This window comes from Panthera onca, chromosome C2 (assembly GCF_046562875.1).
Source record: "Panthera onca isolate mPanOnc1 chromosome C2, mPanOnc1 haplotype 2, whole genome shotgun sequence".
Lineage (NCBI taxonomy): Eukaryota > Metazoa > Chordata > Mammalia > Carnivora > Felidae > Panthera > Panthera onca.
Genome location: NC_138347.1, coordinates 155,473,187 through 155,545,275, shown reverse-complemented (window position 1 = coordinate 155,545,275; position 72,089 = coordinate 155,473,187).

Below are 72,089 nucleotides of genomic sequence, written 5' to 3'. Positions count from 1 at the left end.
AATGAGGGGAAAAAAAAGATAGGTTCGGTGGAACAATATCCAAAATGTAGAAAGTATTTGTCCAGAGAGATATGAATATGTCACATGGGATAAAGATGTTATTTTAGTCAGTGGGGAAACATGGATTAGTTAAACTGACTTTGTGAAAATGGAATTGACTTTTGGTTGGGGGGGGGGGGGCATGGATCCTGGAGAGTTACTTCAGTCTCAACATAAATTTGAGATCTATTAATTGCATAAATGTAAAAACTAAAACCTCAGAGATATGGTAACAAGGACTGCAAAAGAAAAATAACTGAATTTATAAAGAAAATATTGGTAAAACCACTTAAAAATTAAAAACTAATCTATGGAAAAACATGATAAAATGAAAAATCAAAGTAAACTGCACAAAATATTTATAATATGTACAATAGTCTTCTAAAAGTGACTAAAATCAAATATTTCAGTCATAAATTGAGTAATTATTTTACAGAAAATAAGACAAACTGGAGGCTTTATATAAATATAAAGGTGCTCAGCCTCACATGTATTAAATGGATAAAAATAAATCAGACAGCATTTATGCCTATCAAATTGGAAAAGAAAATATATTGATAATAATAATTGCAACAAGGGTCTTGAAATATGGGCCCTCGCATATGCTTGAAGTCCAAATTTTGAAGTCACACTTTGGAGTGTAATTTGGCCACATCAATCAGTTTTATTTTATTATTTTTTATGTTTATTTATTTTTGAAGGAGAGAGAGAGAGACAGAGAGAGAGAGAGCAGGGGAGGGGCAGAGAGAGAGGGAGACACAGAATCTGAAGCAGGCTCCAGGCTCCGAGCTATCAGCACAGAGCCCGATGCGGGGCTCGAACCCGTGAACTGAGAGATCATGACCTGAGTCGATGCGGGACACTTAGCGGATTGAGGCACCCAGGCGCTCCTAACAGTTTTAAATATACACACCCTTTCACCCAACAATTCCATTACCAGAAGTTAGCCCTGGGGGCATTCTTGCAAAACCGTACCATGATATGGAATATATTTTTAAATATATTTTTAGTTAAGAAAATCAACATAAATATAGCCTATGGAATATTGGTTAAATAAAAGAAGATCTATCCAAACAAAATTATATTCAGACTTAATAAGTGTGCTACACTGGTATCTACTATTATTAATAGGTTTTCAAAATATATTCGTAAGTGACAAAAGTGACACACAGATCAGCTGCAGTGACCGATCCCTTTTATACAAATATACTACTGTGTGTGTGTGTGTGTCTTTTGTCATTTGCACGTTTCACTGGAAGAAGATTCTAAACAAATTTCTGTTACTGTTTATATTTCTCAAGTTACTGGGGATTGGAAGAATAAGAAACTAGCATTTAAAAAATATGCAGACTTAGTTTCTACAGCTGTTTTAGGTTCATAGGAAAATCAAAAGAAAGTATAGAGATGACCCGCATACCTGCTCATCCCAAACACACACAGCCTCCCCTGCCATCATCATCCCACATCAGAGTGATACATTTGTTACAATTGATAAACCAGCACTGACACATCATTATCAACCCAAGTCCATTGTTTACATTAGGATTCATCTTGGTGTTGGGTGTTCTATGGGTTTTCTGCAAATGTATAATGACATGTATCCACAGTTACAGTATCTAACAGAATGGTTTCACCGCCATAAACATCTCTTGTACTCTGCCTATTCAGCCTTCGCTCCCCCGAAACCTGGCAATCACAGACTTTTTTATTGTCTCCCTAGTTTTACCTTTTCCAGGATGTCATATACTTGGAATCATGCAGTAGGTACTCTTTTGAAATTGGTCTCTTTCTGTTCAAATCTTCTGCTCATTTTTATTTTTTTAAATTTTTTTTAAATTTCATTTTTTAAAATTTACATCCAAATTAGTTGGCATATCGTGAAACAATGATTTCAGGAGTAGATTCCTCAGTGCCCCTTACCCATTTTGCTCATCCCCCCTCCCACAACCCCTCCAGTAACCCTCAGTTTGTTCTCCATATTTATGAGTCTCTTCTGTTTTGTCCCCTTCCCTGTTTTTATATTATTTTTGTTTCCCTTCCCTTATGTTCATCTGTTTTGTCTCTTAAAGTCCTCATATGAGTGAAGTCATATGATTTTTGTCTTTCTCTGACTGACTAATTTCACTTAGCATAATACCCTCCAGTTCCATCCACGTAGTTGCAAATGGCAAGATTTCATTCTTTTTGATTGCCGAGTAATACTCCACTGTATATATATACCACATTTTCTTTATCCATTCATCCATTGACGGACATTTGGGCTCTTTCCATACTTTGGCTAGTGTTGATCGTGCTGCTATAAACATGGGTTGCATGTGTCCCTTCAAAACAGCACACCTGTATCCCGTGGATAAATGCCTAGTAGTCTCTTCAGCAAGTGGTGCTGGGAAAACCAGACAACAACATGCGGAAAAATGAACCTGGACCACTTTCTTACACCATACACAAAAATAAACTCAAAATGGATGAAAGACCTAAACGTAAGACAGGAAGCCATCAAAATCCTCAAGGAGAAAGCAGGCAAAAACCTCTTTGATCTTGTCTGCAGCAACTTCATACTCAACACATCTCTGGAGGAGAGGGAAACAAAAGCAAAAATGAACTACTGGGATCTCATCAAAATAAAAACTTCTGCACAGCGAAGGAAACAATCAGCAAAACTAAAAGGCAACAGACAGAATGGGAGAAGATATTTGCTAATGACGTATCAGATAAAGGGTTAGCATCCAAAATCTATAAAGAACTTATCAAACTCAACACCCAAAAAACAGATAATCCAGTGAAGAAATGGGCAAAAGACATGAATAGACACTTCTCCAAGGAAGACATCCAGATGGCCAACCGACACATGAAAAGATGCTCCACATCACTCATCATCAGGGAAATACAAATCAAAACCACAATGAGATACCACCTTACACCTGTCAATGGCCAAAATGAACAACTCAGGAAACAACAGATGCTGCTGTGGATGTGGAGAAATGGGAACCCTCTTGCACTGCTGGTGGGAATGCAAGCTGGTGCAGCCACTCTGGAAAACAGTGTGGAGGTTCCTCAAAAAAACAAAAATAGAACTACCCTGCTCATTTTTAAATCAGGTAGTTCATTTTTTCTTATTTTCTCATGTTTTCTTATTACGAGTCCTTGAGTATTTTGGATAATGGTCCCATCTCGGGACATCTTTTGCAAATATTGTCTCCTAGTCTGTGATTTGTCTCCTCCTTCTTTTGACAGGATCTTTCACAGAGCATGTTTTCATTTTAATGAAGTTCAATTTACCAATGCTTCATTCAAGGCTCAAGCCTTTGATGTTGTAGCTAAAAGGTCATTACCCAACCCAAGGTCATCTAGATACTTTGCTATGTTATTTTCTAGGAGTTTCATAGCTTTGCACATTATATTTAAATCTACGATCCACTTTGGATTAGTTTTTGTGAAGAGCGTGAGGTCTGTGAATGTGTGTGTGTGTGTGTGTGTGTGTGTGTGTGAACAACCACTGGAATGGTTGTTCCAGGACCATTTGTTGAAGAGACTATTCTTTTCTCCATTTAACTGCCTTTTCTCTTTCATCAAAGATCCATTTACCATATTGTGTGTCTATTTTCAGGCTCTCCATTATATTCCATTGGTCTATTTGTCAATTCTTCTACCAAAATACCCTATCTTTATTGTGGTAGCTTTAGAGTATGTTGGGGAGTGTCAGTTCCCTAACTTTCTTTTCCTCCTTCAATTGTCTCTTAGCTATTGTATTACTTTACTAGGGCCACCATAACAAAATACTACCGATCGGGTGGCTTAGACAGCAGAGTTTATTATCTCATAGTTCTGGATGCTGGAGGTCCAAGATCAAGGTGCCAGCAGGGTTAGCTTCCTCTCAGATCTCCCTCCTTGACTTACAAATGGCCAGTGTCTTGCCCCCTCTCCACATGGTCTCTTATCTGTGCATGTATATCTCTTGTGCCTAATCAGACAGGATTAGGGCCAACTCCAGAGACATTATTCTAACCAAATTATCTCTTTAAAGGCCCTTAGATGAAGAGGAGATTTGGATACACTGAGATATACAAAGGATGTGTGTGCACAGAGGAAATACCATGTGAGGAGGCAGTGAGAAGGTGGCCATCTACAAGTCAAGGAATGAGGCCTCGGAAGAAACCAGTCCTGCCAATGCCTTGATCTTGGGTTTCCAGGCTCCAGAACTGTAGAGAATACATTTCTGTTGCTTAACCACCAAGTCTCTGGTGTTTTGTTGTGGCGGTCCTAGCAAATTAATACACTTGGCATCCTGCAGCCTTGCTATAATTGCTTATTATTTCCAGGACGTTTTTGTTCTGTTTTGTTTTGCTTTGTCAATTCTTTTGGACTTTCTACTTTTGTTTTGAATGTTTTCTGATTTTAAAAAAAAAAGTAGAAAAAATAAAGAATGTTTATATTTTAAAATAAATAATAACAGGCATCATTCTCTTCCCGAACTCTGATACAAGTGTCCTCCATATAAGATGTACCTGTTGAGGGTAGCATGCAGTTATGTCCTAGTACAGCTCATGGAGTGACACTCGGTATGCCCCCAGTAGTGTTCCATGAATGAAGTAGAGCTCAAATGGACTGCTTGCCCAGTTTTCTGAAAAGTTTTTGGGAAAAAATGATCCTTCTGGAGCTAAGGAAGAATTGCTAAGATACGCCGAAGTCAAATGAAGGAAGGATAGAAGCTAGTGCAGGAGGGCTCGTCTTTTTCCAGCTGAAGCTGGAGAGGAAGTCTTCCCACAAGCTCTGTTGTATGCCTGAAAGGCCTAGGTTGTATAGGACGCAGAGAACGAAGGTTTCACTTTACGAGCTTGCAAGTTCACTGTTCGAATCCTCTGTTTCTCCAGCCTTCCAGTGCGTTCTTGGCCAAGGAGACATAAGCTGAGTAGTGCATGTGCCTTTAAGGTTTTGTCTGTGGTTAAAGATAAAAAGGAAAGGTGTCTGGCTCATAGAAGCAGAAGGTGATGGTGGAGGTTTAACTCACTGGATGCATTTTCTTTTTCTGTATTTGGGTGAACTGTTTCTACTACACCCAGATTGTTTGTATCCTTATGCTCAAAGATTAATGGTTAATTGGAAAGGAGCATAGGGTTTGACACACGGTTGGTGCTCAAAATTAGGAACCGAGGTGCGAATGAATCACTTATGCCATAATCAAGGCATGCTAGGTTTGGACTTTTTATTTTTTAAGCTTTGTTCTTTTAAAGACATCTATGTGGCTTTGCTGCCTCTAGGACTGAACAAAGAAGTCTGTTTTTACAGACTGAGGAAGGAGACATCTAGTTTGTCACAGATGACTAAAATAGATGTCTGCCTTAATAAAAAGAGAAATTATTTATATGACTAAAAATAATCTAGAAGCTACAAAATTATTTCCTGGTGAGAAAAGACCTTATGAATTATTGTCAGCTTGAGTGTCTTTACTGTATCACCCCTTCCCTGCTTTTTGAGAGAGCTAGAGAGTAAAACGAATATGGCAGATTTAATGGCATTCTTTACTACTAGAGAGACAAATGATGTCCTCCGAAATACAATTCCCCGGAGTTTGAAGTTAAAGCAAATTAAAAAGGAACTGTGGTGGGAACTCTTTTGGATAAAGCAAATTGTAGCCATAGAAAGACAACGCATACCTGCAGAATTCTAAAAATAAAACCATTCACTCACCCGTCACCAGATATCTAACAGTATATGTCTTCTGGCTAAATGACAAGCCCAATAGAACTCTTAAGATGGTAAGGCCTTTCCTCTGCAATCCCTTCTCTCATCCATCAGTGCAAAGTTGGTATATACTTGGAATCTATTCTCAACAAAACTGAATGCCTATGAGGTATGTCCATCGGTGCTACGTATTTCAAGAGATGCAGAGAACATCATGACAAGATGAGGCCTCATCATCCCCCAAACTTACCATGAAGTCGGTGAGTCAAATGACCTACGTTCTTTCTAATAAATGGCAGGTGCCAGGAGAAGAGCCTGTTCCCCAGGGTTTTGTGAGATCCTCTGGTGGGATGCGGTGAGAAAATACTACATTTCTATGGGTATTTGTTTGCATCTAATGTTTTGACATTTCTATTTTGTGTTTATTTTATAAATATGAATGTTATATCAATGTACTAACTAAGGTTGGCGATTTATAATAAACATGAATTGGGGGTATGGGAGTATTTTGTGTATGGGGCGGGGGTTGATTTGCTGTAGAGCTGCATGTTAAAATCATTCGGGACACCACTGGTCACAACCATCACTGCTTATTATTTGCACTGTCTTAACAAAAATCATCAGTGTGTAGCAATGGGCCCAGGACAGCGTGGCCTTATAGTAGGTGTGTACATAGAGGGTGAGCCTTCTAGAAAGAGGTCGTTGAGCCTTCTTTCCAGATATCAGATAAACAACCACAAAATCTGGTACCTACAGTCAAAATTCCATCCGGTAACATCGAGATTACATGCAAAGCAAAACAGAGACATTATCTTTCTTGCCATTTAAGCTGGCAACTGAATGTCCCCTGCCTTCTCTCATTTACTCACTCGGCGCTTTTTCACCCCAAATTGCAGGAAGCTGCTGGTGGGTCGATGATGTTTTGCTTGGGGCTTTTGTGACTTTGATGCCAACTACATGATTCCAAATGCCCGTGTTAATAAGACATACGTTTTGCAAAAGAGACTGGGAATTTTAGATATCGACAGAAATGCTCTCCGACTCATCCATGAAATTCCATCAAAAAAATGCCATCAGCAGCAGCTTTGTGTGTGTGTGTTGGGGGAGGATACATTCGGCATTTGCCAAACTGTTATCAGCAATGTAAAGGGAATACAGTCACCGATCTAGTTTAAAATAGTTTATAAAAGATGCACCTTTTTTTCATTAAAAATTTTTTACTTATTTATTTATTTTTGAGAGAAAGAGCATGAGGAAGGGAGGGGCAGAGAGAGAGGGAGACACAGAATCTGAAGCAGGCTCCAGGCTCTGAGCTGTCAGCCCAGAGCCCGACGCGGGGCTCGAACTCACGGACGGTGAGATCATGACCTGAGCCAAAGTTGGTGCTTAACCAACTGAGCCACCCAGGTGCCACAAGCCTGCTCTTTCCAAGCATATAATTAAATCATGTCATGAACTGTGTTATTTTATATAGCAACATGTGTGTCTATGGCATCATGTACAGGCATTCACACAGGCATACCTACAACTAATAGATGGCAATAATAGACGATACACTATAATATCTGAGGTTTTGTTTAATTGTATAAATGGAAATGAGATTAGGTGCATAAAAATAATTTTTAATATTCCTTTAAGAAATCAGTAAAGTTCAGGGGCACCTGGGTGGCTCAGTTGGTTGAGCGGCCGACTTCGGCTCAGGTCATGATCTCGCAGTCCGTCTGTTCGAGCCCCGCGTCGGGCTCTGTGCTGATAGCTCAGAGCCCGGAGCTCATTTCAGATTCTGTGTCTCCCTCTCTCTGACCCTCCCCCATTCATGTTCTGTCTCTCTCTGTCTCAAAAATAAATAAACATTAAAAAAAAATTTAAAGAAATCAGTAAAGTTCATATGGCAAGAACACCCATACATATGAAGTAGAATTGATTCTGTTTTTATTTCTTTATTGTCTTCAGTTTTCGTTATGGTAAAATACATCTAACAAATATTCTACCATTGTGTTTATGTGTCCAGTTTAGAATCCATCTTCTAAAATTATTTTTATTTTAGTAAGCTTAGTGTTGACATAAAGAAGTGACAAAAATGTATATCAGAATCTAGTCTGAAGGAGATTTTTCTCATCAATAATAATATTTTTCCAGAATTAGGGAAGCTTTACATGGGACCTAAAGGTAACAAAGATGTAAAGAACAACAGGAAAGACTCTCCTATAGATAGAGCCATTTTGTTGTTGTCGTCCTTTGGAGGGGTTTGCAGACTTGCAAAACAGAAGTGATCGGACAAGAAACAGAAGGACTCAGTCAATAAAATAACAAAAACAACCACAATTACAAAAAATATTGACCTGCCGCCCTCTCCTTCCAGCAAGCTTGACATCCCAAACATTGTAAACTTTTGCAAAACAAAACAACCCCGTCAGGAATAAATACAATCAATCCATGTGCGGTGAATAAGGAATGCTCTTTTATATGTGTGAATGTTCGCTGGCCATTTCTTTAAATTTAATGACTTTTTTGTCTCATTCTTTCTTGTTCTTAAACCTAGTCTTTAGATTCACTGATGAAGAGCTGGAAAAAACACGGGGAAGTAGGCAGTTCAATCAAACTACCAGTTTTCTTTGAAAGTTGGTTCCCAGGTAGTTGTTTATCTCAGAGATTAACATGTTAACTTTGAATGTGTGACAGTAGCTTTTATCTGCATGGTGATCAAACTAAAGTAATATACACAGAAAAAAGCAGTTGTACTCCAAGCACAGACTTCAAAGTGTCCTCTGCTCGTGTCTTTTACTGCATCGAGTGTTCATTTCCTTTTTCAACCACAGACCAACTGAGCAGAGCACCATTTGGTAAGGTACCTTAAGGCCCAATGTTAAAACACAGAAAAGAAAAACTCATAATATTCTAAGCACTGGGTATGCAGTTTGGGAATTATTCACACTAATTGCTTCCTTCTCTCTTTCATCCTGAAGACGCAGTCCGACCCGGAGATGTAACTCAAAACAGCCTCCCCTGCTACCTATTAGTCTCTACCCCAATTATTTCTTGCTGGACAACCAAGCATCCAGAACATGGAGACTTAAAATTCCATCTGCTTATTTAGTTTGTGATTCTATAGTTTGGCAGTTAGGGCTGGGCTCAGCTGAGTGGTTCTTGTATGGCTTGACTGGGCACATCCAATCTTTGCTGGGCTTGCTTATGCATGCATTGTCAGTGAGTGGGTCCAGCGATACAGAATGGCCTCAGCTGAGAAGATTGAGTTGTTTGGTACCTTCTTCCATGGGGTCTCTAATCCTTCAGCAGGCTCGTCTAGGCTTGTTCACATGATGGTTGCAGAGTTCCAATCGCAGCCAAGAGGGAAAACTACAAAAAACAAGGTCTCCTCAATTTCCCCCCTCTCGTTGCATTGGCCAAAGCAAGCCACCCACCATACCCAGAGTAAGATGGCAAGGAGAGGGAAGCCTGCTTGTAAAGTGCCAGGAAACAGGAAGCAAGAACAAATTAATCATTATGGTAATGAATGGATGAAGAAGCTTCGTTGCATGAACTTAAGAGAGAAGACAGAAAACAAACACTGTAACTTGGTGTCTGAACATTTCAGTGGAAACCAAAGATGTAGCCCCCTCAAAGAGAAAAGTCCAGTTTAAAGAAGACTCACAGAAGCATTATAGGGAAATTAGAGACAAATAGCTCTTATTTCCCACATGAAAAAATGATAAGCCAGATTTTATGCATTAGAATCTCAAGTAGCAATTTTTAAATTCTGAATCTGGATTTTAGTAACGAGAAGCAAATGATAAGACAACATTGATAGGGGATCCTCAGTTTTTAATAAAATCTGAAATTGCAACTGTGTTTATAATGTTTATTATAATTTACTAGACTGTTACAAGAAAACATCCTTACATTTAATTTTAACATTAGCAATTCTGAGTCATGACACATTATTATTATTATTACTGTTATTCTTGCTTTCACAAGAGGAAACCGAGGTTCAAAAAATCTATTAGTCTGCAAATCATATAGGGAAGTAAACAGAGCTCAGCAGCTGCAGTTTTGACTTTTTTTAGTATTTCAAACTGAAAGAATGTTTTCAGGCTGTAGATAAATACCAAGTGATCTGTTCTGAATTTATCCCAAATCACAATTTAGAATTAATTCTCTCTTATAATTTCAGTATCAATAATCAGCTGAGGACATTTTGGTTTTCAATTTTCAACAAAGAGTAAGTCACTTATTTTCAATTCTCTTCAACTTTAGGGGCTTTGATTTCTTCTTTTCTCATCCCCCCCCTTTTTTAATTTGAGAGTTGCTTTTTGGGTTTGTTTGTTTGTTTGCTTGCTTGCTTTTAAGTAGGTTTCATGCCCAGCACAGAGCCCAACACAGGGCTTGAACTCATGAACCCAAGAACTGAGGTCGAGTCAGATGCTTAACTGACTGAGCCACGCAGGCACACCATTGAAAGTGGTTTTGACGGATGATGAAACTTACGAGGCAATTTTCTTATCACGTGACAATAGAAGCTTCTATTTCTTCCAACATTAATAAGTCAAAATACATACTTGCCTTCCATATTCATTTAATTATATGTTATAATTATGCTGAGGCAGCCAATGTACTTTGACTCTTAATTCAGTGCTCTTTTTATTATGGCATGTTTAGCTTGTATTTAAAGTTCATTCAACCAACAATAATCAATCTTTTAATAAATATTGACAACCAACATGGAGGTTGCAACATATATACAGAGTAAGGCCGAATCTTTCCCTTCTTCAGGCTCTGTTAACATTATCTTCATGAACCCATCACTTCATTTCATTTTAGTATTAATTGTGTGTGTGCTCTTCCCTTTGCAAGGAAAGAAGTTTGCTCTGTTTATTTTGGGGGCGGGGCCTAACATTGTGCTGTAGCAGGTATTAGATGGAATCCGCTTGAAATGAATCTTCATCTTCCATAACTGCCCAACAATGCTGATTAAACTCAGATTGACTGATACTGTTATTAATCATCAGACCCCCATGCAGTCCTTTTCAGGATACAAGACCCACCGAGGCAGAGAAATAGAATTACTTTGGAATTACTTTCAATGGTAAATATTAGGCAGGTGCCTTAATCCCCCCAAATTATTGCTGTTTTTCAAGGGTAAAATTTAAATGAATGAACACTTCATCGTGAATAATCCATCTTTGATGATTAGAGTTCAATAAACTTTATTTGGAAAGGTTCAACCACATGAGGATGGGTCACCGGCCATTTCTCATGGACTAAGTCGGGCTGCTGCAGACCCTTGCGAGTTGTCCCTTAAATTTAGAGAAACAGAAACGGAGGTGGAGAAATACCAAATATACGTTCATGAGTAAACACCATCAACTCTGAGGATCTCCAGCTTGAAGTTTACGTGAAGTAGAAAAGTTGAGAAGACAAAGAAAAGTGATGACAAGGAAGGAAAAGTGGTGGGAAGGAGCCAGAAGTGCAAAAAGCCATAAAGCTATAAACAAGACCAGCACCCGGAGAGCCTCTGGTGCATCCCCGCCATAGAGATGGGACGTTTCCCCACAAGCTTGCCCCCCACAATCAGAGACGGCAGTTTTCTTTCAGCTGTCCTCCGTGCTGCCCCAGGCTCGTGGTCCATCAAGGTGGACCGTCCATCCCCAGGGTTCGGAACCCAAGTCTGTCCATAACAGCCAGAAGAATTGGTAAAAGGCAGTGCTGAAATGCAGAATGGCTGAGGCTCCCTCTCAGAAGGTGGCCCAGATGACCAGCCCAACAGATTGGCAACTGGGCCAAGGTAGACTGTAGCTGGGTGGGTGCTGGCTGGATCCTCTCTTCTGGAAGTGGAATGGAGCACGGGGCCCACCAGCAGACATGGTTTCCTGGTCTGGCTCTATTGAACCTAGAGACAGGCTGGCCATGGGTTCAGGCATTATTGACCATATGATGGACAATAGTATTTTCTTTCTCAGGAAAGAAAAAAAAATTCCACTTTGAAAGGAATCACTATTCATGAGACAGAAATCTGGAGGAGGAAGATTGGTTGGAAGTCCACTTGGCAACTTATTTTCTCAGCTGTAGCACAAAGGGCAAGTGCTTCCTCATTCCCTCACATGCAGCTCAATTGCTTCAAAGGGGTTTTTGCCTCCTAAAACACCAAAGGCACTTTAAAAAATTATTTGAGATGCAGCACACATAGAGGAAAAAAATGTATAAAATGTAAAAGCCAGATTAATGAATTGCTATATTTCAAACACCCATGGATCATGACCCAGGTCAAGACATGGAACACTTCCTGTGTCCCAGAAACCATCTCAGCGTCCTTTGTAATCGCTCTTCTGTCCTCTAAATTGCCTCTTTGAGAATTGGCCCATGTCCCCCAAAGAAAGCCAGCCCCCACAGTCTAAACTGTTAATTCCTCACTCTCGTACATGAGCGTTCCGATGTGTCCCAGCTGATGTGCTTTGGTCCGGGTTTGAAGTTGTCTGCCATGGGAAAGTCATTCCAAACGATCTAGTTGGCGCTCTGTTACTTCGGTGAAACCCACTCAAGTCTCTTCCAGATTTGAATTCATTTCGCATCTCGTGCTGATTCTCCCTCTCAAGATGATCCAGGTGTCTCTCTGACACCTGTTCTTCTCAGCCAACATCAGTAACACACATTTTAATCCACGGCAGGGCTTTCCGTTACCCGGAGAAGAGAAAATTGATGTCCAAAGAGATGGGGAAAGTGTCTGTTTTCGAAGGAACTCATCTTTCCTGATTAGTATGGACCTCCTGACACTGTGAAAATCAATCAGAATTTGAAAAGTGAGATCACAGTGCTGGAATAATTTCGATGGCATTTTCCTTCTAGCCCCATCCGTGGCTCTGTGGAAACATCCAAAGGTACAGTCAGGCATATCCAGAATCTTTTTGTATTCCGGTTCTTACCCAGAGGAGGACTGTGTAGAATGAACAACGAAGGGATTTGGGTCGCAGGGGGTTCTCCCGGGTAAGGCTCGGAGTGACCTTCTGTTTATTTTTGAAAGAAATAAAAGGGAGTGCTTCTTAGTGTAACTGCCACCATAACTACACTTAACGGGGTTTATAAAACTGTACATTTCTTCCGAGTAGGCTGCTGAAACTCTGTGGAGTTACCACAGGCCGAGCTTCCCTACAATCTTTCTTCAGCTTCCCTAAAAACTTAATACTGAACCTCAGATAACACACAGGTAATAGGCTCCAGCTTCTTCCTGAAACCTTCCTGAAAGGAGAGAACATGAGTTCCAATCCTAAAGAGCTTTCCACTGCATTTTTTCTTTTTTCATGTGCCAGATCCTTTCTTAGGTAGTGGGGAAATAGTAGTGAGCAAGAGAGTCCCAGGACTCTGGCCCACACAAGCGTACAATCACCGCAGAGCAAGACAAAGAGCCCCTCTGATACCCCAGTTTGGGCACAGGCTCCAGAGCCTGCTTTTCCTGCCCAACAATCCCTCTGGACACCGTGACTCCAGCATTAGGTCAATCAGCCCCAACCTGGCGAAAACCACTCCATTCATTGTTGGCTTTTCTCAGAGAGATGTCTGGGAAGGGCTAAGAAACTGCTTCCTCCACTGCAATTTTGAGGGGAAAAGATAAGGAACCAAAGAGGGATAAAAGGGCCTTTACAATTCCGATATACATGGTGTCTCTCTTTGTCCATTTTGCATCGGGTATCTTATTTTTATTGGCTTCGTGCGGGGGTGGGGAGGGGGGACATCAGTTCCACCTGACCTAGAGATGGGCTGGGGATGAATTCAGGCATCATTAAAACAATTTTTTTAATTTTTATTTTTTGTATATGCATAAGCCCTTTTAATAATTTATTTTCACCGTTTAAAACATTAAAGTATACTTTACATGTAGTAAAATCTACTCTTTTTAGTATGTAATGACGAGCGGGTTTTTTTTGGACATATGACATATTTAACATGTAAATGTTAAACAACACAGTATTGTACAAGCAACAGGCCAAAAAAGAAATCAAATGGCAAGTCGAAATATGTCTCAAAACAAAAGAAAAAGGAAATACAATATTCCCAAGCTTATGGGATTGCAGCAAAAACAGATGTGATATTTATGCTGTAAATGCTTGTATTACAAGAAAAATTTCAAGTCAACAACATTACACTACAAGGAACTAGAAAAAGAAGGAGCTTAGCTCCAATTTAGTAGAGGAAGGAAATAATAAAGAAAAATTAAAAATAAATGAAATGGGAACCAGCATAAATAATAACACAACGTTGAAAGTAATGACCAGTTAAAAAAAATGGCAATGCTTTAACTACATTAACTAAGGGGGAAAAAAAGAAGACTCAAAAACCAAAATGAGAAATGGAAGAGAAAACAATACAACAGGTAACCCTAGAAATACATAGTGTGAGAACAGATTACTATAAACAATTACATGCTAACAAATCAGATAACTTAGAAAAGAAAAACAGATAAAGCCTAAAAACACACAAATTGCCAACGTTGAGTTATGAGTCTTGAATCCAGGAAATAGGAAATCTTAGACCAGTATAAAGAATGCAGGTTGAATTAGGAATCAAAAATATCCCTGCACAGAAAACCCAAGACCACATGGCTTCCTTGGTGAATTCTACCAAACCTTTGTAAAAATCTTACAAATAATGCAGTGGAGGGAATACTTGCAGAATCACTCTGAGGCCAGTATTACCCCGATACCAAAGCAGGATAAAAACAATAGAACGACAGCAACGAAAAAAGTCTAATTTGTCTGATAGAAGTATTGCCACTCTGGCTTTCTTCAGACATCCAGGTACACGATAAATGTTTCTCTGTCCCCTCACTTTCAATCTGCAGGTGTCTTTAGGTCTAAAACGAGTCTCTTGTAGGCAGCAAAGAGATGGGTCTTGGTTTTTTATCCATTCTGACACCTTATGCCTTTTCCTTAGAGCTTTTAGTCCATTTACATTCAAAGTAATTATTGATAAATATGTATTTATTGCCATTTTATTCTTTGTTTTGTCATTGTTTCTGGAGATTTACTCTGATCCTTTTTTGTCTTTGTCACTTTTGGTCTCCTCTTTGCACTCAAAGAGTCCCCTTTAATATTTCCTGTGGGGCTGGCTTAGTGGTCACAAACTCCTTTAGTTTTTGTTTGTCTTGGAAACTCTTTATTATTCCTTCTATTCTGAAAGGTGGCCCTGCTAGATAGAGTATTCTTGGCTGCAGATTTTTCCCATTCAACACTTTGAATATATCATAGCACTCCCTTCTGACTGGCGAAGTTTCTGTTAAAAATCTCCAGCTAGGCTTGTGGGTTTTCCCTTGTAAGTTAAGGATTTATTTTGCCTTGCTGCTTTAAAGATCCTCATTTATCACTATTTTTTGCATATTTAACGGTAATATATCTTGGTATTGGCCTGCTTTTGTTGATTCTGATGGGAGTTCTCTGTGCCTCTTGCATCTGGATGTTTGTCTCCTTCCCTAGATTAGGGAATTTTCTTTGCTATTGTTTCCTGAAATAAATTTTCTGCCTCCTTGTTTCTCTCTTCTTTTCCGGGACTTCCATAATATCAATGTTTTTACATTTGATGGAGTCACCGAGTTCCCCAAGTCTATTCTCATGGTGCATAATTCTTTCTTTCTTTTGTTCAGCTTCGTTATTCTCCATTATTTTCTCCTCTAAGTCACTAATTTGTTCCTCTACTTCTTCCAGCCTGCTGTTCATTGCATCAAGCCTATTTCCAATCTCATTTATTGCATTCTTCATTGCTGGCTGGTTCTTTTTTAACTGTTTTATCTACGTGGTAAGGCTCCCACTGATGTCTTCTATTCTTTTTTCAAGCCCAGGGAGTACCCTTATGATTGTTGCTTTAAATTCTCCATCAGGCATGTTACTCACATCTGTTTCACTTAGATCGCTGGCCATGACCTTATCCTAGTCTTTTGTTTGGGATAAATTCCTCCGTCTTGGCATTCTGTCTAAGTCTGTGCCTTCTTCTTTGTTCTCGAAAAGCCGGTTATGTCATCTGCTCCTGAAAGTAATGGCCTTCCGAGGAAGAGGCCATATAGTGCCCAAGGCCTGACACTTCAGGGAGTATCTTCAGTGTGTGCTGAACAGCCGTGCTGTTGTGTTTTGGCTGCTCCATCCCTCAGGTCAGTCATTGGCAGAGGCTCTCCTTGCCTGGCCGGATTGTGATGAACTTTAACTAAGTGTGCTCTGGTCTGCTTGTAAAATGAGACCTGACGCCACCTCCCCCAGAACTGAGGCCTTGCAGCACTCTCTGTTTGGGAGGGATAGTGTGGGCATGGGTTTGTGCTGGTCTTTTGGGTGAAGAGCCTGTTGCACTGAGACTGAGGCAAGCTTACTGAAAGGGCAGGCCTGCCAGAACTCAAGGGTGTGGGGCTTGGTATAAGAAATTTAGGCAGCCGGCGTTGGTGCTGAACTGCTTCCCACAGGTGGTTCTGGGTTTATGCTAAGAGATAGGGAGGGAAATATTGCTGGCCAGCTCTTTTGCTCCCAGAGAGACTTCTCCATGAATGCTACCTCTCAGGGTCCTGCTCCAAGAAGAGCAAATAATCTCTCCACTTTGTGCCCGAGGCATTTTTCATATCACTGCTTCCACGCTGTCTGCCTCTGGGTTATTTGTCTGACTTCTCTCCAGAAACAGGGCAGTGCCCTCTGAACTCTCTCCCAGCCAAGTCCACTGACCTTTAAAACTGCAGGCTTTGAGACCTGCTGGTTGCAAGAACTCGCAAAATTCAGCCTCTTTTGTTTTCCAGGCCAGTGGTTTTCAGGAAAACATTCTCCTTATACATTCCCCCTATGTGCTCCTCTCTCTCTCGTCTTTCTCTGTGACTGTGGCTCCCTCTCCTCCATAGCACCCGTGATCCATTTTTTTCCTTAAACCATGTCTCCCCACTTCCTACCTTCTCTCCCTTTATTTGTGGGTTCTGTCAGTCTTCAGGTTGATTTCTGGAGTATTTAGGATTATTTAATAATTATCTAGTTGTGTTTGTGGAATGAAGCAAGCCTAGGGTCCTCCTAGTCTATTGCTATCTTCCCATTTCACATCATCTTTCCTTAGATTCAAAACCAAGCCTACCTTCCTTCTAAAATTCTCCCTTAGAGTGCCATCACTCCTCATTCAAGCCCTTCACCCTAAAATGGATAATGTCACCTTCTTCCTCGGAAAAAATAACATGAGCAAAATTACATTTTAGTGGACTCAATATACACAACACAAAGTCTGGACAAAGAGGGTGGTTGAGGGGACTGCAGTATGGAGACTTGGCTATAGTTCACACCAATGGGCCAAGGCACCATAGTAATGGGGAGCAACCAAGACTGCCTTGAGGTAGGGCAGGAAGAAGGGATTGTGGAAACCATGTATCTTATAACTTGTATATCCATTTTGTTTTCTCCTCCTATGGATCTGATTTGGAAAATTTAAATGCCTCATTTTTTATGTATGCAAGTATATTATTTTGTACAATCTGTGACTCACCTCAAGAATTTTAAAATTAATTACCGTATACATGAATAGTCACAAAACCAGGCTCCAGTGGATAGTAGGGATGGACTAGAAACAACAACAACAACAACAACAACAACAACTGGAAGACGACGTAAAGTCTAAAAAGGGCAAGGAGGAGGGAAAATTAGGCAATCGTAAGGTTTGTGGGTGTCCTTGGTACCTGAACTGCAGTCCTGTCGTAGCTGAGGAGAGAGAGGAACTCGTGCTCACACAGGATATGAAGGAGAACACTAACCCACATAAAGAAATCTGCAACATGCAAGGCTTGCAGGGGAAATAACATGGTGGATTTGGGGCACTTCCCACCATAGGAAGTAGAAATAGGCAGGAGAGCTTTTCTTGAGAGCTGGGTAAGGGAGGACCCGATGTCATACTTGTACAGAACGAGGACTACGGAGCTATAAAAGGGAGTGAAACATGTTTGTGCTGAAGTAATGGTTCCCTTTTCACAACCCAGTAGGGAAAGGGCCTCAGGGACCTGATGGGGTGAAGGAGCCACATCTGTATGGGTAGTTCCAGGGCCGCCATTTGTCTGGAGACTGAGGTTTGAGTGACAACAGCAGCTGAAGACATTTAAGTTGTAGACAGCACCCAAGAGGAGTATAAAAGTGGTGATAAAGTGGACCCAAGATAAAAAACATGGCCGTAAAGTGGACCCAAGATAGAAAACATGGCCAAGAAATACCAGAGATACCAAGAAAAGGAACTTACAAAAAGAGGGTAACAGTATCCTAAGGTGTTTGGTTAAAATGAGTTGTTCAACATGGAAATTTAGTCAAATTTTTAATATGGTTGAAAAGTTCATGTCTTCTAGGCATATGCTCTAGAGATTGGAATTAAGCAGTATGTGGGATAATTAACATTTTGTATGTTTTTAATCACTCGCTCCTATTTATAGAGGTTTTTCCTTTTCCTTTTTAACTCTGTGTTCATTTGCAGTGAGCCATCACTATGTAGTGTTTTATGGTATAAAGTAGAATAATCTAAATATCTATCGATAAAGAGTTGAGTATAATGATAAGTGAAATAAGTCAGAGAAAGACAAATACCATATGATTTCATTCCTATGTGGTATTTAAGACCCAAAACAAGTGAACGAAGAGAAGAGAGAGAGAGAGAGAGAGAGAGAGAGAGAGACCAAGAAATAGATTCTTAATTACAGAGAACAAATTGATGGTTACCAGAGCGTTTGGAGATGAATGAAATACGTGATGAGGAGTAAGGAGTGCACTTGTTGTGATGAGCACTGGATGATGTGTGGGATTGTTGAATCACTATATTGTACACCTGAAGCTAAAAAATGGTGTATGTTTAAAGAAAATTAGTTGGAAGAAACTAAATGTCTACGCATTTGTAGATGTGTATATGAATGACCATAGTTCATAAAGTAGTAAGAATGGTGAGAACTTGTATTTATACACACACAAATATCATCTATTTGTGTCTGAGCCATACTCACGTTAGAAATAAACACACATGCCCCATAGATAAACATATACATTGAGAGGTCAGTAAGTATGAATATGTAGATATAAATAAATATATACATATAGATACAGAGAATTTTGATGCTTACATTTTATTCAACATCTCAGGATATGTGCCAATATTTAGAATATAGTTGTCTTTGGTAAGTAAAATGATATGTCCTTTTGTAGTCTCATATTACTCTCAGCTGTATTTTCTCTTTATTAAGTTACTCAGCGCATCAGGCTTTTATTTAAATATAACAAAGTTACTTTAAAATATTTTTTTTATGAGCACTGGGTGTTGTACGGAAACCAATTTGACAATAAACTATATTAAAAACTATACGAAAAAAAGAAAATAAAATACCTTTTTTAAAAGTTTGTTTTGAGGCGGGGGAAGGGTAGCGAGAGAGGGAGAGAGAGAATCTCAAGCAGCCTCCACCGTCAGGGCAGAGCCCGACTGGGGGCTCAATCCCACCAACTGAGACACCATGACCAGAACAGAAGTTGGGAGTCAGACACTTAACCGACTGAGCCACCCAGGCGCCCCTAAAATCCTTTTAAAGTAATAGATGCCCGTGACATACGTTAAAATAGTGATTGGTAATTGCTTTTTCCCCCCTCCCCCCCTCAACACTTCAGTTCCAATTTGTGGAAGTCACAAGTGTGACAGGTTCCGTATGGTTCTGAGAATTTTCTAAACACGTCTAAGAATGTGTGTGTATTTTTGTGTGCATAAACACACAATACAAATATATATAATAAGAATATGTTTCTTACATGGATCATTACACCAAGAGCGTATGTCCTGTAGCCAGACTGACTGTGAATCCTGGCTCCCTCATTCTGTGTGATGGAGGGGACTTTTGTCAACTTCTCTGGACCCCATTTTCCTCATCGGTAAAGTGGGACGGGGAACAGTAACTACCTCAGGAGCGTGTTGTGAGGATAAAAGGAATTAATATAATCTACTTTGGACCCTATTTATCGCATGCTAGGCCTTTAGTAAATATTGGTCCTTAATATTATTAGAAACAACCCACGAGAGTCTGTACCCTGTGCTTTGCCAAGAGTGTCTACACCTAAACTTTTACCTTTCACTGAACTAACACTAATGTGGGGCGTACAATTTGAAAACCACCTTCAGGCTGGGATGGGGTATGATCAGGGGCTGGTCAAGAAATCGTAGCCTGATTACAGAGCAAACTTGTCTCCCTGCCTATGTCACTTTATTCAGTACAGCCTAAAATTGGGGATAAAGGAGAGGGTGAGGGTCTTGATTCAAGATGGGGTATATTTGGGCATGTGTATGAAAAGAAAGGGACTGAGTGGGAGCAAGAATGAACAGCAAGTGAGCGAGCCAGAGGCAGAGTGAGAAAGTAGTGGTGACAAGGACAGATAATACCCTAGTTAACGAGATGTACTGGGGAAAGTTCGCTGGGTGGGAAACCAGAATGTTCAGGCCCCCGTTTCACTTACTGTCTACCAGAGGGAAGAGGATACAATTGCAGTATAATGCAGGATGTGATCGATTCGGTAGGAGGTACATAAATGGTGTCGTTGGAACACAGCTGAGGGAGAATTAATGTTTTGCTTATGGGGTAATAAGAGGGGCAGGGGATCATGGGTTGTATTTTGGGTGGCCTTTGAGTGCAGAGGGTGATTAGAACTGTCTCTCAAGCTAAAGTTCTGCCTCGAATATGTGCTCTTACTCATCCCTTCCATAAATATCTACTGACCATTGACTGTGACAGATACTTTTCTAGGTCTCAGGGGGGAAATACAACAGGCAAAAGGCCCATTCCCATGGAGCTTCCATTATCTTCGGGAAAAAGAGACAACGAACAAGATTTCAAAACCCTGAAAATATGGTATATTTGTATACTCTGATGTGAAATGCTCACGAGGAAAAGGGATAAAGTCAGGAAGAGGGAGAGGGTGTTGGTAGGTGAGGCAGGAGCATCCTTCGGTGTCTCCTTTCGATCCTCTCGTGTTGGGTGATCAGAACATGTTCCTCAGAAATGTAGATTGCAGATGCCTCTTCTTGATCACGGCAACGACCTGAAACAGAGAGATGTGTAATTTCTTGTAGAGAATGTAGCCCTGTGCTGTGTGAGTTAACAGAACCGGTTTTGAAAGGTAGTCGTTCTCTCAATGACTATCAGCCTACTAACATAGGGGGTCTTGAACTGCAACTTGGAACTCTCTTAACTCGGAGCTACAGACTGTTAAAGATGGGAGGAATGCCCCCCGTGACCTGACTCAACCTTCTCATTTCAGAGCAGTTTGTGGGGTTAAGTGGCTTGCTCAAGGGGACACGGAGACTTGGTGTAGACCTGATGTGCAAATCTGGATTGGCTGCCTGCTAGTCCCCTTCTGATTCCATTAAACCAACTTTTCGCTTTGCCTTGGGCAGACCACAGGCCTCGGAAAGAGGGAGCATGACCTTGAAGAATGAGGACTTGATGGGGAGTCAGGAGAGAGCGTTTAATAAGGGATCACCTTGCGTCAGGCACAATTTTAAGATTTCCACTCCTATTGTCTTATTTTGTCTTCATAAACAACACTGAAGCAAGGTTTTATGATGCTAAACTTTTTCAATTATTTACAAATGAAAACATGACATATACTAATTTAGGACTCATGATGCCCATACTCAACTCCATATCCTTCCCACCCACCACCTCCCCCCAAAAAACCCTACTGTCTTGAACCTGATATTTCTTTTTTTATTTAAAAAAAATTTTTTTTTTAATGTTTATTTATTTTTGAGACAGAGAGAGACAGAGCATGAATGGGGGAGGGGCAGAGAGAGAGGGAGACACAGAATCGGAAGCAGGCTCCAGGCTCTGAGCCATCAGCCCAGAGCCTGACACGGGGCTCGAACTCACAAACCGTGAGATCGTGACCTGAGCTGAAGTCGGACGCTCAACCAACTGAGCCACCCAGGCACCCCAGAACCTGATACTTCTTTAGCCCTTGTATCATTTTATATTATGACATTTTATAAGTATCTTTTAAAACAGTGAATAACATTACCTTTCAATTTTCAAAATTGTATAGCAATCTTACTCTAAAGGTAGGATTCTGCAATGTATTTTTCACTCACAAAACATTTTTCAGATTTATCCAAGTCCATACATGAATTCTATTTCCTTTCTTTATTTTTTAAGCAGAGCTTTACTTTTTAGAGCACTTCTGGGCTTACAGAAAAATTGGGCAGAAAGCACAGAGTTCCTATTTATATACCGTGCCCTCACATGTACCCAGACTCCCTCACACTCAACATAGTGTACCAGAGTGGTGCATTTGTTCCAATGGATGAACCAATATTAATACATTATTATTAACTGAAGTCCATCGTTTACATTAGATCAACTCTTTGTGTTGTCAGTTTTATGGGTTTTGACGAATGCCTGATGTCCCGTATCCGCCATCACGGTATCAGCGGAATAGTTTCACTGCCATAACAACCCTGTGCTGGACCTATTCATCTTTCCCTCCCTCCTCCCAAACTCATGGCCACCACTGATCTTTTTATAGTTTTGCATAGTTTTCCCTTTTCCGGAATGTCATAGAGTCAGAATTATGTATTATGTAGCCTTTTCATACTGGCTTCTTTCACTCAGGTTCCTTTATGTCTTTTCATGGCTTGACAGCTCATTTCTTGTTAGCACTGAATAATATTCCATTATCTGGGTGTACTACAATTTATTTATCCATTCACTTACTGAAGGACATCTTGGAGGCTTCCAAGCTTTGTCAATTATGGATAAATCTGCTATAAACATCCATGTGTGGATTTTTGCGTAGACATAAGTTTTCAACATCTTTGAGTAAATACTAAAGAGTACGATTGCTGGATTATATATTAAGAGTATGTTGAGTTTTGAAAGAAACTGCCAAACTGTCTTGCAAAGTGGCTACACCATATTTCGCTTGTTTTAATCATGATTTGGAGTTCTATTATTTGAATATTTCAAGATTTATCTATTCTCATACAGATGGGCAATTAGGTGGTATCCAGTCTAATTTTGTCTTTTGCTATAATTTCCTTTAGCAAATTACAAGTTTTTCTAAGTTATGGGCCTAGGTGTGGAATTTCTGGGTTGTCAATAATGTACAATATCTCCAATATTATCAGATACTTTCAAAGTGATCTCCGAAGACATTGTACGGATTGACACTCCTGAAATATAGTGATTTATAAGAGATACATATTCAGTCATTCAGATGACCAAGATATGTTTCTCAGATATGTTTAGTCTTCATCCACAGTTCCTGAAAACACCTGAGCCGTAAAGGTGAAATGGATGTCTGATTATCAATGAAGGTGACTTTTGGATTCCACTCAAGAGTGGGGTCTGGTTGCCAAGAGAACCAACCATATTATTAAGGGTTGACACGTTCAGTCTTCCTCCCCCACTGCCCACCCCCACTAACCTCTGGAGAGGGGAGAGGAGCTGGAGGTTGAATTAGCCAATGGCCAATGAATTAGTCAATCATGACCATGTAATGAAGCCTCCATAAGAACCTAAGAGGGCAGCTCTCAATCTGTGGCATCTGACGCTATCTCTGGGTAGAAAGTGTCGGAATTGAGTTGAATTCTTGGGCACCTGCTAGTGCATGGTGGACATCCCTCTCACCAAGTGTTGGAGTTGGGTCTGGGAACCCGAAAAGAAAGTGATAACCTAGCTGTGAAATTTGTGGTTTATAATAATGCACATCTCCAACTGTATTATATAGTTTCCAAGTGATCTCCAAAGACATTGTGTCAATTTACAATTCCTCTGTCAATATATGTCTCTGTCAATATATCCTGGGCCAGCACTTGGTATTGTCAGCCCTAATTTTTTTATTCGGTCACAGAGGTAGGAACCAGAGTCCATATTCTTTCAGCTTGTATTTATCTGGTTATGGAGGCGTGAGCATAGTCTCATGTGTTCTGGTCACTTGATGTTTCTTCTGTGAATTGTACATTCATATCCCTTGACCACACTAAAACTGAGGGCGTTTCTATTTTTCTTATGAATCTATAGAATTTCTTTATATGTTTTGGATAATAATAATAATAGCTAAACACAGCTGAGCTTTCTTTCTGGTATTTCTGAGTGCTTTAAATAAATTAACACAATAATTGTTTCAATAACATTTTGAGGTAGGTAGTTTCTCCATTTTATAGATGAGGAAATTCAGGTATTGAAGAATTGTTACTTGCTTAAGATTACACAGCCCTCAGTTATAAATCCAGTAAAACTGGCTCCAGAAAGGTTTATACTAGAATAAACACTTGTCTTTTATGTGAATAGCCACAGTGGATGGGTTTCCATTTCACTTGTTTACTGGTGTTTTATATTATTCAAATATTTTAATTTAATTGAAATTAGTTATCATACCTTTAAGACATTTATGATTACTTTATGTGTTTTGTTAAATGAGTTCTACAGGATATCAAGTTCATAAAGATATTGCCCGTTACTGCCATTTAAAAGTTTTAAACTTTCAAGTTATGGGATTTGACTCCTTATAATTTACTTCTATGTACCATGTGAACGAGCTATTTTATTTTACATTTTGTTTCCATGTGACTATGAAATTATGTTAGCAAAATACACTAAAGAGTTTATTCTTTCTCTATAATTTAAGTCAACTCTCATATAACTAGTTACCACGGGTTTTATAGCAGACTTCCTTTATTATTTACTGATCAGCCTATTTATTCTTGTACATTTTTCCTTTTAGATTCTTATTATCAGATTGCAATTAAGTTTTTAATAGCTGGGGTAATAAGTTGTCTCGCTCCTCATCCTTAAAAAATATCTTGGTTATTCTCGGTCCTTTTCTCCTCTATGAACTTTAGTTTGAGCTTATTAAGTTTCATGAAAACCCTTGTGTGATTTTGAGGGGTATCATATTGGGACTGTACATTAATGTTTGAGAATTTTATAGTTTTAGCATATTATTCCTGTCCATCTATGAACATAGTGTTTTTGTTCTTTAATCGGATTCTCTCTTTTTATATTTTCTAATCACCTCTAAATGATTGTCAACACATAGGAATATATTCAGCCTCTGATTTAATTCATCTTCTCTATTTTTTTCAGAAAGTTTGCTTTTTATTATTATTCCCTTACTTCTATGCTATAGGAGTACCTCACTTCTTTTTATAGGTTTTCAAGTAAAAGATTAACGCATTTATTTTCGCTCTCTTTTGTTTTTGAGTAAATGCCTTGGAAATTAAATGCCTATCTCTGTATGGGCTACTCTATTCCACTGTTTTTGCAAAGCACCTGCAGTATGTTACATTCACAGAAGCAGTGTGTAAGGGTTCCAATTTTTCCACATCGTTGCCAACTTTTAATATTATCCATGTTTTTCAGGAGAAGTGGTGTTTTTTTGGTGGTTTTGATTTGCATTTTTCTGATGGCTGTTGATGCGGAGCAGTTTTCATATGTATACTGCCCACTTTTGTATCTTCCTTGTAGAAACATCTATTCAGATCCTGTCTTATTTTTAGTCCTTTTACTACTGAGTTCTAACATTTGTTTATATAGTCTAGATACGAGTCTCTTATCACACATATAATTTGAAAATATGTTCTTCCATTCTATGGTTTTTTTTTTCATTTTTTTTGTTGTTGGAATCCTTAGAAACACAAATATTTTAACTTTGATGAGGTCCAGTTTATCTGTTTGCTTCTTTAGTGCTCGGGCTTTGGAGTTCATATATAATATGCCTTTGCCTAGCTCAAAGTCCCGTGTTTTCTTCTAGGGGCTTTAGAGTTTCAGCATTCATATTTAGGTCTGTGATCAATTTCAAGTTAATTTGTGTCTTGGGTGAAATTGGAGTCCAACTTAAATGTTTTGAGTGTGAATATCCAGTTTCCAAACACCATTTGTTGAAGACTATTCTTTTCCAATAGAATATTTTTGGCATCCTTGTTAGATATCAGTTGACAGGAAAAGTGAGAGTTTATTCCTGGATTCTTAACTCAATTCCATTGATCTGTATATTTATCCTTATGCCAGAGCCACATTGTCCTGATTACCATAGCTTTGTAGTAAGTTTTGGTATCAGGAAGTATGAATCTTCTGACTTTGTCCTTTTTTTCTTTCTTTTTTTTTTTTTTTTGAGAGAGAGAGAGAGAGAGAGAGAGGGAATCCTAAGCGGATTTCACACTCAGTGTGGAGCCCAATGCAGAGCTCAATTCCACAACCCCTGGGATCATGACCTGAGCCAAAATCAAGAATTGGACACCCAACCAACTTAACCACCCAGGCACCCTGGTCGTTCTTTTCAATATTGTTTGGGCTATTCTGGTTCCCTGGAACTTTCATATGAACTTAGGACCAGTTAATCTGCTTCTGCAAAGAAGTTGGCTGGGATTTTGATAGATTTTGCATTAAATCTGTGTATTAATTTGGGCAACATTGCCATCTGCACAAGTCTTCTGAAGCATGATTGTGGGATATCTTTCCATTTATTTAGGTTGTTTCAAACCTTTTTTCAGCCATGTTTTACAATTTCTAGTAAACAAACCTACTATTTTAAATTCTTTACTGGATTCACTATATACAACTTCTTAGCATATACTTCAGATTTATAGTAAATTTTAGTAAAATATAGAAATATTACACATATGGGTTCCTCAAAAAGTTAAAAATAGAACTACTCTATGATCTAGTAATCACACTGCTGGTTATTTACCCCCAAATATTTGTTCATTGAAGAACATTAGTTTAAAGGGATATATATATATATACTCCTATGTTTATTGCAGCATTATTCACAATAGCCAAATTATGAAAGTGTCCATAGATAGATGAATGGATAAGAAAGTGGGTGTGTGTGTATATATATATATATATATATATATATATATATGTATATGGAATGTTATTCAGCCATAAAAAAAGAATAAAATCTTGCCATTTGCAACAACACAAATGAAACTAGAGCTAAGCAAAATAAACCAGAGAAAGACAAATACCATATGACTTCACCCATATGTGGAATTTAAGAAACAAAACAAATAAGCAAAGGAAAAAAGTATAGAGAGAGAGACAAACCAAGAAACAGACTCTTAACTATAGAGAACAAACCAATGGTTACCAGAGGGGAAGGTGTGGGGATGGCAGAAATAGGGGAATGAGATTAAAGAGTACACTTACCACAATGAGCACTGAGTAATGTATAGAATTGTTGAATCACCTGAAACTAATATAACACTGTATGTTAACTCTACTGGAATTAAAATGTAAACATTTAATAAATAAACATTACTCCTATGCAGTTCTCTCTCTTTTACCCTTTTTGTGTTGCTATCAGAAATTCTGCATCTAAATATGTTACAAACTCAATGGCATGATGCTACAATTCTCAGTTGATAGAATTTTACGTCTTTGATAAAGCTGATAGAAGAAGAAGTATACATTTATTTTGTAACTTTTATTTACAATTTCCCGTTTTCTTCCTTTGTTTGAGTGGAATCAAGTTACTGTATATGGTGTCTTGTCCTTCCTCCAGTACAACTTTTTGGCCCAACTGCCTCCATTTTGCTGTTCTTGTCAAATCTATTGCACTTCTATGTGTTATTAGAGCCAGCAATGTAACACCTATTGTAATATATGCTGTGTAATATATAACGTATATAACGTAATATATTTCAAAATAAGAGATGAAAAGGCAAGAGGTGTGTTTATACAGCCTTTAAAAACTACAAATTTTCCCAAAGCCCTGCCCTCAGCAGATATTTCCGTTTTTCAATAACTAGCCACATGGCAACCTGTCTGTCTATAAGGGAGGCTAGAAAAGCTGAGGGCAGGGTTAGCAATATAGTCTTATTGGGGCCAGCCATACCCTCATGCCCCCAGATTGTCTTTCCATTAGATAGGAAGGAAAGCAAGTTAGGTAGGTGGAAAGCAGTATCAGATGCGTTGCTGTTTAGCTACGATTTTCTACCCACCCTTAGTACATAAATTTAACATACAAACTACTGCCTATATGTAAACTTAGTTTCACCTAGAGAAAATGCATTTGCTAATTGCTTACCCTACTCCTCAGTGAGTGAAGTTTACTTCTCAGTAACAAAATAATCTTGCTCAATTTACAGCTCTAGTCAATCACTTAATTTACATTCTTTTAAAGCACACCACTGATTTTTCTCCATCAAAACACAGCGACTGTTTGGAGCCGCTATTGAAGTTATTGAGTAAAATTGTGAACAGCATGTGGAAGACCTACAGCCTGATTTTAACTTTGCAAAGAGAAGAGGAAACAGATTGCTGGTCCTGGCTGGGAGGTTTCACATTATAGGCATGCGGAAGGCATGAGGCCCTTGTAAACAGAATTCCTTGCTTGCTTGCTTTTGTTGGGTTTTTGTTCTTGTTTTTTGAGAAGAGAAAAAAAAATGACATTTCCATCTCTATTCTCCATGGAAAAGTGAAGATACAAGGAATGACTTGTCATTAGGCTCTTGGATATTTTGATATTTTAGACCCAAAATGGTGATGTCCTTACATACTGCCACACCAACTCTGCTGTTTGAAGATTATTAATTTTTGAACACTAGCAACTTGGCCCTCTGGGGGGTTTTGAGTCCAGACTTCTGAACATGAGCAAGGTTTAGAGCTGAGCAATTCCAATAATAATCTCGATTGTTTACTTCTTGTACATGCGTTTTGCCATATGACTTGCTACTCCTACCATCAAGAGGTGGTTTCTTCCCTCACCTCTTGAATCTGATGTTGCCCTGTGACTCTCATTGAACAAACCTGGTAACTTTCATTGAACAGAAGTCTCTAGGACAAGTGATGGCGTGCCAGTTCCAAACCTAGGCTTTACTCTCTTGGGACATTTGCAATCACCATCTGAGCAATTCTAGGCCAGCCTACTGGAGGAAGAGAGACTGGTGACCCATCACCCTCTTCGCCAGACCAATATCAATAGCCAGCCAATTACCAGACATATGAATGAGGCCATTCTAGACTAGCTTCCCACCAGATAACCATGGGTACATGAGTGAACCCAACTGAAATCACTTAAATTCGACCCAAATCAAAGGAACCACCCGGCATACTCACAGATACATGAGCCACAAATGTCTCTAGGTTTTAAGTCACCAAGTTTGGAGTGATTTATTACACAGAAAGAGCTCAGTGTGATACAGGATTTAAGCTATTATGTTACAGGGAAGAATAGTTAAAACATTTTCTCTGAGTAGTAGCCCAGATAAGTCACATTTTCAATACAAGATATAAATTTGTTTTTATACAATTCAAGCTATATGCACTGGCCTGAATTTTCATTCTTCTCTGACCACGGGGAACTTCAATCCATTTCGAGGTCATCCTGGTCAAATTCTGAAAGCCAAAAATATCTCAATAATACTGGCAAGTATTAACATAGCTTGATTTTAATTATATTAATTCATATAAGGAACACCAGAATGCCTGCAAATGTTATCATTCTTGAACTAATTATTTTCATTTTAAAACAAGTAACTTTTCTGTGGGTTTAAAAATATAGTATGTTCATTAAATAAGAAAATGCAAAAAAAGGCAGGGGGAGGCGGACAGAAGAAAATTTTTTTAAAGAGCCAAAGAGTCCATAATCCCATCAACCCAGAAAGAATTGTTTGATATTTAAGCTGACTCAGAGTATTCCTAAATGATTTTCCAAATTCAGACAGGGTCTAACTAGACTCCTGCAGATAGAAACATACTTTATATGTAAACGAGAAAACTTCTGAATATGGTCTGAAAATATAGATATGTGTTACACACACACACACACACACACACACACGCACACACAATTACCCTCTCACAGGAGTTTCTTGTGGACTTTTATTTCCTCCTTGTTTGAGTGAAGGGGTGTTCGTACAAGTAAGTCAGAATGGAAAGCAGCAGCAGTGAAAATAAAAGTTATATCATCTTCTGACTGCAATTTGAATACCAAATATAACTTTTCTAGGTTCTCAGAGTAATGAGAATGTTTGGAATCTTTGTCACAAGCTGACTCACAACTCCTGGAATAAAATCATAAAATTGAGTGCTTGGGATATACCAGGCCCTATGTCCAAGTCTCTACATTTGTTATTTCCTTTTCTCCTGTGTATAACACATAACGTTACTACCTTTGTCTTCAAAGTAGAGGAATTGGAGCTTAGGGAGGTGGAGAGAACTTTCTAATTTCTATCGTTAGTCGGTACTGGAACTGGGATCTGATCCAATGCCACATGTCATCAGACTTATTCCAGGAGCTGCTCTACCTACTACAGAGCTTGCGGGGTCCTGAGACTCTGAGGTGTTGTCATTGTGGAACTCTGTGTGATCCTAGACACCAGGGAATGCAGGACAGAGGCAGATTACTCCTTACCAGCCTTTGTAAGAAATGACTTCTCTCTGCGTGTCTAATACACCAATTAAATATATTTGATCGTGACCATAGACCTAAAATTTTGTATTCCCTTTTAAAAAAAATGTTTGTTTACTTATTTTGAGAGAGAGAGAGAGAGTGCGAGCATGGAGAGGCAGATAGAGGGAGAGAGAGAATCTTAAGCAGGCTTCATACTCAGCATAGAACCCGTTGTGGGGCTTGATCCCAAGACCTTGGGATCATGCCCTGAGCTGAAATCAAGAGCTGGACACCCAACTGACTGAGCCACACAGGCTCCCCATAGAATGTTGTATTCCTATAAAATACGATGTCGCAGTGTTTCATTTTAAAAAAGAGTAGGTGAATCATATTTCGATCACCTAAGACACAGCATGAAGCCGCGCGGAAATAATCCCGGATGCGGAGTTGTGCGGCCTGGGTGTAACCACTAATTCCTATGTGCGCAGGTGTGGGCAGGGGTGGGCGTGTATGTTTGTGAACTATTGTACAGACTGGATCAGAAGAACACATATACATCACATACTATACATAAGCATCTTGCAAGTCTAGAAGTTGATCCTCAGGCATAGCGCTGTCTAACCAAGAAGTTTCGAACCGGTTGACCAAACGTTTCAAAATCGCTTGATTTTAGCACTTAACACGGAACCATACGATGTTACACAAACAAAAGCAAAAACAAAATAGGAATGAAAGGAGAAAGATGGGAAATAAAGGAAGGAGGAGCAAGAGAACAGACATTTGATTTGCTGAACACATGAGGCTCTGAAAGTTTCATCTAAATATCTGTTCATTCAGGTTCTCTTGAGAAGAAGAATATTGGAGCAAAAGAGGCCCGCATTCCACTTGGCCAAAACAGGCTTGGAAAGAGGCCAGCTCCCTGGACTGGGCCATCATCTCTGTTTACCACATCCCCATCAATTCCTTTTATCCCCCAGGTCTTAAGGCTAAGTGTGGAATGTCATATATTAACACATATGTGGGGTGTGTGTGTGTGTGTGTGTGTGTGTGTGTGTGTATGGGGTGTGATGGGTGTGGGTGTACGTGGGGGGGGTGTCTGTGTGGTGGAGGGCTGTATGTGTCCATGTGTATGTGGTGTGTGTGTGGTATGGGTGTGGGGAGGGAGGCGTATGCTTAACACCCCTCCTCTGTCATTCTGGGCCTCGGGGTTTGAGGCCTAAATCTGGACTAAATCCATAATGAAGAAGCAAAGAGTTATTTAACTGTCTCATCGTTACTAGTGCACTTTCTCCGCTCCTTGTAATTATGAAATCCCATTATTATTCAGAGAAGTGATTAATCTTTTTTCTGCACCATCCCCCAGCCCTGACTTGCTGGAATTAGAATTGCAGATTCTCCTTTAGGGACTGTCCTTGGTGTTCCAGGAGAAGCACTGTCCATTCTAATAAAAATCCTCATTCAAAATACAATTCCATTTTTTTTTCTAATTGATCTGATCTGTGTTACAAACCCGCATCTCACTGGAGCGTAGGGAATGCTATATTTGAGTTCAGTCCATTGAGTACGGTTGGAGGCAGTAGCTTAAATATGCCGATGTTCATACTTTCAGAATTAAAATCCTTCCCATCTATCTCCTCCAAGGCGTGGCATTTGGGTAGGTGAGGGGTGTGGATGGGAGGCCTGTGCACTTTTTAATCCAGCTCTTCTGATCTCGCCCGTAGTGTTCCTTGTCTTCCTGGTCTCCCAGGTTTGGTCTCTACTGAGTCTGTGGTGTCACAGCTTGCGTGTCCCAGACAGCTCGTACCGGGTCGTGACAGACAACTGCGCGTGTCTATTCCCAGCTCCTTCTTTTGTCATTTCGGCCCATCACTTCGGTAACTTGAATGGGTCGTAGTAGGAATATTTACCTCCTGGAAATTGGCAAATTCTACAAATCAGAACTACTTTTCTGGGAGAGCTGGTTGTTAACTATTGACCAATATACCGCTGTCTCCAGATGACAGAAGTAGGATTCACGTCCTGGGATAGGTTCCCTCACCTTGACTGTGGGCTTGGGTATGTAACTTGCCTTGGACAACTTAGAATTAACAAGGGTGATGCCAGCATATTCTTTTACTTTTTGAGAGAGACCAGAGAGAGTGTGCCAAGGGGCAGAGAGAGAGGGAAAGAGAGAACCCCAAGCAATGCCAGCACGGGGCCCAGTGCAGGGCTCAAACTCACGAACCATGAGACTGTGACCTGAGCCAAAATCAAGAGTCAGACGCTTAACCGACTGAGCCACCCAGGGGCCCCGCCGGCATGTTCTTAATAAGACCTGCACTGGGGCTAGTCCTTCCGGGACACTCATATTTGGAGCCTTGTGACTACCATGCTGTGAGGAAGCCCGAATCACATGGGGAAGACACAGAAGAGGACAGAGGGGCACAGCTGGGCCATACGACGAGGCCTCAGACATATGATCCTCATTCAATAACCCCAGCCAGCTCTCATCCATCAGGCGCTCTCAGTAGAAGACCCAGATACCGTGCAACAGACAGGAGAAGCTCCCAGGACACTCTCGCTGAGTTCCTGACTCACAGGCTTGGGAGCAAATCAGTGGCTACATTTTGGTGTGGTCGTTTACACAGCACTAACACACTTGAATAGTTTCTTTTCCAGTTTCTCAGCTTGCTCAGTCAAGCGGCTTCTCCTAGCTGACTCAATCTCACCTCCTATTTTGCTCACACCACAAATGTCTCCGAGAAGATTCTGGAACTTCCATTTGGTAGCTGTCGTAGGCAGTTTACATCATTTCTTTTTACATGGTTTACCCGCACTCAATTCTTCGGTCAGTCCGTGTGCAACAGAGCCAAGAACGTCTCAGAGAAGCTAACCTCTGTTCTTTCTGAGATCTGACCACTCTCTCTCTCTTTTTTTAAATGTTTTATTTATTTGTGAGGGGAGGGGAGGGAAGGGGCAGAGAGAGGGGGAGACACCGAATCTGAAGCAGGCTCCAGGCTCTGAGCTGTCAGCACAGAGCCCGACGCGGGGCTCAAACCCACAAACCGTGACATCATGACCTGAGCTGAAGTCAGAAGCTTAACCAACTGAGTGCCCCTGAGATCTGACCACTCTTATCTCCAGGTTTCTTCAATTGCCTGCACCCAGGTTAATGTAGGGACAGAATATAAGGCAATCTCTTCCCAGCATCCCACAAACAATTTGGGTCAAAATTGTCATGTCCGTGATATTAGCTTTAACTTCCCTAGGATACAATTTAACTTTGAGGCTGGGGTTTGAATAACACGCGTTAATGACAAAACTTATGTGAAAGATGAGGAAAATTGTTATTTTCCAAATGCAAATGTTATCAGAGTATTCACACACATTTAAGAATCTGATGAAAGCTGATAATGTAAATTATTGTGCTAGTTATACTGAGAGGTGTGTTGTAAAATATCTTGCATTTGCCACGTAGCTGATCTTCTGCCGACTTGATGAATAACTTTGTAACCCAAAAGTTGGATCCATTATCTTACATGGATGCTAGGAATCAGATTTTCCGTGGGTAAAATCAGTTTAGACGTGGATTTGATGGTGCTATTTAAAATGTAACATTATGAATTAGGGATGTTGGACATGATTCCTATACTGTGAAGATTGAAATATCCCCATACTTTTTCCACTGTGGGTTCACGACTTAAAAGTACTCTAAAAAGAGAAAACTTTGGAAAAAAATAGAAAGGGAGTCAGTTTTTTTCAAAAAACCTTGAGAGTCTTAGAGACACTTTAGAAACACTATATGTACATATGTGTGTATGTGTGTGTGTGTATGTCTATATCTATCTATCTATTTATCTATCTATCATATGTCTATATACATGTCTATGTATATAATACACGTATATATACACATATACATACATACATACATATGTAATATAATATAAATACATATACATATATATGTATAGTATATATATAGTATATAGTATATAGTATGTATACTATACATATATATAGTATATATACATGTCTAAATATATAGTATGTCTATATAGTATGTCTATATGTATGTATACATATAGACACACACACACATACACACACACACACATATATATTATCTTTTTGGGTGGCTGTCTAATGATATCTCACTATGGTTTTATTAATAAAGTTGAGTGTATTTTTCTATGTTTACTGGCCATTTGGATATCCTCCTTTGTGAAGTGTCTATTTAAATCTTTTTGCTCATTCTTCTCTCATTTAACTGCCTTTTTAAACTGATTTATAAAATTATACATTTTCAATGAGTCATCTGTCAGATAGATGCACTCAAATATTTTCTCTCTGTCTGCAGCTCACCTTTTTCCTCTCTTAATGATAACTGGTGATGAAATTCAACTCTATTAATATTAACAAATCCAAGGTAGCAATTTTTACAGTTTGCAGATCTTTGTTCTGTTTAAAAAATCGTTGCCTATGCCCAAGACATAAAGACATTCTGTGCTTTCTCCTAAGAGTTTTAGTTCTTTACCTTTCACATTTAGGTCTGCAATCCATCTGGAATAGCTTTTGTTTATAGTATGAAGTAGGAATCAAGATGCATTTTTTTTCAACAAGAATGTCCAGCTCACCCAATACCATTTCTGGTAAAGACCATTTTTTAACCCACCTCTCTGTAAGCACCCCTTTTGTCATAAATCAGTTCTCCATAGAAGTGTGGTTTTGCGGACTCTATTCTATTCCAGAATTTATATCGCTTTATACCACTACTATCTTGTTATGATTACTAAGAGTGTATAATGAGTCTTGACATCTGATAGTGTGTTTCATTACTATTATTTTTGTGTGCGTCAACATTTTTGAAATTTATATATTCTTCAACCAACAGTGCCAAATAGGTTTTCAAATATTTGCAGTTGGCCCTTTCCTTAATGAGTTGCTTGTTTATTTCATTTTCTAACTTTCTATCACGGCATTTGGATTTCTTCCTGGTTTGTAAAAGCTTTTGATTTAGTAAGCATAGTATTCTTTTAGTTACCATTTACTTTGCAAACATGATACATAACTTTTGGTTTCTCTTTTATTTTTGCTTATTGTATTTGACATATAGTAGTTTCCAATTTTTATATCGTAAGATCAATATTTGTTTAAGTTTATTTATTTTGAGAGAGAGAGAGAGAGAGAGAGAGTGTGTGTGTGTGTGTGTGTGTGTGTGTGTGTGAGCAGAGGAGGAGCAGAGGAAGGGGGAGAGAGAGAATCCCAAGCAGGCCACACTCTGACAGCACAGAGCCTGACACGGGGCTTGGTCTCTTCAGCTGTGAGATTACGACCTGAGTTGGACGTTTAACCGACTGAGCCACACAGGTGCCCCAAGATCAATTATTTTCTCCCCTTTGGTCTCTTATGTTTGAAAATATATTTGGTGAAGCCTTTCTTACTTTGAGTTAAGCAAGGCAGCACATCTTGTCTAGGTTTTTGTGGCTTGTTTTGTTCACACGTAAGTTTTAATCTATTTGGAAATGGTTTCCTATACCATGCAGGTGAAAAGAGAAATTATTTTTTCCAAAGAGGGAAATATTTAATCCCATAGTAATTATTAAATAATAACTTATTTCATTTGTCATTTGACCAAAGTTAGATGCCAGAAATCACAAATAGACATGAGTATCCATTTGAAGTTTTCAATTAAGAATGTTAATATACTTACATAAATAAAATAATGTTAATACACTTATTAAGAGAAGAAAAAAAAACTATATCATTAAGAAGTAAGGGTGGAGGGATGCCTGCGTGGCTCAGTTGGTTAAGCGTTGGGCTCTGGTTTGGGTTCCGGTCATGATCTCACGGTTTCGTGAGTTTGAGCCCCACATGGGGCTCCATGCTCGTAGTGCAGAGCCTGCTTGGGATTCTCTGTCTCTGTCTCTCTCTCTCTCTGCCCCTCCCTCCCTCATGCTGTCTCTGTCTCTCTCAAATAAGTAAACTTAAAAAAAAGAAAGAAAGAAAGTAAGGGTGGGAAGAAAGGGAGTTTTGAGAGAGCAGATCAAAGACGTGAGATCCAAGGTTACAAATGCCATAATGGCAGAGAACAGCACAACGTTTCAGGTGACCTTGAACAGAAAGCGAAAAATGAAAGCGGTGCTTCTCAGCCTCACAGTTGCATAAGCATCATTTAGAGGCTTTGTCAGATGTGGACTCTGAGTCTGTTGATCTTGGGCGGGACCTACGATTCTGCTTGTCTCACGTGTTCCCAGCGGACAATAGGGCTGCTGGTCTGCAGAGTGAATTTTGAGCGGTTGGAGACCAGAGCATTTGGGACTTCGTGTCCCCTTCACTTGTGTGCATTCTTTGGTGTGGGGCTGCTGCTGACAGCTGGCTGACACTCATGAATTCCTTTCTTCACATCTTCCTGGTAGACTCTCTTGATTTACTTGCTCCTCTCATTTGCTTGAACCATAATTGACGGACACTTTCCTCTTTCATGACCCAGATGAAATGATTTTGTCAACCTGAGCCACCGTGATACGATATCCTGGCCCTTCCTCCTGCACTATCCCGTGTTGCCTGTCCTCTTAAATCAGAGGGGAAATCACTTTCTGTTTATTTCCAATAACATTTGAAAGACAATGGAAAGACAATGGGAATACAGTCGACAACGTGACGTCTGACGTCTGACATTCTGCAGTTTTTGAGAAGTTATTTTTTTTAGGTAGGAGCCCTATATTATGTTGAATTTAGAGAAGGCCAAGATTCTTGGAAAATGAAATATGTTAGCTACTTCAGTAGAAAGAAACAATATCACTGTTTCCTTGGCACTGAGTTTCCTAGCTTGCGCTTGTGGGGAAGGCTGTTATTGTGTAAGCTTTTCCCAAGATTTTTCTTACCTGTCATTAAAACTCGCTTAGAAAATTCATTGTGTTAATATGCTGTTAAGCAAAGAAATACGGATGTCACTGCACTTAAGTAAGAATATATTTTGGAATTAAAGCGGTGTTGATACGCATCATTGACTCTTGACATTTGGGTTTTCGGAATCTTCACCGAAGAATAAAAGGGATTTTAAATCAATTAGTAATTACCATATATATTTTTTTTATTTTTAGCGTGAAATGGAGAATTGATTTTGGCACCAAGTTACTTTCTCAGAATATTCATTTGACTGTGAAATAGTTCAGGCTAGATACCCAGCCATTTTGCCAAAAATAGAATATACCTGGTTCAATCCGGTAACCTTTGCTTCAACCTGGACTAAGACCGTGAGGAGCCCGGTGTGGAAGTGGCTGAACAGGAGAACTCATGAGTTTTCCTGAGTCGGATCACTTCTGCTAATCAGAATTCCTAGCTTCTCTACTGGGAATGGAGATGACTTTTCCAAAGACCATGCCTGAACCTCTAAGCAGGTGCCTCCCTTGAGGTTCTTTCCCGAAAAATTATCAAACTTCGCAAGACTTTTTGGTTCTATCCCTGAGGACACTTTGGCTTTTTCACTCTTCGTGACACTTTTACACAAATGTTTGCATTTTTTTTTTGGTAGGTCCTGAGAGTACCCCAGGGATACTGAATAGATTAACCTTGGGAATCTCATAAATATACACCGATGAAGACAAATTTTCGGGAATCCGCTCTCTGTTTGCAAGAAGAATCCTTCCTCTTTGACGTAGAGGCTGAAGTTGCTTCTCTAGCCTTTTAAAAAAATGTATACATGCCGAGCTCAGTGTGGTATTTCCAACTAACTGGCACCATCCAATGTTTTATGCCAGTGCCCCTCCAATTATTACTGTATGTTAATTTTGATTAGCAGGAGGTGGCTCTGTGAGTCTTGACTTCCTGCCAGTACAATCAAACGTGAGCTGTAGGAATGGAAAGCAAATGTTACTTTCAAAATCCTAGTGAGGAGTGCATTGCTTCTAAATGACTTCAAAAGTGAGGTGTGTTTCAGTTAAGTGATTACAAATGTCTTTAGTGGATGTACTGTCTGAAATGGGCATCCAGTGAATATTCTGATCCTTCCTGGTCCATGCACAGTGCAATTAACATTTCATCTTTCAACAACAGCCCCGTTGTTATGGACTGAATAGTGACCCCCCCCCCCCCCACCTCAGATTCATATGTTGAAGCCTTAACCCCCAAGTGACTGAATTTGGAGATCCGGTCTTTAAGGAGGCACTTAAGGTTAAATTGGTTCATAAGGATGGGCTCTAATTCAACAGGACTGGTGTCCTCATAAGAAGAGGAAGAAAGAGCACATCTCCGTCTTTCTCTTCCTCTCTCTCTCAGTGTGTGTCTCTTTCTCTCTCTTCAAGCATACCCAGAGAAAAGACCACGTGAGGACATGGTGGGAAGGCATCTGTCTACAAGTCGGGAAGAGACTCCTCATCAGAAATCAACCGTGACCCTTTGATCTTGGACGTCTTGTCTCTAGAACTGCGAAAAATTACATTTCTGATGTTTAAGCCACTTAGCCTGTGGTATTTTGTTACGGCAGCCTGAGTACAGGCATACTCATTTTTTTTTCACATTTTATTACTTTTATAATGAGTCTTTCTTTTAGAAGCAAGTGCCGTGATAGAATGGAAATCGATTCGATGGGAAACAATGGGGAAAATAACAGTAAATCGGCTTAAACCTTGACTTGTATCAGTGTAGACCAAGCTGACCCACACTCCCTTCCTCCAACAAAAAAACATATTCAAATAATTTAAAGCCCTTTTAGAACAAGAAGTGTGTTCTGTTTGTTTAGGATCCACGGTACTTATTCTAGTACCTGGTGTACAGAAGCTTTCTAGTGTCTATTTGAATAATGAAGTGAATACCTCAATGAAATTCTTCTCCAACTCGATCTCCTAGAGACATGGCGAAGTATGTTCCCTCTTTGAAACAGACACAATGCAGCCAGGTATGTTGACTTTCACTAATTTGGGGAAGTTACCGTGACACATATCATAGTTCGTGTTGTGAATTCTACTGTTCCCAATGCTTCTACCGAAACAGCCACGAGTACAAAAACCCTGGAAATTAGTTTGCCAAAGGCTGGACGATGTATATATTTCATCCGTGTTCAAATAACAAATTTTTGTTATTTGATTGGGACTGACCTCATGTCAAACAATTCAGCGTACCAGGCAAGTCTCTGTCAGTGAAGGTTGTATATCCCCCCCCAAAAGATTTATAGGATGCCTGTGGTACCTGAAATAAACAGTAGTTCTAGACTCATCTCCCCCTGTTTCTCTCTCTTGTTGTCTCTGTATCTCTGTCTTTACCCTAAGCAGAAAACTCTCAAGATGCAAAGGAAACAACTAGGTTTCATGCTGCCAGAGCAGTACTGCTATGTTATATTAGGACTGGGGGCATCAACACAAATCAATCTTGCCTTCTTTATTATGTCAGTTCAGCGTCCGACTTCGGCTCCGATCGTGATCTCACGGTTCGTGAGTTCAAGCCCCGCGTCGGGCACTGTGCTGACAGCTCAGAGCCTGGAGCCTGCTTCAGAGTCTGTCTCTGTCTCTCTCTCCCCTTCCCCACTCATGCTTGCTCTCTCTCTCTCTCCTCAAATATAAACATTAAAAAATAATAAAATTTCCAAAGTTAGATACAATTAAAAATTTAGTTTCTCAGTTTGCTAGCCACAATTAATGTGGCCGTGGCTACCATATTGAATATTGCAGATATAGATTATTTCTATCTTCACTGAAAGTTCTATTGGGCAACACTACTTTTGACCTTTGATTTCCTAGAGAAGATATAACTTAATGAATATTATGGTGGGCTATATTAATTCTCATGGTATTCCTTGCCTCTCTATTATGTTTGTTCATGGGGTGGCCTGCATGTAGAGCTATTCATTGGAGAATTGTATACACCTTTGCCTCATTGTCATCAAGTGTGGTCAGATGACTCACTTTGCCCAGAGATGAACTATGAGCATAAGCAATGTTTCTACTTTCAAAAAAACTTTTAATAACCAGTGTGTACTTTACTGTGACATCGTCCCTCAGTCTTACACTTATTTTATTTTTGAGAGACAGAGAGAGACAGAGCACAAGCAGAGGAGGGGCAGAGAGAGAGGAGGAGACACAGAATCCGAAGCAGGCTCCAGGCTCCGAGCTGTCAGCACAGAGCCCGACATGGGTCTCGAACCCATGGACTGTGAGATCGTGGCCTGAGCCGGAGTTGGACGCTTCACCACTGGGCCACCCAGGCGCCTTCTGATTCCCTGAGTGAAGTTGACATGGAAGACATGACATTTTTAACATGGAGGAAAAACACTCTTAATGTTTCAACTCCCTATTGTTAGTATCATTTATTATCACATACTAACTTGGCTTAAGCTGACTGATACAAACATGAACTCTCTGTCAGAATTCTAGAAATGAGACCAGGGAACTAAGATATTTTTATCAGCGCCATTCTGTAGAGGGTTGGGCTGGGAGCCAAGGGAACCGGAGACCATGCAGATGATGTAGTTGACAATCGGATTCTCATCGGATACAGAGAACAAAAGGTTTGTCCCCGATGACTTGGTTGAGTCGTGTGACAGCACAAGAGCTGATATTTTTGGAGATCATTCTATTATCAAGCGTCCAGAATCTGAGTGATTTTCATCCCTACGGTATGAATAGTCCTTAGATGAAGAGCCCTCTGTGGGAGAAGATGTGCTTTCTGCGGTCAAGTGATTCTTTGTATTTATTCTAATAATATCTCTGGTGTCTGCATGGGGGAGCTTTTCCTTTTTTTTATTTCAAGGGTATTGTTTTCCCGTTCCACTGCTATCTTTATGTTTTGCGGTCAGGTCAGTGGAGTAGTAATAAATAGGAATACACACTGAGGGTTTAAGGAGTTGAAGATAAAGTAGGTAATTAGTTAATGACTTGCTCAGTCATTAACTGAGGAGGTGAAGATTATATATATATGTATATATATAAATGTGTATATGTATGTGTATATATGTACATATGTATAAAAGTATATGTATGTATATATATATAAAAGTATATATAGATATTTACTTTTACTTTTATACTTGGATTCTTGTACTGATTGAAAAAAGAAAGATTTGAAAATCATTTCCTTGCAGGCAGGATCCTTGCTACTCAGGGGGACTATGAAATGTCCAAATGAAGATGGTAATGATGGAGGGTTGGAGACTCACAGTTGAATCTCTTGAATATTTGAGTCAGAAGAGTTTCCAGATCATCAGTGATACATCTCTGAAAAAATGAATTTCTGAGCTAAAATATGTCACAGAAAGGGTCATTATCCCAAGTGACAGAAAGAGCGCCGGTCCAAGGATGAACTGTCCTGGCACTGATACTAACCGTATGTAAGAATTGAGGGAATAGTTTCATCGATATGACCTCTGCTCTACTCTCTATAAAATGAATCCTTTATCTAGTGGATGTCAGTGGCTCTAAGTTGTGCATGAATTTTAACAAGATGATTGACACATCTTTAAAAATACATATATCACTGGGGCACCTGGGTGGCTCAGTCGGTTGAGCGACCGACTTCGGCTCAGGTCATGATCTCGCGATTCGTGAGTTTGAGACCCACGTCGGGCCCTGTGCTGACAGCTGGGAGCCTGGAGCCTGCTTCGGATTCTGTGTCTCCTTCTGTCTCTGCCCCTGCCCCACCTGTGCTCTGTCTCTATCAAATATAAATAAATGTAATGAAACATAAAAATCATATGCGTATATAAATTTTTAAAGGAAAATATGTGTAAGACCTTACACAGAAACAGTGAAAGTTTATTGACATATTGGAACATTTCTGCATACTACTAAAATTAAGATAGCATTAATCTGAACTACATTATTTTAAGTTAAGTTAAGTTCCCCAACTTGTCACTGTTGGGGAAACCACTAAGAAAATGCCACAAAAACTATAGGAAAATAAAGGCAAGAAAATAAAAATGGAACTCTAGAAAATATCCAGTTAACACGAAGATAGGTACTAATATGGAAACAGGGGAACAAAGGCTTGAGATGCATATAGAAAACAAATAGTGAAATGGCAGATGTAAATACTTTATATGCAATGACATTAAATGTAAATAGATTAAACGTTCCATTAAAATGTAGAGATTGGCAGAATGGCACCCAAAACATGATGCAAATATATGCTGCCTCTACAATCACACTTTATATTAAAAAAAAAAGCAAAACAGGTTGAAAGTAAAGGAGCGAACAGCAACCTAAAGAAAGCTGGAGTCACTTACTAATATTAGATAAACAAACAAACGAAAAACCTTAAAGACAAAAGTTTTTTATTAGAAAAAGAGGGATACTTCTTATGATAAAATGGCCAGGCAAAAAAGGAAGATAGAACAATTCTAAACATACATGCATCTGAAAACGGACACAAACCTGACACAAGTGAAGGGAGAAAAATCCAATTCAGCAATGGTGGTTGGAGATTTCAATACTTCCTTTCAACAACAGATAGAAAAATTAGGCCGAAGATCAACTGGGAAATGAAAGGAACAACACTACAACCCACCAGACCCTGCAGATAGAACACGCTACACAACAGCAGAACATACATTCTTTTGTATGAAAGAAGCGATCAGTAGTTCATTCTTTCATGTATACGTGAAACTTCATGCAGGGATAGCCTGTGTACTAGGCCAGAAAAGAAAAAGAAGACTTGGGGTGCCTGGGTGGTTCAGTGAGTTGGGCATCCAACTTCAGCTCAGGTCATGATTTCACGGTTCGTGAGTTCGAGCCCTGCGTCGGGCTCTGTGCTGACAGCTCAGAGCCCGGAGCCTACTTCGGATTCTGTGTCTCCCTCTCTCTCTGCCCCTCCCCTGTTCACACTCTGTCTCTGTCTCTCTCTCTCTCTCTCTCTCTCAAAAATAAATAAATAAATAAATAAAGACATAAATAAATAAATAAATAAATAAAAATAAATAAATTTAAAAAAAGGAAAAGAGTCAAGAAACTTAAAACAATATATTATTTTATTTTTTTAATGTTTAAAATTTTTTTTTAATGTTTATTTATTTTTGAAAGAGAGAGAGAGTGGGGGACAGGTAGTGAGACAGGGAGACACAGAATCGGAAGCAGGCTCCAGGCTCCGAGCTGTCAGCACAGAGCCCGACACAGGGCTCGAACTCATGAACTGTGAGGTCATGACCTGAGCCAAAGTCGGACGCTCAACTGAGTGAGCCACCCAGGGGCCCTAAAACAATTTTAAATAAAGTAATAAAGAAGTTCCTCTGATCACAATGAGCTAAATTAGGTATCAATAACAGACAAATTTGAGATTTACACACAGATGACCAAATGAGGAACACACGGCCTATGTTATTGTCACGGTCAACGGGCTCCCAACTCAGGTCTAGAACTGTGCTCTGGGGCCGAACAAAATTGACTGGAGGGATATACCCACTGACATTTGAACACATCTTCAACTATACATATTTTTTCAGTTTTTGATTGGCTTGTTTGAAGACATGGAGAAGAATTCCAAGTGTTGGTTTTCATTGAGTCGTAAATGACATCTGTTGTTGTACTTTCAGGTTGACCATCAGCTGTTAAGGCCTGGATACCAAAAGCTCTCCTAACGGTCAAAGGCAGGAGGATACAGAACTTGCTCAAGATCACTGGTTACAGTTAGCATAGTTATCAGCTACGGACAAGAAAGAGAAGCAAAGCAATAAAGGGTTTAATCATGATTAAATGAGTATATATGTTTTTAATGTGTATTTACCTTGAGAGAGGGACAGAGAGAGAGAACGAGTCAGGGAGGAGCAGAGACAAAGGGAGAGAGAGAGAATCCTAAGAAGGCTCCACACTGTCAGCACAGAGCCTGAAGCGGGGCTTGACCCAGTGAGCCCTGAGGTCACGACCTCAGCCAAAATCAAGAGTCGGACGCTTACCCAACTGAGCCACCCAGGCTCCCCCAAAACAGTATTGATGTAGTCGTGACTAACCATTTTGAACTAGAGTCATGGGTATAATAAAACCGAACACCTTTGGAGCTGGGAAGAGTGTTCAGAACTTCATTTTTTCCACAGGAAGGTGATGGGCCTCACTGTCATATTGGACAGCGGAATTGCTTTATCTCCCGGAGTGGTGACTGAGGACCGGATTAGACCGTTTGTACCACTTTTCACTCCACTTGTTCCATTCCCATTAAGGAGACAGCACACAGGGCTTGAGGAGAAGATTTGTTCCTGAGCCTATGCTTCCGGCTTACCCTCTTGACCCTCTTACCTTGTACACTTTAAGGAATTCCAATTAGAAGTCAAGGGAATTTGAATGTCTTCTGCGGTCTTTTAAACAATGAAATGTCCCTAAGTTCTGTGCCTCGGTCTTTTCAGTCCAAGAAAAATCCCGTCTCCTCTCTTAGCATTCTTTCAGCAGCTAAGTTTCCCCAGAAGAGCATTAGGAAAGATTTTCACTGGTTTCTCCAAACTAAAGAATCAATTCCTTCTTGAAATATTTCTTGGCACACTGAGGCCATGTTACTAAGTAATGTCTTTCAAATTTGTGAAGTAAACATCTCTCTCTCCCCTTCTACATCTTGAGGCTATTCTTACACAAAAAGAAAGTTTTGCTTTGATACAGAAACAGAATATAGCCAGGAAAGAAAAAAACCACAGATATTGAAACCGCTTTATTCATATATTTCTTTATTTTATTTATAGCACATGGCCTCTAATTCAGCCCACCTGGATTTACTATGTGTCCCTCACCACCTTTTCTTTTATTCCCACTTTCTAAAGAATGACGACAGGTAATACTGTTCGAGGGTCCATCACGTGGCAACATTTCTTCACATATTTTTTTAATGAAAAAACATTTTATTTTAGAGAGAGAGAGAGAGAGCACCAGCAGTGAGCAGGGGAGGAGCAGGAGACAGAGAGGGAGAGGGAGAAAATCCCAAACAGCCTCCACACCCAGCACGGAGCCCAGCAGGGGGCTCGATCTCATGACCCTGGGAGCCTGACCTGAACTGAATTCAAGAGTCAGCTGCTTAACCAACTGAGCCCCCCAGGCGCCCCTCCAGTATTATTTTTAATCATCTCTAGAGTCCTGCCATTTGTATACTGTGCTCTCCGTTACATGGATACAAAAACCGTTCAGAATGAAAGCCACTGGGGTGAAGAATATAATGAACTGGAGAGTCAAGCCGGGGATGCAAACACAAAAGTTCTGGGCTCTTCCACCACTCCTTGCCAAGCAGTGTGCTCACTTCCTGCTTCTCTCCATGTCAATTGCCAATTTGATCTTGGCGCCATATAGAAATGTCCCTTCTCTTTGATTCTTTTCCTATTTCTCTGTTGTTCAATGAGCACTTTGTTCCTTGAACTCCTTCCTCTTCCTCTGTACGTTTTTTTCCCCTTTTACTGTTCTTAATTTTTTAAGTATGCCTCCTCAATTAGATTAAAACCATCTTCGGGCAGCTGTCTTTGGTTGGGCTTCTCAGAAAAGACTAAATTTTGTGTGCACACGCCTTGTTAGTGGAGTGCTTTCAGTGCACACGTCTGCAAGGAATTAAGGAAGGCCTCAATGGCAGAAGGAGAAACTGAGTCGAAGCCTCAGTTGCGGTTGCAGGAAGGCCTGGGTGGATGTTCAGAGCTGTGGGTGATTGTGGCAAGGGCTACAGCCATTATGAGCAGCTGTCACAGAAGACGGAGGATGGGCTTGTCACCCCAAAGACGGGGTGTGTGCGGAACACCACGATACCCCCTACAGGAAGGATGCATTTATCGATTAAGCAAACATGGCGAGAGACCGTAATATACCAGGAACTTCCGATAGTTTTGATTTCGGCCATTGTCTCACGAAGCCCACATTCTCATAAGGGAAAAGGCAAGGTACAGAGGTGCAATGGGTTGAGCAAGTCCATAAAAGTAACATATTCAAAGGGCAAAAGTCATCCTTGTTTGTGTATAGAAGGCGATCCGCCTGAAATTTGATGCCTGAACTGAGTCTTGGTAGATGGGCAATAATTTGCCGAGCAAACACCCCCTAGAATGATACCTGGAATAAGGCGGCAGCCAACGCACGTTTATGGCTTCTGGACATTTGTATTTCCAGCCCTTGCTCGTTACTACTTACACTAATTTCTCAAGAAATAATTTTTGTGTCCTATATATGTGGCGCATAACAGATGCTTAATAAATAGTCCGAGAATAAATATGGGAAGTTCATTTTTCTGTTGGGGGCCAGTTTTTCAGTTTTTGTGTTAATTCCAGTCAATTAACATACAGTGTTACGTTAGTTCCAGGTGTACCCTACAGTGACTCGACCATGCCTTGTATCACCCAGTGCTCGTCACGACAAGTGCGCTCCTTGATGGCCGTCCCCTGTTTTACCCATCCTCCCATCCCCTTCCCCTCTGGTGACCATCATTTTGTTGTTTATAATTAAGAGTCCGTTCCTTCGTTTGTCTCTCCCTCTCTCTTTCTCTTGTGTTTCTTTTCCTTCTGCTCATTTTTCCCCTGAAATCCCACATATGAGTGAAATCATATGTATTTGTCTTTCTCTGACTGACTTCTTTCACTTAGCGTTATACTCTAGCTCCATTCACGTCATCGCAAATGGCACGATTTCCCTCTTTTTTATGACTGAATAATATTCCGTGGTATATAAGCCACTTCTTCTTTATCCATTCATCAGTTGATAGACACTTCAGCCGCTTCCATATCTTGGCTATTGTAAATAATGCTGCCATAAACATAGGGGTGCATGTATCCCTTTGAATGAGTGTTTTAGTATTCTTGGGTAAATGGACAGTAGCATAATTCCTGGATCGTAGGGTGGTTGTATTTCAAACTTTTTGAGGAAACTCTATTCTGTTTGCCACAGTGGCTGCACCAGTTTTCACTCCCACCGACAGTGCACAAGGGCTCCTTTTTCTCCACATCCTCATCAACACCTGTCGTTTGATGTGTTGTTGACTTTAGCCATTCTGGCAGGTGTGAGGTGATACCCAATTGTTGTGTTAATTTGCATTTCCCGGATGATAAGTGATGATGAACATCTTTTCATGTGCCGTGTGTAGTGTTTTCTGCCCATTTTTAAACTGGATTATTTGGGTTTTGCATGTTTGGTTTTATAAGTTCTTTATGTATTTTGGATACTAACCCCTTATCAGATATACCATTTGAAAATACCTTCTCCTATTCCATTGGTTGCCTTTTAAGTTTTGTGGATGGGCTCCTTCACCGTGCAGAAGTTTTTTGGTGTTGTTGTTGTTGTTGTTGTTGTTTATATAGTCCCAATAGTTTATGTTTGCTTCTGTTTCCCTTCCCTCGGGAAACATATTTTGAAAAAAGTTACTATGGTCCATGTCAAAGAAGTTACTGCCTGTGTTCTCTTCTAGGATTTTTATGGCTTCAGGTCTGACATTTGGGTCTTTAATCCATTTTGAATTTATTTCTGTGTCTGGTGTGGCAAAGTGGCCCAGTTTCTTCTTTTTGCACGTAGTTGTCTGGTTTCCCCAACATCATTTGAGGAAGAGTATCATTTTCCCACTGGATATTCTTTTTTGCTTTGTCAAAGATTAATTGACCACATAGTTGTGGGTTCATTTCTGGGTTTTCTATTCTGTTCCATTGATCTATGTGTCTATTTTTGTGCTAGTCCCATACTGTTTTGATAACTACAGCTTTGTAATATAATTTAGAAGTCCAGAATTATGATGCCACAAGCTTTTCTTTTTTTTTTGCACCTTAAAAAATTTTTTTTCTTAACGTTGATTTATTTTTGAGAGACAGAGCATGAGTGAGGAAGGGGCAGAGAGAGAGAGGGAGACACAGAATCAGAAGCAGGCTTCAGGCTCTGACTGTCAGCACAGAGCCCGACACAGGGCTTGAACTCACAGACTGTGAGATCATGACCTGAGCCGAAGTCAGATGCCCAACCCACCGAGCCACCCAGGTGCCACTGCTTTTCTTTTTCAAGACGGCTTTGCCTATTCAGAGTCTTTTGTGGTTCTGTACAAATTTTAGAATTGTTTCTACTAGTTCTGTGAAAAATACTGTTGGTGTTTTGATAGGCATTGCTTTAAATCTGAAGATTGCTTTTGGTAGTACAGACATTTCAAAATAATATTTATTCTTCTGATCCACGGGCATGGAATGTCTTTCCATTTCTTTGTGTTGTCTTCAATTTCTTAAATCAGTGTTCTATAGTTTTCAGAGTATAGGTCTTTTACCTCTTTGGTTAGGTTTGTTCCTAGATTATCTTACTTTTGGTGCAGTTGTAAATGGGATTGTTTTCTTAATTTTTCTTCCTGTTGCTTCATTATCGCTGTATAGAAATGCATTGTTAATATAAAAAAATGGAAATGCAACAAATTTCAGCATATTTTATTTTGTATCCTGTGTCTTTACTGGATTCATCAATCAGTTCTAGCAGTTTTGGGGTGGAGTCTTTGGGTTTTCTATGAGTAGTATCATGTCATCTGCAAATAGTAAGAGGTTTACCTCTTCCTTACTGGTTTGGTTGCCTTTTATCTCTTTTTGTTGTCTGATTGCTGTGGTTAGGACTCCCAGTACTATGTCGAATAAAAGTGGTGGGAGTGGTCATCCTTGTCTTGTTCCTGACTTAGGGGAAAAGCTCTTAATTTTTCCCCACTGGGGACAAAATTAGCTGTGGGTTTTTCGTATATGGCCCTTATTATGTTGAAGTATGTTCCCTCTAACCTTACTTTGTTGAGGGTTTTCGTCACGAATATATGTTGTGCTTTGTCAAATGCTTTTTCGGCATCCATGATATGCTCTTACATTTCTTATGCTTCCTGTTATTGATGTGATGTATCACATTGATTGACTTGTGAATACTGAATGACCCTCGCAACCCAGGAATAAGTCTAAATATAGGAAATTTAAATTGACGTGAGAATATCATGCTAATAAACAAACCAAACGTTCTTTCAGTTTGAAGTGAGTAGAAATATAGAATTTGGGGGTTAGCAGAAATCTGGAGGAAAGTCTGATCCTCTCTATTAGACTCTCGTTCCACAGAGAGCTAATTATAGCAAGTGTGTTGTAACAGCTAGCTTTTTTAAAAATTGAAGCGTAATTAATACAGTGTTACATTAATTTTAGGCACACAATATAATGACCCAGCAATTCTATGCATTAGTCAGTGCTCATCATGGTGAGTGTACTCTTAATCTCCTTCACCTCTTCCACACATGCTCACTCCCCTTCCCTGGCAACCACAGTTTGTTCTACAGTTTCTTTTCTGTGTTTAAGAGTCTGTTTGACTCTTTTTTGTCTTTGTTTATTTTGCTTCTTAAGCTCCACATATGAGTAAAATCATATGGTATCTGCCTTTCTCAGACTTATTTCACTTAGCATGATACCCTCCAGGTCCATCCATGCTGTTGAAAAGGGCAAGATCTCATTCTTTTATTTGTCTGAGTAATATTCCAGTGTGTGTGTGTGTGTGTGTGTGTGTGTTTGTGTGTATCACATCTTTTTTATCGATTCACCTTTGGATGAACAATCGTGTTGCTTCCGTATCTTAGCTATTGTAAAGAATGCTGTAATACACATGACACATATGTGTAATACACATATCTTTCGGAATTAGTGTTTTCCTTTTCTTTATAGTAAGTCTGCTTTTAATTCTCTGAGGAACCTCCAGAGTGCTTTGCACGGTGCCTCAACAAATTTGCGTTGGGTTCCTTTCAGCACCAGGGTTCCTTTTTCTCCACATCCTTGCCCACAATTGTTGCATTTCTTTATACCAATAATGAAGTAGCAGAAAGAGAAATTAAGAAAACAATCCAGTTTACAACTGCAAATACCTAGGAACAAATTTAACTGAGGAACCAAAACTGCAAATACCAAGGAAGCAAATACCTAGGAATAAATTTAACCGAGGAACCAAAACTGCAAATACCAAGGAAGCAAATACCTAGGAATAAATTTAACCAAGAGGTGAAACACCTGTACTCCAAAAACAGTAAAGCACTGATGGAAGAAGTTGAAGATGACACACACAAATGGAAGGATATTCCATGCTCATGGATTGGAAGAATAAATATTGTTAAAGGCAACCTACAGATTTAATGCAATCCCTATCAAAATACCAACATTTTTCACAGAACTAGAACAAGTAATACCAAAATTTATCGGGAACTAGAGAAGACTCCCAATAGCCCACGCAATCTTGAGAAATAAAAACAAAGGTGGAGGCACCATAATGGCAGCTCTCAAGATATAATACAAAGGTATAGTAATCCAACTAGTATGGTGCCAGCACAAAAATAGACACATAGATCAGTGGAACAGAATAGAGAGCCCAGAAATATACCCACGCTTTTATGGTTGATTCATCTATGGCAAAGGAGGCAAGAATATGCAATGAGGAAAAGACAGTCTCCTCAAGAAATGGTGCCGGGAAAACTGGACAGCAACAGGCAAAGAGAGTGAAACTGAACTGCTTTCTTACACTACACAGAAAAGTAAGTTGAAAATGGATTCAAGACCTAAATGTCAGACCTGAAACCATAACAATCCTAGAGGAAAACATAGGCATTAATTTCTTTGACATTGGCTATAGGAACATTCTTCTAGATACATGCCTCAGGCAAGGGAAACAAAACAAAAATTAAACCATTGGAACTACACCAAAATAAAAAAAAAAAAAACTTTTGCACAGTGAAGGAACCCATCAACAAAATGACAAGGCGACCTAGTGAATGGAAAAGATATTTACAAATGATATATCCAATAAGGGGTTAATATCGGATGTATATAAAGAACTTAATGCCACTTAACACCAAAACACCCCTCAAAAACGAACACAAAAACAAAAAATTCAGTAATCTGATTAAAAATGGGCAGAGGACCCAAATAGATGTTTTTCCAAAGAAGACATGCAAATGGCCCAAGGACGCATGAAAAGATGTTTGTCATCACTTATCATCAGGGAAATGCAAATCAAAGCCACCTTACCCCTCTCAGAATGGCTAAAATCAAAAGGACAACACATAGCTGGCTTTTTCTTAATTTAGCAGCTCTTAGGTGAATCGTTCTTGTTGAACTGGATGAAACTATCACATATTTAGGGAGAAGAGTTTTGCCCTTTAGACAACTATGTCCTTCAGGTAAACAATCATAATTTCTGATAGGGGTGAGGCGATAGTAACAATATTCAAGGGATGCCTTGGAGAGTTTTAGTTGACAGCAATACGCACATTATACTCACTTGGGATAAAAGGAAGACAGGGAGACCAGTTAACAGGATAAAGCCAAAAAGTAGTTGATGTGAACTTGTACAAGCAAAGAAAGATATATGCAGGGAGAGGATTTGTTTGTGGAAGAATTAGGAAAACAAAACATGAGTCAAAAATTACCTTGCTCACACTGTAGAGATTATATAAGCACTCAGTGATTTCTTTCAGTTCTAACAAATTCTTTGGTTCTTTGTGTTCTCTTCTTACAGATATTCCACATCCTCTATAGGACAATTTGTTTTCTGTTTATTGGATTTCAGTGGGACAAAGAAGAGTTGAGTCACAATCTGTGAAACTGTCAAAGGTTCCACTCTTCTTTCTTAGTGAACAACTCATTCATCAAACTTTTATGTCACATTTCTTATACGCTCAATACTCTAGATAAGGAACAGTTACATAAGCAATTATAAATAATTATAATTTAGGGAAGGATTATAATTTACAGAGAAGCATGGGTTTGTGTAGCAATGGCTGGGCGTAGAGAAGTCTTACTTAGGAGTTAATAGGGAGAAGTCAGGGATGGCTTCCTTGAGAAAGACACCTGAATATAGAATGGACACATGAGTGGTGGCTAACCATTTAAAAAGATGGGGGGAGGGGCGCCTGGGTGGCTCAGTCGGTTGGGCGTCCGACTTCAGCTCAGGTCACGATCTCGCGGTCCATGAGTTCGAGCCCCGCGTCGGGCTCTGGGCTGATGGCTCAGAGCCTGGAGCCTGCTTCCGATTCTGTGTTTTCCTCTCCCTCTGCCCCTCCCCCGTTCATGCTGTCTCTCTCTGTCCCAAAAATAAATAAACGTTAAAAAATAAAAATAAAAATAAAAATGCATATTTAAAAATAAAAAGATGGGGGGATAGGAAGCCTGGCTAGCTCAGTCAGTAGAGCATGTGACTCTTGCTCTCAGGGTCATCAGTTTAAGCCCCACACTGAGTGTGGAGCCTGCTTAAAAAAAGATGGGGAGACATTAAAATGTTCAAAGAAACAGGGTTAAAGTCTTGCGGGAATTTTAGACTAACTTCAGTGTTTTCACGCAACATGTTATGAGAAATGTGATAAGATCTCTGTGCAGCACCTATCATACGAAGAGAGTTGCGCTCCGGACTGAGGGCTTTGAGTTTTATTGTGAGGTCTTAGAGTTCCAACCAAGATAATGATTTGATCAGTTAATCTTTGGAAGATCAGCCTTTTGCCAGTGAAAGCACATGGGCAACTGTAGAATCTTGGTAAGAATTTTGAGGCTCCTAAATAAAGAACTGGCAATAGACAACAGAAAATAGCAGCATGTCCAAGGTGTTATGGAAGAAGTACACACAGGACGAGGTACATGATTACATATGAGGTGAAGGGGGGAGCAAGACAGTGGGGGGGACACTAGCTAGACTGACCAAGTCAGTCCTTCCTCCTTCCACAGACTTAATGGATCTTTCTTAATCATCTCGCAGTTGGGTAGAACCACATGACAAATTCTTCCCAATGGAATGTACACAGAAATGATTTGTGGGCAGAGGAGTTGGAGAGGGCCTGCTTCCTCTATGTTCTCTTTCACCGCCCAAGTAGTTTTCTGGAGGATGTCAGGATGACGTTGGAGCCACATTTAGAAGATGGCAAACCCACCAGATGAAGGCAGCTTGCATCTCCGAATGACGGCATGGGACAGAGACCCCAGTGACCTATATTGACTCTAACGAGAATAAGAAATGGCAGAAGGGTGTGCGTGTGTGTTAAGACTTTGAAGTTTTACACGTTGTTGTTGTTCTGTCCTGTTTTGTTTTGTTTTTACGTAGCAGCTAGAGTTATCCTGATTGATACGGCTGCCATTCAAATTTATGACTTGAGAATATGGGTGGATGAGTAATATCTTTCACCTAACCCTGGAACATGCATGGTAGGAGAGTTTTGGGGGGTGGAAGATAATTTTAGATGTGATCAATTGTTTTTTGATATGGCCATGATTTATCAAAAGCTGTATGCCAATTGGGGATTTGGATATGGTTCTGGAGCTCAGAGGAAAAGATAAAGCTGAAAATATGGTTATAGGAATTATTGGCGTAAATGAAAATAGAAGCTAGGAGAGGGAACGATAATATGCAAAAGTTTGTGTGCTGTGAAAAGAGAAGTCGTTCAGGACCAGTGCCTTAGGGACATGCACACTGAACTAATAAAAAGAACCAGAACATGGAAAGGACACTGATGGAAAGCCACCCAATGGTTGGGAGGAAATCCAGGAAAAAGGGAGGTCTCGTAAGGTAAGGGAGGATAAATCTGCACGCAGGGAGAAACAGCCAACAAAATCTGTATTTGCAAAAGCATCAAGAGGTAATTACTCCATTAGATTTTACTACTAAGAGTCTGGTTGCCATGACTATATGCCCTGTTTGCTCAGGGCAGTCCGAGTTGAAGCTTAATTATTAATAATGCCCCTTTTCACCAGTTTGGATGACAAGCTTTGTGGTCACATTAGTCATAAGAATCCCTGGTAACGACAGCTTCAGTAGTTATGAAATAAGTTTGCCGTAGGTTGAGAAGTTCAAGGGTAAGACAGTGAAGAGGGAGAATCTCTTCAGAAGTTTCCTGGTGAAAAGAAAGAAGCGGTTGTTCAAAGGAGCTGGTTGAGGAATCAATCGAGAGATTTTTGTTGTTCGTTGTTTTTGTTTTCAGGTTAAGAGAAATTTGAGCATCGTTTGTGCTAAGGGACAGAAAAAACCACTTCTTGGGGCACCTGGGTGGCTTGGTCGGTTAAGCGTCCGACTTCGGCTCAGGTCATGATCTCACGGTCCGTGAGTTCGACCCCGAGTCGGGCTCTGTGCTGACAGCTCAGAGCCTGGAGCCTGTTTCGGATTCTGTGTCTCCCTCTCTCTCTGCTCCTCACCTGTTCATGCTCTGTCTCTCTCTGTCTCAAAAATAAAAAAACGTTGAAAAAAAAATTAAAAAAAAAAGAAAAAACCACTTCTCTTGTCAGGAGAAATGTTAGATTTCTGGCTAATAAAGGAGAGTTCCTAGGTTAGGTTCGAAATGAGGCAAAATGGATTAAATGTCAGTTCTCCATCTGCTTCATTAGCTGTTGGTTCTTCCTGTTGCCCCTTTGCTAAGAGTCACAGGTTTTGTGGGTTTTAGGCTTGCATCACGAGTGATCTCTCCTGAAAACTAAGGCTTGTATTTTAGCAAAGGCAACTATTTTTTCCTGTAGGTGGTTCATGTCTTTTTCAACTTTAACCTGTGTTCCGATGCTTTGTCATTATTTTTTTGTGTGATAATTCCTCTAATCAAGTCATGGGCTGTGAAGCTAACACATTTTATTTAATATCTGCGGTATAAATGGAAGCTTGTTTATTAACTAATACATCTATTTTCTTCTCTCTTGGGGATCATTATCACTACTCAGTCTTCGCCTCTGTATTCATGCCCTGAGAAATCTCTAAATCTCCACACTTCGTTGTATAGACATAAAAATAATCATTTATATACGTTATGCTACGGAATTAATCAGTGTTACCTGCACTACATATGAGGAAGAAGTCAGAATTAACACAGGTAAGATAAAGTCGGACTCATCGCAATTAGGATTCTTGTCTACATAGGAGAATAGGAAATGCAACCTTCAATATCATTGAATCATGCCATCTCTAATAGGATATTTTGTTTAGCAGACAACTTTATTGCAAGAAGAACTTTTTTTTCCATAACAGAAACCCTCCTGCTATGGGAAAAAAATGGAACTACTTTCAAACAGATTGTGTATTTTTTAAGTTGGAAAAAGTTATACTGCCTGAACTGGTGGAAGGCAGCACAGGCACTAGGTCAGTGGTTTATGCTTTATAGGAAACCACAGGACTTAGTGGAACGTGGAGATTGAGATCTCATTATAGGAAGGACATTACTGCTGTTGAAGATCTGGTCCACTGGAGTTAATATTGGCCCAAGAGAAGTCATTTATCAGATGGATGTCAGTAGTAATTGTGATTTTCCCAAAGTGGTCACACTGTATATAAATGGTCTTGTCTCATTCCCATGATGCGACTGCCATATTCAAAATATTGTAGTCTAGGAACCATGTGACTCTTCAACAGTCAAGCAACACCTGTGTTATATTTTGCTCCCTTCTTTTTTTCCCCAGGTCTCTGGAAATTTAAACCTATGGGAAAGTATTCACATATTTCCTCTCGGAGAGGAATAAAACTTGGTGAAGGGGGGTGGGGGCGGGCAGCCGGGGCAAAGTTAACATTAAATTGTGTTGGATGGGAGGAAAAATATTGACTTTGCAGACAGGAACGTGAGGCCAACACATTGGGGGAGGCAGTCTTGACCACGCTGAGATGACAAGCAAGAGACAATGGTAACCTAGGGAAAGAAGACAAAAAGAAACCAGGTCAGCCTATATCAGTGGAGATACAGATGAGATCACAGGATGTCGGTGTGGAACCCCGTACTCAATGAGAGGAAAATGGAGACTGCGCTTTTCATCAGGCTTTATCGAGGGTGGGTAGGTAGCATCCTTAGGAGTCCTTAGTTTCTATAATCTACACTTACCCTAGATTTGATGTTTTTCCTTCTTGAAGCCAGATTATTATGCACATTAAACGTGTCCTTCTTCCAGTCTTATCCATCTCATTGAATGAATCCACCCAATTCCAAGAAAGAAAGCTAAAGATCGTTCCTGATTTCTCTATCCTTTTCTCTTTTATGGCCAATCAGTACCCAAGTCAGGGGATTCCCGTTTCCTAGAGGTATTTTAACACCCACGAACTTCTTAACTTCTTCATTGCTATCACCCTCGTGCATGGCCTATTATCTCTTCACTGGACTTCTGTGTCTCTTCACAGTTACTATTTGCTTCTACAAAACACTCCATGGAGAGCATTTACTCCCCACACAGAAGCCAGAGAAATGTTTGACCCACGCGAATGTGAACATGTCAACTCCCTTCTTAAAGCCCTTTAATTGTCTCCCATTTCCTTTGCAATGTTTTCTAACACCCTTAACTACATGACCTTCTCCTCCTCCCTGGTGTGTCTCTCTCTGGAGCATTTTCCCCTCTTGTATGCAATCCTTTCCGCCAGCCAAATTATACTCATCCTTCTGGCTTCAACTGAGAGGCCTCATCCAGAGAGGACGTCTTCTCTGATGTTACTCAAGTTAGGTAAGAACCTACTGTTTTATATTCTTATAACATTGTGTCCATAGCGTTCATCACAGTATCATTAACTGCATTTGTTATGTAGTAATGGGTTGGCACTCCTCTTCCTTGAGACGATAAAATCTTCAGAAACAGAGTTTATGCAATGTTGGATTCCTCAGTACCTGCAACGGTGTCTGGCTCCTGTTAGACTCTCATTATTAAATGAGTCAGTAAATCAATGTATGTTTGGCTAAAGATATTAATAGCAATTTTTGTGACCGTGACATTATTTAGCAAAATAAATAAATAAATACGTTTTTCTTCTCTTATTTTCTTTCTTTTAAAAAAATGTTAAAGTTCTTATTTAAATTCCAGTTAGTTAACACGCAGAGTGATGTTAGTTTCAGGCATGCAATTCAGTGACTCGACACTTGTGTTGGACTTAACTGGCTGGAATGAAATCACAGGTATTTTCATGTCCCAAACAGCTCCTTGACTGTTGGTAAAACTCAGGGTTCATGTTCCAGTCAGTATGTGTAGTTTCACTGGGTTATTCCAAGGATCTGTCTCTGGATATAAAAATATTTTAGAAAAGAAAGGTTGGAAGAACATCTCTGCAAAGCCACCACTTTCCAAGAGTAAATGACTTGCTCAAACCTGTAAAAGTTGGTGATATGCAGGGCAGGACTTCCTACTCAAGCCCAGTGAGTTTTTCCTATGGGAGTGTCTGAATTCTACTGTGCTATCTGATAAAATATGGCTAAACACAGACGTTGTCGTGGGATATTGATCCTCTACGCCAAACTGGTTACCGTGTAAGAAATCATGATACAGAGTAGAATATTTTAGCATATTGGCCTATTTTTTTTTAAGCAGGCTTCATACCCAGCAAGGAGCCCAATGCATGGCTTGAACTCATGACCCTTAGATCAAGACCTGAGCTGAGATCAAGAGTCAGATGCTTAACTGATGGAGCCACCCACGCATCCCACATATTGACCTATTTAAACGGAAAAGATCCTGGGCTTGAAATCTAGGGCAAATCAGGTACACATACTGTATTGGCCACATTGCCTTCTCTTATATTTCTACTTTTGGAACTCAGGTACAAAACGATTGTTTCTCTTTCTCCTTAATTCATAGCACATGATTATTATTTGCCTAGTTAAGATTCCTTTTTTTGTTTTCACTGTTTTATTTCACTTTATTTTATTTCACTTTATTTCCCGTTTTTCCTCATCATTGAAGAGCCCCAGTTCCACTATGAGCATTGTGTTTGAGATGTGTCTATAAATACGCATGTAGATCCTGAGTAACCTGAGTATTGTTCTATTTGTTTCAAAAGTATGTATTGGTATTTTGCCATAAATCACAACTGTTTCTTCTCTTTCTTTCTTTTTTTGTTTTTACAAAAATTCGACTACTTATAAGATCTATTCATCTTACTGTTTGGTCTTTATTTCTAACTACTAGTTTTCAGTAATGTAAATCTATCATGTTTTATTTTTCCATTCTTTAATGGTAAATAGATACCTTTCAATGTTCCTTTAAAAAAAAACCCAGCACTATTATAATAAGCATCCATCTATATGCATCCTTATAGATTTCTGAAAGTATTTATTTCGAAAATAAATCCAGGTGAGAGATATCTGGGTTAGTACATATGCACACTTAAAATCACTCGATTCTTTCAGAATTCTGTTCAGAATAGCTCTGTTAGTCCACATGACTACTCACAGTACATGAGAATTTTTGTTCACACCTTCGTCAGATCTGAATATTATCTACCTTTTTAATCTTTCATAAACTCACGGGCTTAATGTTGAGACCATTGTGTTTTCTCTCATCTTTTGTTGAGGTACAATTTGCCAACAAATAAAGTGCAGGTTTCAAATGTGCAACTCGTTCTTCCTATTTGTGTTTTCATTGGAATTTTCATGGTGGTTAATGAGTTTCTGTCTCTTTTCACATGTTTATTAGGATGTCACTCGATGGTTATAGCTTCTATGTTAAATAATGTATTTTCTACCATATTTCCTGGTTGGGCTTTGTTGGTGGAAGAGAATATAGAAGTTGATCTTACACCCGACAGTGGTCATGAACTCTTCTATTAGTTCTGATACTGTGTTTTTTCTATAGAGGTTTTTATTTTAATGTTTTATTTATTTCTGAGAGAGAGAGAGAGCAGGGGAATGGCAGAGAGAGAGGGAGACACAGATCTGAAGTGGGCTCCAGGCTCTGAGCTGTCAGCACAGAGCCCGACGCGGGGCTCGAACTCACGAACCATAAGACATGACCTGAGTCGGAGTTGGACGCTTAGCCAACTGAGCCACCCAGGTGCCCCTCTATAGAGTTTTTAATGTAGGAAATCAAATCATCAGCTAATAAAAAGAATTTTATCCCTTTCTTTCCAAATTTGACACTTCCGTTGTATTTGCAGTTTTCTAGCATTTACTCACACGTGGAGTACGAGGGTATACAACAGCAGCCTGTGAGGTCACTCCTATTCTGTCAGCTTAAATGAGGATGCGTCTAAAATTTCTCTACTAAGTACTTTTTCTCAATATCGGGTGGGCTTTTAGATCACTGTTAAATTAAAGATATTTGTTTGTATTACTAGCTCTCTGATAGTTTGTTTCTATATTGTAAGTGGGTGTTAGATTTTATCGATTGCCTTTCAGATATGGAGTCATCTTTGCAATCCTGAGAAAAGATCTCTCTCTATCTATCTATCATCTATCTATATCTTTTTAACCCATTATGTATGTATGTATCCTATAACATCCTATCTATTTAAGGCCATATTTGTATATATATTTATTACATATGCATGTATATATATTTTACTTGTACTGTTCTTATAGAACTATCTATGATTTGGGTAACTCTCCCTCCACTGTCATCTATTTGATCTATGTCTTACTGATTTATCTTTAGTTTTATCATATCCTTCCAACTCTCTTTTAAATTTGGTTTCATCACTATAGAAAGCTTATGAAGGAAATTGAAGAAGACATAAAGAAATGGAAAAACATTCCGTGCTCATGGATTGGAAGAATAAATATTGTCAAAATGTCAATACTACTCAAAGCTATCTACACATTCAGTGCAATCCCAATCAAAATTGCACCAGCATTCTTCTTGAAACTAGAACAAACAATCCTAAAATTTGTATGGAACCACAAAAAACCCCGAATAGCCAAAGTAATATTGAAGAAGAAGACCAAAGCGGGAGGCATCACAATCCCAGACTTTAGTCTCTACTACAAAGCTGTCATCATCAAGACAGCATGGCATTGGCACAAAAACAGACACAGAGACCAATGAAATAGAATAGAGACTCCAGAATTGGATCCACAAAAGTATGGCCAACTAATCTTCGACAAAGCAGGCAAGAATATCCAATGGAAAAAAGACAGTCTCTTTAACAAATGGTGCTGGGAGAACTGGACAGCAACGTGCAGAAGGTTGAAACTAGACCACTTTCTTGCACCATTCACAAAAATAAACTCAAAATGGATGAAGGACCTGAATGTGAGACAGGAAACCATCAAAACCCTAGAGGAGAAAGCAGGAAAAAACCTCTCTGACCTCAGCTGCAGCAATTTCTTACTTGACACATCCCCAAAGGCAAGGGAATTAAAAGCAATAATGAACTACTGTGACGTCATGAAGATAAAAAGCTTCTGCACAGCAAAGGAAACAATCAACAAAACTAAAAGGCAACCAACGGAATGGGAAAAGATATTTGCAAATGACATATCAGACAAAGGGCTAGTATCCAAAATCTATAAAGAGCTCACCAAACTCCACACCCGAAAAACAAATAACCCAGTGAAGAAATGGGCAGAAAACATGAATAGACACTTCTCTAAAGAAGACATCCGGATGGCCAACAGGCACATGAAAAGATGCTCAACGTTGTTCTTCATCAGGGAAATACAAATCAAAACCACACTCAGATATCACCTCATGCCAGTCAGAGTGGCCAAAATGAACAAATCAGGAGACGATAGATGCTGGAGAGGATGTGGAGAAACTGGAACCCTCTTGCACTGTTGGTGGGAATGCAAATTGGTGCAGCCACTCTGGAAAACAGTGTGGAGGTTCCTCAAAAAATTAAAAATAGACCTACCCTATGACCCAGCAATAGCACTGCTAGGAATTTCCCCAAGAGATACAGGAGTGCTGATGCATAGGGGCACTTGTACCCCAATGTTTATAGCAGCGCTTTCAGCAATAGCCAAATATGGAAAGAGCCTAAATGTCCATCCACTGATGAATGGATAAAGAAATTGTGGTTTATATACACAATGGAGTACTACGTGGCAATGAGAAAGAATGAAATATGGCCCTCTGTAGCAACGTGGATGCAATTGGAGAGTGTGATGCTAAGTGAAATAAGCCATACAGAGAAAGACAGATACCATATGGTTTCACTCTTATGTGGATCCTGAGAAACTTAACAGAAACCCATGGGGGAGGGGAAGGAAAGAAAGAAAAAAAAAAAGAGGTTAGAGTGGGAGAGAGCCAAAGCATAAGAGACTCTTAAAAACTGAGAACAAACTGAGGGTTGATGGGGGGTCAGGGGGAGGGGAGGGTGGGTGATGGGTATTGAGGAGGGCACCTTTTGGGAGGAGCACTGGGTGTTGTATGGAAACCAATTTGACAATAAATTTCATATATTGAAAAAAAAATAAAGGCGCTGAGAAAGCAAAAAAAAGAAGTAAATAAATAAGGACGTCAAAATAAATAAATAAATAAATAAATAAATAAATTAATTAATTAAATAAAATTAAGACTAGAACATAAATAAATAAATTCGGTTTCATCAATTATCCAGCTTCTTGAGTTGACTGCTCACTTGTTTTTAATGTCCCTTGATTTTTGACTAAAGGCTACAAACTTTTCTTTCATTACTAGTTTATCGGTGCCCCACAACCTTTGCATGGGGTCTGAGCACAACGAAGAATGAAGCGTGCGTTCTGATGTACATTGTGTTTTGGGTACCCACTGGTTCTAAGACTTTGGTCAAAAAAATATATATATCTGATGGGTAGTTTGTTCACCCAGAGCAGTGATTCTCAACTGGAGATGCTTTTATCTCCCCAAGAGACACGTAGCAATGTCTGGGGGACGTTTCTGGTTGTCGTAATCCGGGGTGTTCTCCCGGCATCTACAGGAAGCTGTTCAATGTCTTAGACAAGCCCCCACACCGAGAATGTCAATAGTTCCGTGCTGAACATATGAATAAGACTATCTGCAGCATGCAATGTTGCTTTCAATATATTCCATCACTTACTAGCACTGTGATCTCGGAGGACTTACTTGTCCTTTCTGAGTCTCAGTTTCCTCAGAGTGGGAGATGATACTGCGTGCTCTGAAGGGTGGCACATAGTGTATGAAAAGTGATGTGACACGAGTACTCACGGAAAGGTGCTGGTTAGCCAAGTGCTTTGCTCTTGGCTTTTGTAAAGAGGGCAGAGGAAACAGCTAAACAAAACTATTTCTGTGCCTTCTGCAGTCATGCTGCGGAATTCATTGCCAATGGGTAGCTCTGTATCTCTGGTTACATAAGTTTTCACACAATGAGTTTTTTCACTAAGGTCGGAAGAATTTCACGTTACCCTGCCTTTGAGAATAGGCTACTACTGGGGTTTTTGTTAATTAATATTGACCTATTAGCGAGGTTCTATTATGATTATACTTGGGTATGTCTGTCTTATCCTGCTATAATGGGTAGGATTTTAAAAAATGCATAGCATTTGTTAATATAGGTATTTTGATGAGACCTTGTCTTTTCCACGATGCTATAGAGCGTAGTACTTGGATTATACACTAGGTTTTCACATATTATTTACTTATGGTAACCTATCTGATTATCTTTGTGTCTTCTGTTTGCTACTAAAATATGGAGGTTCAGGTGGCTTAATTCGTCTTTACCTCCCTGGCAGTGAGCTAGTGTATGTAAGGAGGATGAATCAGTGCTGTAGGGAAGATTTCAGGGCTGGGGAACAGACAAACTTGGAAGAAGAATCCTCGAGCAGGAAAGTAATGGAATGTCATGCTGCGAAGGTTGGATGCGAGCAAATAACAGAGGGGCATGAATGCCAGGCAGACCAAGGGGTTCGAAATGTTATTATTTCATGAACTTGACTGATTAATGAAATGATGTTGAGTCTGAGCAAGGGATTGACACGGTGAAAAGTAGACATTTGGGAAGATGAAAGTTACAGTGTGATGGAGAGAGAGGGAAAGGAACTGGAAAGAAGGAGGACAAGTGGGTAATTTAGTAAGTCACACAAGAAGGTGACAGTTTAGGGGCACCCGGGAGGCTTCATCATCACTTGAGTGTCTGACTTTGGCTCAGGTCATGGTCTCCCGGTTCACGGGTTCGAGTTGGGCATTGAACTCTCAGCTCTTGGGTCGGAGCCCCCTTCAGATCCTGTGTCCCCCATTCTCTCTCTGCACCTCCGCTGCTCCCCCCGCCCCGCCTCTCAAAAATAAATAAACATTAGGGCACCTGGGTGGCTCAGTCAGTTAAGCGTCAGACTTTGGCTCAGGTCATGATCGCACAGTTCGTGGGTTCGAGCCCCGTGTCGGGCTCTGTGCCGACAGCTAGGCGCCTGGAGCTCGCTTCGGATTCTGTGTCTCCCTCTCTCTCTTTGCCCCTTTCCTCCTCATGCTTTGTTTCTCTCTGTCACTTAAAAATGAATAAACATTAAAAAATGTTTTTAATTACAGCAAACAGGGAGAGGCCTTATATATAGATTCCGAGGTTTCACTCCTGGGGATGGTGAAGACATTTCTGGAGACGGAAATAAGGACCCCGAAGGGCGAAGCTAGTTTTTGTGTGGTAGGTAAAAAAAAAAAAAAAAAAAAAAAAAATATATATATATATATATATATATATATATATATAAAATAAACTAACACCTATGAATGGAACTAACATTGTATAGCACCTATGTTTGCAGGCAGATGGTTTACGTAATGTACCTCTCCTAGAGAGATGTTTGCATTTTCGAGATTGTGAATTCCAAGTACTGAAAGGCCATTCACGTGGAAATTTATACTAGATAAATAGAAATGCAGTATGAAACCTGAGTAGAGGGAGAGAGCACAGAAGTGACAGTTAAATCCTGGAGCATAGATAAGATTCTCCAGGTAGGAAGCAGAGAGAAATCATCACCAAAATTTTATTGAATGCTAGAACAATCCACAATGGAATGAGAGCAGGGAAGAAGCACGGTACATAAAATTTATTGAATACTTAGTGTGTACCAAACATTGAGCTAAAACATTATATAATATGTTATCTCATCGCACGTGCCTGGTACGAAACAAGCAGAAGATAAATATTTCTTTTAATGAAGGAGTGTGTTTCCATGAGAGCAATATCATAAAGTAGGTTTTATTTCTGTCTCATGACAGAAGAACGAAGTCGGAAGATGTTTAAAGAGCTTCTTCGTCATCATGTAACTAGTAACGAGTGTTTTCACATTCTGTTTTGAAGTTCAAAATATGTGATTTTTGTGTTATGCCACACCGTCGCTTTGGCTAATGCTATTCCAAGAAAGGAGGAAATTTGAACTAGCAAAGAATGATCAAATATGTAAAATGCTGGGGGGAAAGGAGAGAAATAAAATTCTAAAATTTAAAGTGAAAGTAATACTCTACTCAAAACACAGACAATGGTCATGGACAAAAAAACACAGAAAAGCATGAATATTGTGTATTTGGAGCCGCAAAGATTCATGAAGATATGATATTCCTGTGCTATATATATATATATATATATATATATATATGGGTATATATATAGGGGTATATAGCATATATATATATATATATATATATATATATATATATATGGGTATTTTCTAAATGGAATCAGCAGAAAACTAAGTGATAGAAATGGCTCCTACTAATGGAGTGGTAATGATTTCCTACAGCTGAGAGCAGTAAAAAGCCAAGGAAAGCAAAAGTGGAAAAGGCACATGGCAAAGGACCTGGGCCTTTGAAGGGATTACTTTGGAAACAAACAAAAAATCCGCCAAGTGTTCAAAGTTCTTGGAGGTTACGCTCAGGATGGAGACAGACAGAAGCGAAGATACTTGTTGTGAGGACAAGGCTGTAATGGTTGCTCTAGAGTCGGTTATGGCCATAAGACAGCAGGCCCACCTGCTTGTGGCTGGATCATCACGCTGAGAATGGAGAGGTGCAGAATTGCAGTTATTGAAAATGTAGTGGGGTTCAAAAGGATGGGGTCAGTAAGGATGGCGGTAATAAGGGTGGGGGCAAGAAGGATGGACATTAGGGGTAAAGGAGAGTTTCCGGGAAGCATGGGTATGCGGCCATTGCAAATTTCTACACGTAGTAAAGGGACAACAATGCCCCACTTGAAGACATAGGCAGTCTGCTTGAACGAAAATGTCCCAAACTCTTGCCAGGGGATTTCTCCCAAATGAGTTTTAAGTTCCTGGGCAATAGACTTTGCATAACTGGAAGTACTAAACTTTGTAAAAAATGAAACATTATGTGAGTTTGTTTTTTTTTTCTTTCTCTTCTGTGAGGTCGTTTTTTTCCTGAGACACATTGAGAATATGCTCTGCAGTTGATGACACGAGGGGTGTCCCAGGCATCAATTTTTTCTTTTTTTTAATTTTAATTTTACTTTTTATTACTTTTTATTATTTTTATTTTTTAATATGAAATTTATTGTCAAGTTTAATTTTGTTTTTTAATATAACTTATTGTCAAATCGGCTTCCATACAACACCCAGTGCTCATCCCAACAGGTGCCCTCCTCAATGCCCATTCACCTCCATCAACCCTCAGTTTGTTCTCTGTATTTAAGAGTCTCTTATGGTTTGCCTCCCTCTCTCTCTGTTTGAAACTATCTTTTCCCCTTCCCTTCCCCCATGGTCTTCTGTTAAGTCTCCGAGATCCACATATGAATGAAAACGTGTGGTATCTGTCCTTCTCTGGCTGACTTATTTCACTCAGCATAATGCCCTCCAGTTCCACCCACGTTGCTGCAGATGGCAGGATTTCATTCTTTCTCATTGCCAAGTAGTATTCCGTTGTATATATAAACCACAGCTTCTTTACCCATTCATCAGTCGATGGAAATTAGGCTCTCTCCATGATTCCAGGCAGCATTTTTTTTATATTGGTATTATATTTTTATTTTTGTTTATTTATTTTTAATATGAAATTTATTGTCAAATTGGCTTCCAGACAACACCCAGCGCTCATCCCAAAAGGTGTCCAGGCAGCATTTCTAAGGTACACTCTGAAGAATGTCATCGTGTAGTATACGTGGGAGAGGAGGTGGGTGTGGGGGAAACTGATGGAAAAATTGATTTCAAAAATATGATGGACAAGAATCTCTTCTTTGAGTTTCACGGTGAACACGAGCATTTTGATAGCTCTAAAATAGCTTCAGAAAGAGACTTCACATATTTCAGAATGAGTCTGCATTTACCTTTCTTTTTCCATGGAAGAATTTAAGGAATGTTAGCGCTCTGTCGGACATTTTGGCGAAACTCTGGCCTGGATTGTAATTCGTGTTTTGGGAACACTGTTAGGAGTCAGGAAGCATCAGGTATATTTTTAAAATCCCGTGTGTAGATTGTTAGGTCCTGTAATAAGCTCATCCAATCTGGGTCTCAGTTTAAGATATGGATGGGTGAGCAAAGGATTGGTGTTGTAATAACTCACTGGATGGTTGGAAACAGGTGAAATGTGGGAAAGGTGGGGATGGAGTAGCCCCACTTGGGTCCAGTTAAAAGAAGCAGCATCAGTTTCAGGGGGAAAAAAACCCTACGGAACAGGCATGGGTGCAGGACTGGCTTGGATAAGGTGGGTAGAGGTAGGTAGTCTGTACATGCACAATGTTGTTTTCTCTGTCAGAATAAAAGATTGGATTGGTAACAGATAATCCTTAGAGTGTTGAATGTTATAGGGCGATGGAAAATCCACTGTGTTTTATTTTAACGGTACTATGTGTAGTTATTGCATGGGCAAATCACAACAAAAAGTTGTGAATGAGCCACATAGATCAGATCCGAGACATAAACTGGAATAAAAGGTGATTTTTGACTTAGTGTAGAATGCGACTATGTAGGACACGCAGTCTACAACATAGGTTGATTCAGCTTTCAAGTGTTTGGGGCCGACATCTAAGTGATATGCATGGTGGTGGAGAACTTGTATCTCCTTGGTCCCAGGTAGAGACACAGCAGCGTGGAGAAGGATGTGACAATGAAGATATACTCACTTTTTGTGATAACCTGCTGGTGGTTTCCCTTCCTCAGACAGCCTCAAGTCAGGCTGACTGATGGCATTGCTCTAGTTTGTCAGGTAAGAGAATCCATCGCGGTGAGGTGTTAGTGACATGCTCCAAATTTGATGAGGAGTATAAAGTTCTCCCATCCCTTAGCCCCCACCGTATAGAGGAGACGTGTAGGCGAAGGTCAAGGCCACGGGTGTTGTTGAACCATGCTACATGGACCTGTGACATACGGACACTTGGTTTAATGCTTTGCTGTCGCCATCTTGAAATTCTCAATAATTTTGTAACGATGCATTTTTATTTTGGCACTCAGCCCTGGAAGTTATGTATCTGGTCCTGGCCATGGTGCACCAAGTGTACACTCCTGTGTTCCTAGGGGTTTTAGAAGTTTTCAAGACAATGTTGAGCTTTCATTTTCCATAGTCTTTCTTGAAGACCAGACCTTTGGGCTCCTCCTATTCTCATGAATTTGGGATGATATTAGAGGACAGGTACTGTCCCTCGTGATACAGAAATCCAGTAGGAAGGCAAGAGAAACTCAGGAAGTGGGATAGGACAGACTAGGCTTACAAGTGATCAGGAAGTGAGAACATTTTGGAAATAATAAGGTGAGACTATATGAAGCCTCTGGCCCAGCGAGGTCTCTGAGCACACATAAGAAAACAAGGAAATTGGTCTGAGTGTTTAATATTACTAAGTCTTTAGACCCAAACTCCATGGCAGATCTCCAGCAATCTGGAATAGTACAAGTGAAAGGCTGTCTAATAACACCCCTCCCTAAAACTTAGACTCAACCTCAGAGTGTTCTACGCTTTTCTCAGCCCCAAGAGGAAAGATACAGTGTAGTTTAATCTATAACGCACTCGAGATTGCAGCCCGATCAGTACTTTGCGTTCTGAAATTAAAATTCTGAGGTTAACCCTTCTAAATGTAAATTAATTAGGCACCTTGGGGAGAGACAGGGAAAATGTTCTTGAATCTTTCCCCGGGGGGAGCCAGAAATATCCTTTTCAAATACAGATAATTTTTAGGAGCTCCAGTTTGTCATTGATAATAAAACTTTTATAATTGACTGCATTTCTCCTCCCTCCCCAGTCAAATAGCTGTAGTCCAGAAGTTGGAACAAGTTTCCCCAAGGGCTGAAACTGTTAAGATCACCAAACAAGATTGTTCGCTGGGAAATGCGGTGAGCTCGGGCAATTTACAGCATTCATTCTCCCTTTTCATAAATGGCACTTCATTGCTCCTCCATAGGCTGTAGGGAAATGGGTTTATTGCATTCATTTTAAGAAATATTCCCGCACCTCTTTTGTGGGCCTCCCTACAATCTCAGCTATATTTTGTCTTCCAAGAAGTTTGCTAAATGTAGCTTCAAGCAGCTCACTCTGGTAGGTGTGCTTGAGCCATTATCATCCATTTTTCAATAAAGCTGTGGGTGAAAGTGTCATTGATTCTTTTTTACCAGGGGAGAATATTAGCTTTTTATCCTCATCATATTATCTCTCTGCTTGACTGATAAAACTGTCATGCTAAAGGAAAGGTCAGGAATTATCGAGTGGGTGTTCATTTAATTCATCTCTCACCCCCCTCTTCCAACAAATGTGTTGGGAATGTAACAGAAAATTTGTGTTTATGAAATGAGAATAGAAGAGGGAGATAAATGGATGAAGTCCTCGTGGATTAATGACTTCATTTTGTTGTCTAGAAATATGTGTGAGCTTTTAAGGGTCTTCATTTATAACTTACGGTTTCCCCTTATTTCATTTTCTTATGTTGATAGAAAGAATTCTCAAATGACACTTAACCGAGCTATGAGGGTCGTTCCTGGACATGGGGAGGGGCTGGAGAGCAGGAGAGGACAGAAGGTTCTCATGGCCAAAAAAAAGATCATACCATTCTCATTACCCAATGTCCTCAAGGAAATTGTAGTTAGTGGGAGTTCTCCTGATTGTATTTTATTTTCCAGGGAGCATGGATTAGTGCTGGGACGCACGGCTTAGAATGGGGAGGATCCAGACAGAAGAGACTCCTTAGACCCCTGCTGAGCCATTCGGAGGAAACCAAAGTGTAAACACAAGGGGTGAAACTAATGGACCAGCTGCAGGTGTCTCCTATTTTTCCTGTTCCACGTTCTGTGATTTTGATCTTGCTCTACATTCTCCAGACAGTCTGATGAAGTGGGAAGTTCAGGATTCCTCCCTAGATCTTCTACTTCTTAATCCTAACCGACAATCTCACTGAAAACCCAGGAGAGAGCGTGACCTTAGCCAGATCTAGCTTCAATGCCAAATGGGCCATTTCATGTTCTGTGATGGCAGACGAAATAATTATCTTCTCGGCATCACGCTGTTCTGGTGAAGAAAAGGAGACGGGGTGAGAGGTGATTATCCTATGGCATTTCACTGTGTGATGCCAAAACTTAGAAGTCATCCTTGATTCTGCCCTATTTTCCATCCCTCACATCCACTTGGTCAGTAAGATTTTTCCAATTCTAACAACTAAATATCTTTGGGGTCTGTGACCTTTTAATTTCTTCGGTGCTATTCCCTTAGACAAGACCCTTGCGGTATCTTTACTTGGACTACGGAACCGGCCTTCTAGTTGGTTTCCCTTCTATCTCACACCCTTTTCCAATTCCCTTCTCATCTAGTCAAGAGTCTGTTCTTCCCAGATGCATACTTGATTCTGTTCCTAGCCCGTCACTCTGACTAGAAAAGTTACACAAAAGTCTGGATGGCTTTCCCTCCCATGTAAACTTTTCCACAATCTAGCAATTGTCCACAACTCAACGATGTGTCTTCTCTTTCTCTCTGTTTTTCTTTTTTTAATTTTTTAAATGCTTATTTATTTTTGAAGGAGAGAGAGACAGAGCATGAGCCGGGGAGGGACAGAGAGAGAAGGAGACACAGAATCCAAAGCAGGCTCCAGGCTCTGAGCTGTCAGCACAGAGCCCAACACGTGGATTGAACTCACCAGCCGTGAGATCATGACCTGAGCTGAAGTCGGCGCTAACCAACTGAGTCACCAGGCGCCCCTCTTTCTCTCTGTTTCATGAACTTTGTTGCACTATTTAATTTCTTTGTATATGCATGTCCCCAGGCCTATAGAGTCTCTCTGCATGGCACTTCCCTCCTCACCCAATGGACCTGCTTAATTTCTATTTATCTTTGAAACGCAGGTTAAATATCTCCTCTTCTTAACCCTTCCTCATGCCTTTGAATAATCTTTATATATATATATATATATATATATATATATATATATGTATACATATATGGAGATATATATGGAGATATATATATATATTATATGTATGGATGTATATATCTATATTATATATGGATGTATATATCCATATATTTATATTTATATAGTTAATGTATTTATTACACTAAAGCAAAGGTTTTTTATGTTCCCTTTTTTAGAGTATATCCCTTAGATGGAAGAAGCTAATCTTTAGGACCTTTGTATTCTATGTCTAAGACAGTGCTAAGATTTAAGACAGGAATGAATATATTAATGAAGTCATATTTGATACTAATATAAACCTTCAGGGTCACAGTCCACATTAGGTGTCAATAAATTTTAGCTTCTCTTTTTCTTTCTCCTTTTTAAATCAGTGTTTTAGTCTCTCTCTCTCTCTCACACACACACATACACACACGATGTTGTGGAAAAGCCTAAAAGACACCCATGGGCAAGAGCGGCAGACTAGTCCACAGAAGCTGCCAAGTCCATGGTGAAGCAAACGATACAGAAACAGTTCCCTCCCATTGGTACACATCTTGGTGGGGAGAAAACCCATCTCCCATCTTCCTTCCTTGCGTTTTTCCAAGCTCCTGGAAGTTCACCAAAAGGGCCTTTCTGTCCGCCGCTTTCTCTTTCTGGAATAGTCTGTCCCTTTCTTCGGCCCACCGTCTCTAATTTGAACTCTAAATCAAAGCTCTCTTGCTCTGGAAGCAACCCTAACGTGTCCAGGCTGGTTGCATTACCTCTTCTGTGTTCCCAGAGCCCCTGTGCTTTCTAGCCTTCACTCCGTCACAGACTCGTTGTTTACGCATTATTCTTCCCCACTGATGGTGAGCTTCCTGAAGACGAGGTCGGTGGCTCACCGATCCCTATGCTCCAGTGCCCCGGACAATGTAGATATTCACTGAATATCTGAATGTATGAGCAATCACTGACAGATTTTGGCCCTGCCTGCCGTCGTTTTGTACGTGCCCCTTTCTAGAGTATATCCCACTAGGTGACAGACAGCTCTTGGTATCTGTGTATGGAACCGTGCTTTGCCCGTTTTCCAGACTGATGGGAGGCCAAAGCCCTGAAAGCCGGGAATACTCAGCCCCACCTCTTCCCGGTGGAAGGTGTAAGGAGACCAATCTGAGAAACAAACCCACCCTGCCCATCTTGACATCTACCTGGAAACGTCTGTGACGTCCTTCCTTGTTCGGCCTCTCATTAAACCTGCAGAAGTTACGGCACAGTTGGCTGGCGCTTCCCTTTTCCTCTTTGAAATCTGCAAGTTCTGCTCATGTGATGCCCTCGCGGGGCTCGGAGTTCACTTCTCTGCTGGGAAGGGCCTGTCCACTGAAGCCCCAGCACCCCCGTCCACTCCTGCCTTCCTGCTGGCCTTTTTCGAACGCTCTCACACTTAGGGGAAGTTCTGATTTAAAAAAGGTCTGAAACGAGTCAAGATGGCAGGTTAAAAATAACTGACATGCCCCTGCCGTCCCAGTTAGTGGATGACGGCCTAGCAGTTAAACCTCCGGGCGGTGCCTCTGGCGAACTGCATCCAGCATCTCATCATTATCTTCCAGAAATCCTGAGGTCAGCTGAATCCATAGCCATTAGCTAGAATGGAAAGGTTTTGACCTGTCATTTGAACAAGAAAAGCCAGCCAAGCCAAGTTCTTCATTGCGGGGAAGATTTTTAGTGTTGGAAACAACCATGGCCTCTTTCATTGGCAAAGGAACGATAAGGGAACATCTTAGTGCTTCCCTCTCCGCCTTCCACTTGTGTCCCTGTCAGTCCGGGTTAGGTGTCCTTCCTAAGGACGTTCTAACAACACCGCCATGATCCATAGCTCTGGCTGCTGGGAGAGGCACCTCAGAGGGGCCGCTGGGAAGGCGGCCTCCGGAGACGAATTGCCAAGACTGGGTGTGGGCCCTGCCTCTCACTAGCCGTGCGATCTTGGACAAGTGACTCTGCCACCCTATGCTTCAGTTTATTGATCAGTAAAGTGGAAGCAAAAAATACATTTCCTACCTGATGGGGGTTTCTCTGCAAACACTAACTGAGATAATACGGGCCCAGCTCCTTTAGGAGGGCCCAGGACGCAGCAGGTAGTCGATACGTGTGAACTGTTATTATGACTATAATGATAGTTTTATAATTATTATCGCCTTCTCCTTTGTGTGCAAGCTTCCCTTTCCCA